At 46.9% G+C, this 70,902-nt stretch overlaps 2 protein-coding genes across 5 annotated transcripts; one reads left to right on the top strand and one right to left on the bottom strand.

Moving 5' to 3' along the window:
• Positions 1–423: 423 nt before the first annotated feature.
• ANGEL2 (angel homolog 2) lies at positions 424–19,136 on the top strand. Of its 3 annotated transcripts, none has more exons than XM_068986032.1 (9): positions 484–542; positions 2,698–3,023; positions 8,323–8,579; positions 9,453–9,522; positions 11,018–11,439; positions 12,337–12,463; positions 12,848–12,905; positions 14,816–14,979; positions 16,824–19,136. In XM_068986032.1, exons 1-9 carry the CDS (start codon positions 484–486, stop codon positions 16,973–16,975), a joined length of 1,635 nt encoding a protein of 544 aa, XP_068842133.1. In that variant the 3' UTR covers positions 16,976–19,136. The 3 variants fall into 3 exon arrangements, with proteins under 3 accessions (XP_068842135.1, XP_068842133.1, XP_068842134.1); XM_068986033.1 differs by lacking the exon at positions 484–542 and adding an exon at positions 666–714; XM_068986034.1 differs by lacking the exon at positions 2,698–3,023 and having other exon boundaries at positions 424–542.
• A 3,298-nt stretch (positions 19,137–22,434) lies between these two features.
• VASH2 (vasohibin 2) lies at positions 22,435–59,831 on the bottom strand. Of its 2 annotated transcripts, XM_068986425.1 has the most exons (7): positions 59,556–59,831; positions 51,146–51,234; positions 46,725–46,781; positions 45,889–45,963; positions 38,180–38,561; positions 35,451–35,566; positions 22,435–22,544 (listed from the first exon to the last, which is right to left on the bottom strand). In XM_068986425.1, exons 1-7 carry the CDS (start codon positions 59,829–59,831, stop codon positions 22,472–22,474), a joined length of 1,068 nt encoding a protein of 355 aa, XP_068842526.1. In that variant the 3' UTR covers positions 22,435–22,471. The 2 variants fall into 2 exon arrangements, with proteins under 2 accessions (XP_068842526.1, XP_068842527.1); XM_068986426.1 differs by lacking the exons at positions 45,889–45,963; positions 46,725–46,781.
• Positions 59,832–70,902: the final 11,071 nt, after the last annotated feature.

Raw genomic sequence — 70,902 nt, forward strand, 5'->3', positions numbered from 1 at the left:
CAAGAATACTGGAGTGGGTTGCCATGCCCTCCTCCAGGGGATCTTCCCCACCCAGGGATCTAACCGACGTCTCTTCAGTCTCCGGCATTGGCAGGGGTGGGGTGTGTTTCTTTACTATTAGCGCCACCTGGGAAACCCAACTGCAGTGAACCCTCCCATCATCTTTAATCAAGCTGTTCTCAGCTCTTAGTTAATTTCCCGTCTCTTGAACACCCGAGTCGGCTGTTTCGCCCTATTCAGAAATGGCTGCGCCGGCTTCACAGGCTCTGCGCATGCTTCTTGAACACAATTTGGCGCCGAGACAATTCGGCGACTTTTGCAGCGCAAGATGGGGACTTGGCCGCGGGCAAGATCGAGCTTCCCGGCATGCTTTGCAGTCGGGCCGCGAGGCCCCGCGTCTAGTGATGGGGAGCCCCTGGTGCTTGACGCCGCCAAATCGGCCGTAGAGGTGGACGTCGTGACCGGGAGCCGCGGAGTGGAAAGATGGAAGCGTGGCGCTGTGTGAGGAGGGGCTACGGCCGCTGTGTGGTGGGGAGAGGCCGGTCAGTAGGGCTGGGTGGCGGGAGGGAAGAGGGAGGGGCGGGCGGCCCGGGGGCGGGAGCGGGCGGCCCGGGGGAACCGGGGCGGGGCGGGCTGGGGTGTCGGGGTTGGCAGCGGAAGAGGGTCCGGGCCGCGATGCCGCCGGGACAGACCTCTGGAGACCCTGAGGGATAGGTAAACCCGGCGCGCGGCCCGCGCAGCGCGGGCCCGAAGCGCCGAACGCGTCGGCCGAGGGCCGGGCTCGTGCTTCCCCGGGCCGGGCTGGCCTCGGAGCCCCGGCCCACTTCCCGTAACCCAGCCCGAGCCTCCGGGTGCCCGGCCTCCTCCCCCAGCCCCGCGGAGCCCCGGGCGGGGAGCTGCGGGTCAGCTAGCGAGGCCGCCGTTCGCCGCGGGTTCGGGGCGGCCTGACCCCCGGGAGGCGCGCGCCTGCTGCACACGCCCAGGGGCTGCTCTGTTGGTGTGTGGATGCCTCGCAAACTTTTCCCTTCCCCTCCCCTGGGATCCCAACCTTTTACCATGATTACCAAATTCTCGTTCCACATCGATACTACCGGATAATTTACTTGTGAAATTGACTTATCTTTGAATAAAAAGCACTTCAAGAGGTGCTGCCCACATTAGCGCCTTTCTAAGTAGTATCCATGAGTTGCTGGCTTTGATACACTGATTTTTTTTTCTAATACACTTTAAAATAAATGCTTAGGTATTATTTAATTGTGTATCATATGAAACTGACTGGTGTATTATCACACGTGGGAAATACAGCACCGTCTCAGTTTTTACATCAGTTACGGGGATCAGGTTTTGACTCCTGTAGTTTGGGGACTTTACTGTTCGTAGGCAGCGTTTCCTGAGTACCAGCTGTGTGCCACGCACTGTGCTAGGCACTTGGGAAGAGACCCAGATTAAAAGGAATTAGGGTGCTCTGGCCCCAAAGGAGCCCATCAATTTAAGAGAAAATAAAAAGTCTGTATAAGTAACTACAAATACAGCGAATAAGTTTTGTAGTACAAATATTATATTAGAATACGGTAGCTTATTGGGATGGAAAGTGTATGGCTTTTCTCCAAATCTCAATGGCTTTCAGACTTGTCACAAAACAGGATAGACTTACCCATGTCATGCCTTTAAAAGTTTACAATTATGTTGAGTTTAGAGAGCAATTTGAGAAAGGGTAAACTGCTCAATAAATTTATATAAAAATGTAAATGCTGGTGAAACAAATATAAAAAGTCAAGTAACAGTAAATACAATTTAAACAAAATTCCCTTGGTGATGAAAGTGGACATTATTGACACTGACTTGGAAATATAGCTTTAATGAATTCTGGAGGACAGGAGGAGTCTTTCTCAGGATTGTAGCTATTTGCCAGAATAGTGTTTTAGTGCTTGAGTTGCATTGTTTTATAAGAGAGCCTGAGAGCAATATATCTATTCAAAATAATGATAACACTATTTCAGAGACATTTTTCATGATAGAGCCTATCATATAATTGGTATCAGATAATTGGTGCTATTGGGTTTGGAGTGTTGGTGAATTTATAGTAAGTAATTCTTTTTCATTTCCCTCAAGGAGGAGCGAGCTTAAAAGAGAAAAAAGTAGCATGGAAAAATAAATTGTGTACTGATTAGCAGGAGAGGTAGGTAGTTTCGTGAAGTAGTGATAGGCTTTTGTTTTCTTAGCTATAAAGATGTTTGGAAAATAAAACCTTGGTATAAAAAAGTTGTTCAGAAACATATTTTTACTCCAAACCCAGGTTAGAGAGATTCACTTTTATTATAGTCAGCTTCTGTGTTCTGTATTTAAGTATTATGAGTGCTGTGGGTTTTATTTGTCCATTAGGTTTTATTAGATGCTAGAAAGCTACTCAATACAGTTTGGTGATTGGTTTATCTCTTAGTTGAATTGTGTGGACTTTTAGAAGTTTATCTGGTACTTGGGGAGGCTGGTGGATTCTCTGTTAAGTGTTTAGAATACCATTCATAGTTGTTTAGGGAGCATTTTGAGGTATTGCCACAAGCAGTGAAATCCTTCAGACTGAGAAGTCAGATTTTAAATATTAGACATTACCTTCCCTTGAGGAAACAGATTTAGATTCTGTGTGCTATATAGCTGAACAAAAAGTGGTGCCTCAAGGAGTGTATTTATTTCTTTTAGATACCCCATGTTACCCCACCACCAGAAGAGTCTGGGCAGAGACTGGACTACACCGTGGGAGAATCTGCAAAAGTGTTGCTGGAACAGACATATTTCTAGTTGTATGAGGTGGCCTGGACATTATTCTCGCGCTCCTTACCCATACTTCAGTAGTAGGCATTTCTCACTAAATTGGAGACCACCTTGTTTGTTTGAGTCTAGAGCTCCGTTTCAGTACTGGAACTGGAGGCCTGACAGCCTGAGCCAGACTTCTTTGATTCATCTCTCTAGTTACATCATGAACTCTGAGGGAGATGAGCCTTCATCAAAACGAAGAAAACACCAAGGTAAAGGTGACATTTATCTTGGTGGAGAAATAGACATAAGCCATAGCATAATTGAAATTTTTCATATTTAATCTTTAAGAAAACCTCCTGCAGGTTTTAGAGGTGTTTGTTTTACTTTTAACCAGTACTTTTCTGTTAGGAAAACGGAAATTATTTTTTTAAATTAAGTCTTTTAAAAAAAATCTTCAATTAATTGTGTATTTCTGGCAGTAAAAATAAAAGTCACTCTTCATATAAAGTTGGAAAACAATGGAGAACCAGATGGAAACATTAAGAATAATTTTAAAATTCAGTGTTTTGGAAACAAAGATTCTTAGATTTCTTAGAAATTGATAACATGTATTCTTGAGATTTCACAGATACATTAAAAAAACATTATGTTTTCATTTTTAATGTTAGTGTTGTTATAAGACGAAAGAATTTCCTTAAATAGAAACAATCATAAGTGAAAAATATTTTCTTATGGAATCTGATTTTAGCTTGTTAAATTTATATTTCTCATGATGGGTCTTTAGACATAATCAAAAGTCTTTGGGAAGTTTATCTTTTAACTACATCTTATTCAACTTTAAGACAGTTTTTTCTAGCTATCTTGGTTATTTCTATTTTTCTCCTGTTCTTTTTACTCTCAGCAATTCACCAGACTCTCTGTGCTTCCAGCCCTGCCCTCCTCCGAAAGGATACATGAGTAGTCTAAGTAAATTTGGAATTGTCATTCTTACTGAGCTACAGTTGTCGATGAAGATCATTCCTCTGAAGATACTTAGAAATAGGCTGTGTGGGTGTTAACTGGCAGGGAGCGGACATAAGTTTGTCAAAGAAAGGTGTTCAGAGCGAGTCTCACCTGGGAGTAAGAGCTAGATTAGTTAGAACTCTTCTAAGTAGGACTTCTACTACACATTTAAGTAGAAATTCTAATTACTCAGAAGAAGTGGCAATCTATTTGTATAGCGCTTAACCACCAATGTGTTTGTAAACAAGTATTTGAATGATTGAAAGGTACATTTAGAATCATTAAAATGAGGTTCCTAAGAACAACCCATCATCTGAGGCTGTATGAGGACATGAGATGGCTGCTCATTCATGTATTCATTGTTCATCAGGTTAACACATTCCGCTTCTGTTTAGCCTTTTGTAAATCTGGTGGGCTCTCAGGTGGGGACGTGGTGTAGTGACCCCAGGCATGGGCTTAGGAAACACTCCTGCGCTCATTCTGCTCCACCACTAACTGTGTGAGTTTGGACAGGTTACGAACCTCTCTGCTCCTTGGTTTCCTAGTGTAAAATAATGCCTGCTTTGAAAGCCTGTGGAGGATGAAGTGAGACATATTCAAAGTGCCTAACACATTGCTGGCTTCATAGTAGGTACTCAGAAAATCCTGGTGGTATTGTTTTCCCTTTAATGGATGGGGAATTACATTTACAGACCGATAAACTTTGATTGCAACCTGACTCTCTATATGTCCGTTCTTCCTAGGTTTTGTGAATAAGGAAAATGCTCTTCGTTAAGCCATATTTGTGACTTCTGATATTTCACTAATACTACTTTTCAATCAAGAGAACAGCATTGCTAACTTGCCTGTCACTTTAAAGTGGTGTTTGAAGGATTTGTGTGACCCAATTATGACCTTTTAATTAGGCACCCTAGAAACCCAATCAGGCCTAATTGCTTGCTTTTTTTGACTCATCTGTCTTCTCTGCTGTGACCACCTTGTTCCTCCTGACATGGAAGGTATATAAACTTTTGTAGTGTGCATTTATGTTGTGAAGTCTGTGAAAGCCAAAGACTGTTCACTCTCTCAGTAGTTTTCAAATTGTCTTCCATGGAACCCAAGCATTCGAACAAATTTCTGTATGTTCATTCAAAGCAAATGTGGTCAAATGAAATGTGTTTACCCCGTCATCCCAGCCCCAGTCCCAGCCTATCAGGTGTTGATGGTCAGGACATGAAAAATAATGCCAAAGGGCTATACAGACTGTAGAAGTCTGAAAGCTACTGTATTGATTTGATCATCTTGTGGTCTTGGTTATTTAAAAAAATGGAATTGCCAAGAGAGTTGGTTTGAACTCTTAATGGCCAGGGCTATACAAATCTTATGCTTTTATATGCCATTATATATACATATTTTATAAGAAAGCATGAATGAATTTAATGCAGTGGTGCCACCAGGGTAGTGCTGTAAGTTTGTGATGATAGCTAACATTTTGTTGTATGACTAGAACCCTCTCCATCTCATTTACATAAAAAGATTTAATGATTTGTGGCTAAAACTGTAGACAGTCCCTAATTTATGAGGGAATTATGTTCTCAATAATCTGTTCTTAAGAATCAGTTCTGTTTTCCTCATAGAAACTATGTTATAAATTTCAGAGTAGCTGTGCAGAGTCAGTATCAGTAGCTTTAGTTCTGGCCTTTAGGGGTTCAGTTCATTCGCTCAGTCGTCTCTGACTGTTTGCGACACCATGAACCAGGCCTCCCTGTCCGTCACCAGCTCCCAGAGTTCACCCAAACTCATGTCCATTGAATCAGTGATGCCATCCAGCCATCTCATCCTCTGTCGTCCCCTTCTCCTTCTATACTCAATCTTTCCCAGCATCAGGGTCTTTTCCATTGAGTCAGCTCTTCGCATCAGGAGGCCACAGTGTTGGAGTTTCAGCTTCAACATGAGTCCTTCCAATGAACACCCAGGACTGATCTCCTTTAGAATGGACTGGTTGGATCTCCTTGCAGTCCAAGGGACTCTCAAGAGTCTTCTCCAACACCACAGTTCAAAAGCATCAATTCTTCTGTGCTCAGCTTTCTTCACAGTCCAACTCTCACATCCATACATGACCACTGGAAAAACCAAAGCCTTGACTAGACAGACCTTCGTTGACAAAGTAATGTCTCTGCTTTTTAATATGCTATCTAGGTTGGTCATAACTTTTTTCCAAGGAGTAAGTGTCTTTTAATTTCATGGCTGCAATCACCATCTGCAGTGATTTTGGAGCCCCCCCCAAATAAAGGCATTTAGGAGTAGGATTCTCCATATTCAGTGAAGGATAAGGGATAGTTTCCTTCTCTTTCCTGGGCATAGGATAAGCACTGGGCTAAATTATGTGATAGTTGAATGCTTTTCTTAATTTGGTTTTCTTTCCTTCATCATTTTTACCTTTCTCCTCAGGCTCCTAGGACCACAACTCCCCTGTTCCACTCAGACCTCGCTATTCATAAAAATTACCTTCTTCTGTCCTCTGGTCAGACTTCCTGTTCCTTCAGTGCTGCAGATATCAGTGCAACAGATATCAGCTTTTAGATTAAAGTCACTTAAAATTTTTACTTCATTAACATTTCTAGAGTGTACTGATACTTTTTTTTCTTTCACCTTTTTTGAGCTATAACTGACATTACCAGCAGTCTAAGTTTAAGGTGAACAGCATAATGATTTAGCTTACTACATCATGGAAGGATTACCACAATAAGTTTTGTGAACCTCCATCATCCCAAAGAGACACAAAAGAAAGGGGAAAGAAATATTTTGTATGTAATGTGAGCTTTTAGAATTTAAAACAACCTTCATATAGAACATGCTACAGTGTTAATTAAATTTGCCATGTTGTGCATCACATCCCTATTACTTATTTTTCTTATAACTGAAAGTTTGTACCTTTTGACTGCCTGCAGCTAGTTCCCCCACCCCTCTAGAGTGTGTTGATATTCTGTAAATATATCATAGTTGCAGAAGATTGGGAGAAATCTTTCACAGTCCTTCCTATCAGAGATAATTACTCTTAAAAATAGTGGTATATTTCCTTGTAGTCTTTTCCCCCCATGTTTAGAATACTCTTCCTCAGTTTATTTTTTATTTAATTTTTAATTGGAGAAATTTAGGGATTCCAAGGAGAAGGCAATGGCAACCCACTCCAGTACTCTTGCCTGAAAAATCCCATGGATAGAGGAGCCTGGTAGGCTGAGTCCATGGGGTCGCAAAGAGTCGGACACAGCTGAGCAACTTCACTTTCCCTTTTCACTTTCATGCATTGGAGAAGGAAATGGCAACCCACTCCAGTGTTCTTGCCTGAAGAATCCCAGGGACAGGGAACCTGGTGGGCTGCCGTCTGTGGGGTCGCACAGAGTCGGACATGACTGGAGCAACTTAGCAGCAGCAGCAGCAGCAGGGATTCTAAATCAGTGAAATGAAAGCCTTACAGGAAAAGGGAGATATCTAGGGCTGAGATTTTCTCATATCATCTAATTGTGCTTGAAAGTCCATCTTCAAATCTTTTTGTTTCCCAAGTTCATCCCAATTCTTGTTTTTCCCTTTTAAGCTTATAGATTCTCTAAAAAGTTCCACGTTTGTCTTTATGGCTTTCATGACAGTAAGAGTATCCTCTTTATTGATGGGGAGAGGAAGATCGAAGGAGTATGTGTGTTGCCTATGAGTATTTATACATATATATGGTACTGTGTTTATGTATCTGTAGATACATATATGTATGTGTGTATATATGTATTTTTTTAAGTAACATGTCTAAATCAAAGACTGCTTGTAATTTCAGAATCTCTTGCTGTTTCATCTTGTTCTCGATACTTTTTCAGTGTACGTGGTATTTTTGCGGAATATAAACTGTCACACATTCCTGATTGTTGCATGCTAAGTTTGTCAATCAGGAATTATCATTTACTAGCATTGTATAGCTATGTTACATTTAACTTCTGCTTTAGCGTGCATTAAAAATAGTTCTTTTGTTTATTTCGTTAGCATTCTTCCAGTAAATACTGCTTCCATTTACTGTCATTTTATACCCTTCATTCACGTCTAAACCGGATTTCTCAGATGAATTGTCTCAGGAACATAGTTAAGCATTTGATGATCTTGTTGTACTAGTAGACGAAAAAATGCAGTGTGAAATTATCTTGTTGAAAGACCAGCTGTGCCATACAAGTATATTATCCTGGCTGTGAAGTTGCTGAGCATGTCTGTGGCAAATCCATGTCATAACCATGGGGAAGTGAGAAGCCATGACCCCTGTGTAGTCTTAGCTTTGTTGACACACACTCAGAGCCTCCAGAATGACTTCCTGAACCCTCTTAAACATGTTTGTGCCTCTTGGATCAGGCAGTGTATCATTTCATGGTTTTTGTAAACAATTTGACAACCATTTCTAGTCATGAGGTGCTACAGTATCATTTTCTAAGGGAAAACATTCTGTTCATTGCTTATAAGAATTTTTAAAAGGCAAAAAATACTTAACATGCAGGAAAATATATGATCTGTTTTTTATTAATTCTCTGTATTTTGTCTAATATATTTTAACAGGCACAATACAGCGGCATTGGGAATATATATGTAACCATAATAAAGAAAACACGAAGATCCTAGGAGACGAAAATGTTGATCCCATATGTGAAGACAGTGAGAACAAGTTTGACTTTTCAGTGATGTCCTATAATATACTTTCACAAGATTTACTGGAAGACAATTCACACCTTTATAAACACTGCCGGCGGCCGGTATTACACTGGAGTTTTAGGTTTCCCAATATTCTGAAAGAAATTAAACACTTTGATGCAGATGTAAGTGTAAAATATCATCAGAATTCTTCATATAAGGAAAAGTTGGATTCATTTCTGAACTAAATGGTTTTTTATCCCTTTTGTTTGTGAAGTGAGAAGGGAAGGCCTATATAGTTATAGGTGGATTCCCTAGCAGTCCAGTGGCTAGAACTCTGTGCTTAACACGCCCACGGCTCGAGTTCCATTCCTGGTCGGGGAACTAAGATCCCACAAGCCACAGTGTGGCCCCTGCCCCCAATTTTTTTTAATAGATAAGATGATGAAACAGCTTTGAATAGGGTATTATAACTTTGGAGGCATAACTTGCTAATGGTTGTTGATATAAATGATTATATAACTTTTCAGAAGAGATCCAAAAAGTTTTAAGTATCAATCAGGTTTGAGACAGGGACTGGTACCATATTAAGTATTCAGTAAATACTTCCTTTGATTGAAAATTTTAATAATTCATGCAAAAATTAATTTAGATGATAGCATTCAAAAGACTAGAAGGATTTAGTATGAATGAACTTGTAAATTCAGGAAAAATATTCCAGAATATAAATTATATTAACATTGATTTTAATCATGTGCTCTCAGATAACTTTCTTAAAAATAATAAACTATGTTAACATTGACCAGCATATAAATTATAAATATTTCCTTTGGGGAATACCAGTTTTGGATAATAAGAGGGATTCATGTGAGTAAAGGTCATGGTTTTGGGGACTGATCAAATTTGGAGACGTTAATTTGATAGATTTATACAAGAAAAAATTATTTCAGGTTTCATCAGGTTTTTTAAAATTTTAGAAACCTCATTTTAAAACAAAAGCACCAGAAAATTCATATTTGTATTTTTTTGTGTTAATTCAAGCCATTTTTTCTTCTAAGGTACTTTGTTTGCAAGAAGTTCAAGAAGATCATTATGGAACTGAGATCAGGCCAAGTTTGGAATCATTGGGTACAAATGTAACTTTTATTTTAGCCAGATTTACTTAATGAGTTGTTAAAACATAGCTTGCTAACAAAGGTGTGTGGTATATTTGAACTAAAAATCTTAATTTTGAAAAACAGCTTAATACCCATTTTAAGAGATCAAGAAAAGATTGAAGTATTTCAAATGGGAACTTTTGAGTTGATACATATTTTAATTCAAATGGAAAGGTGTGCAAGAATCTCTTCATAGCTACATTTCTAGTCTTTGCCCATGGCAACCCACTCCAGTGTTCTTGCCTGGAGAATCCCAGGGACGGGGGAGCCTGGTGGGCTGCCGTCTATGGGGTCACACAGAGTCGGACATGACTGAAGCAACTTAGCAGCAGCAGCAGCAGACTCCTAAGATTCTGAGTTCCGTGAGATTAGGGACCATTGTATCTAGTTCGTCATTTTATAACACCTATGTCCGCGGTGCGTAATTGAATGAATACCTTTAGAAACAGGTCATCTCTGAGAAATGCTGCCTGCGTTGCGTTCATTCATTCAGCACGTATGTTTTTGAGTGTCTGCACCGTGCACTATTGAAGGCAGTGGGGACACAGCAGTGAGCAGAACAGATAACAGGTCTCTATCCTTGCGGAGCATATGTGCTGGTGGAGAAAGGCCAAGAATAAATTGAACAAACAAGTAGATAGTACCTCAGGTAATGAGAGTTTTCTGGAGAAAAACATAGGAAGGGGGAAATGGGTCAGTTTTCCGTTTTAAACAAAATGACTAGAGAAAGCAATTTTTGAGTAAAGACCTAAAGGAGGTGAAGGAACAAGTGGTGGCTGGAGCATTCCAGCTGGTGGAGATGGCTAAGAGAAGGTTGGAGTGCCTTGAGGCAAGACAAACTGCTGTGTGTGGAGTGGAACAAGCAGGGAAGAGTTAGAGGCCAAAAGGTAAGAGATCTGGGCTCGGGAGAGAGGGGGCAGATTGCTATAAGGTCGTTGTCTTTGCCTTGACTCTGACTTTTGTTAGGATGGAAATGAGAGTGTGATAACACACACGTATGTAACACTGCAGTCTGCCGGTAAAAAAAAATCTGTTTGACCCAGAAGTAGACTTTTTTGATTCCAACAGTTTTTAACATCCTACCTTACTAATATTTTTAAAAATACACTTTGGTAAACATTGTCCGGGCTTCTGTGGTGCTCAGAGGGCAAAGCGTCTGCCTGCCATGCGGGAGACCCAGGTTTGGTCCATGAGTCGGGAAGATCTGGAGACGGAAATGGCAACCCACTCCAGTATTCTTGCCTGGAAAATCCCACAGACAGAGGAGCCTGGTAGGCTATAGTCCATGGGGTGTCAAAGAGTCGGACACGGCTAAGAGACTTCGCTCGCAAACATTGTCCAAAAATTAGAATTTTGTTTTGCCATATTTATTATTTTTTGCAAGTGTGGCAAAACACAGTTCTGTTACTTTCATATATATATAAAAAAACAGTCATCTTTGTTAAGAATTTTTTTCTTTCTTACAGGTTATCACTGTGAATACAAGATGCGGACAGGAAGGAAACCTGATGGCTGTGCCATTTGCTTCAAACATTCCAAATTTTCACTCTTATCAGTGAACCCAGTGGAATTCTACCGCCGTGATGTTCCTCTATTGGACAGAGACAATGTTGGATTAGTGTTGCTCTTGCAACCCAAGATTCCAAGTGCTGCCTCCCCTGCCATCTGTGTAGCTAACACACATCTGTTGTATAATCCAAGGCGAGGTGACATTAAACTGACCCAATTGGCAATGCTTCTGGCAGAGATTTCCAGTGTTGCCCATCAGAAAGACGGCAGCTTCTGCCCCATTGTTATGTGTGGGGACTTCAATTCTGTTCCTGGTTCTCCACTCTATAGTTTTATTAAGGAAGGAAAATTGAATTATGAAGGACTCGCCATAGGAAAGGTAAGTGCATTCCTTCTTACTAGGAGGTGGGTGTGGGTCTCTGTCTTCATTGTAAAGCGAGGACAGAGCTTTACCTTGTAAACTCATCCCAGAGCCGTTTGAAAACCTCAGATGAACCAGTACCCTCACTTTACCAGGCTGCAGTGATGATCCATAGCTACTCATAAGTAATTATATTCACTGGATTTAATTCACTTTTCCATCTATTTGTGACAACATTCTGCTTGGAGGAAGTAGGAGCCAACAAAAAATTCAGAATGGGGGTGATGAAGGAAAATAAAACCTTTGACAGACATGAGTGCTTCATAAATAAGGAGCTCACAGGTGCAGAATAGCGTTTTGAATGCTGGCTGTGGGCCAAAGAGTTGGAAAAACAGTAATTTAATATTTGCTTATTATATAAATTTTCCTTTACATAAGGATAAATATTTCAGTTCTTTAGCAGAGTATAATTTATCCCATGTTTTTATTTTTATTGTTCTTTTCTTCTGCTTAGTTCAGATCATTTCCTCTTCAGTACATTTAACCAAAATAAGCCCTCACCACTGAGTTTTGGATGATAGTTTAAAATTTTATGAGTTGATCTTTCTTAGTATTTTATATAACAGGAACTATAATGCAGGTAGTAAAAAAAAGGAGGAGCAGTATTAGTCCAAAGCTATAGATCATTTAGATTTCCAAATTTGAGAAAAACATGCATAGGAAAAGATTACCATTTTTATGGAAGTAATAATGTTTTCTGGACTGTATTTGAGCAAAATTTTACAACCATGAATGATATAATGAATAAAGGATAATATTTACCATTCTTGGGTTTCCTTTTATTTTAAGAAATAAACTTTTCAGTACATAATTTAAAATCTATTTACCTAAGATACCTGTTGAAATTTTGTTTAGGTATCTGGCCAGGAACAGTCTTCACGGGGACAAAGAATTTTATCTATTCCAATTTGGCCCCCAAACCTAGGTATCTCACAGAACTGTGTGTATGAGGTACAGCAGGTACCAAAAGTAGAAAAGCCAGGTAAGTGTTTGCAATCCATTTTGGCAGTCTTCTTGATAATAGTGTTCCCTTTGAAGGCATAAAACTAAATTTTTAAAGGGATAACATCTCAGAGATGTATATTCATATATAAAAGCATAGAGTTCACTTTTTTTTTTTTCAAGAACTCTGATTACCTTTTTGAAAATCAACTTCCAAAATTACTTTTGCATGAATTACTTGCATGTTGCTTTGGACATGTTTGTGTTTTATTTTTGCAAATTCTGGAGACCACCATAATACAGATTCTGGGATGAACTATTTAACGAGGCATCTATCTAAACTAGAATGCCTTAAATACTGTTCCGAGAGTGAAAATAGAACAAGACACTGATAGTATTAATAAGCTTCTCTTTGTTCTTACAGATGGTGATCTGACGCAAACAGAGCTGGACAAATCAGAGGTCCTGGAAACAGCTGAAAAGTGAGTTCTGGAAAGCAGCAGTAGACATTTGCTGACTCTAGTTGAGTGAAGAAATCATTCCTCAAAAATCACTTGGTTAAAAAGCTGATGATAATTTGTGCTGGTGAAGAACGCTGGCTCTTAAGTCAAGCAGACTTGAGTTCTTACCCTAACTTTGCTGCTCTTTAGCTGTGTGATTTTAAGCAAGAAATCTAACATTTTTAAAAGGTTCAGTTTCTTTATAATTTGGGTTGTTGTGAGAACTAGATGAGACAAATCATGTAAAACTCAGTGTTTGACATACAGTAAGTGTTTAAGCATTGTTGTTTATAGAAACAATTTGTCCATGGACCTGAACCCACTAACATTTATTGCTATTATGTATTTAAACAAAGATGAAGATCACAGAAAAATATCTTTCAGATTTCAAGAGACTCTTTAGCCTCCTTTAACTGCTTACTGGATCTCAATAATAAATCTATAGGAGAATTGATCCAAAAAAAGAATATGGCTGTAGAAAAGATAATTACCTAAACTTATCTCTTAAACTACAGGGAAAGGTTGTCATAGGTAGCCAGGTAAAGATGCCTGGATTTCTTTTTATTAAAGAATCATGGATGCTTAGGGCTGTGATTGAAAAACATATATTTAATACAACAGGATGGAGACTTACATTTATGTCTTAGGAGATTCTCAAAATGTCTTGATTATTTCATAGTATGACTCTTCTATAGCTTTGACTTTTGTTTTAACATTTAAATTTCAGAATCACCTCTCATTTTTGTCTGCCTTCTTCTCAGTCTTATTATATTTTGTATCTCTTGTTTTGGGAAAATATATATAAGAACTAGTAAGAAAAGAGCAATTTTAAAAAATTAAAATTTATTTTAAAATTTTAAACCTTTTACAGTAGAAACTTCCCTGAGTGAGATTATTAAAAAGGCTACTCTTATTAGCAAATACTTAGTTTTGAGTAATTCTAAAATCTTTTTATAACAAAATAGCGTATAAGAAAAGCTACTTATATCTTTAAAATAGTGTCTTTATATGCATACTTGTATCTGTAAACTAAAATGTTAGTAGTAAGAACAGTTTGCAGTAGACCTATTTTACATTTGATAATATTGTAAATATAAGTCCTCAGACATAAAAAGTTTCTAAAACTTGGCAGTAGAGCGATTTGAAGCAATTACCTGTACTTATTGACCTATGAGCTCTTTAAAATCAGGGCAAAATCTTTATCAGTGTATCCTTAGCACTTAAGAAGAGATAGTGCCTGGGACTTAGGAGATGTTTGATAAATGTGTGTTGGATGAACAAAAAATTTCTTTTAAATTTTGTTTTGTTTTGTGACTTAAAATATCCTTAAAATTCATGATGTGTTAATGGGGATGATTATTAAATCTTTTGCCTGTGACATCATGTGTATTTGAAGAATGGGGTAAATGTAAGCCATTATATAGAAGCTGTTTTAAGATGCAGTACAAAATTATCTCACATACCATAGCAAGGATAACCATGGAAAAATATGGCCCCTGTGACATCAAAAGTCTGTCAGTTCTAAATAGTATTCCTAAAGGCCACTTTAATTTTCTTTCTTAGGAGCAGCAAAAAACTTACAAATTGTTTTAGAATATGTGTTCATTAGTAAGTGGAGGCTCTCAAATGTGTTATAATTAATTTTAAAAATCACATTAGTATGTTAATTATTGAGCTCCCTCACCCCACCCCACATATTATACCCCTGTTAATGGATTTTGGATATCATTGCATGAGTAAAGAAATGTGAGATTGTGATATGGTCTAATTAAATAAACATTGTCCTAATGTCTGATTTTGCCTGGAAATTTGAAAAAGTGCTTTAAGTAGGAGGAATTATACAAATCATTAAAAGCTTGATGGATGCTACTCTTTTTTTCCCTTCAATTTAGGTTATCTTCAAATTTACAGCACCATTTCAGCTTGTCATCTGTTTATTCACATTATTTTCCTGACACTGGAATCCCAGAAGTGACCACCTGTCATTCCCGAAGTGCCATAACTGTGGATTATATTTTCTATTCTGCTGAAAAGGAAGGTGTTGCTGAGCAGCCAGGTAAAGAATACGTGTCATCTTAAACTTCTGCTTGAGAACACAGTAACTAAAAACTTCAGGGCTGAAGCTGAGAAAGCCAAACATCTGTATGAAGTTCTCAATTTAGAAATTAAAAATATTTTAAAACTGGTAATATATTTGGCAGATTGGTAATATATCTGAGTAAATTAGTGTATCACTTGCAAAAGATGGAGGCCGTGAAATACGTCAGAGCAGATTCCTGGTGAATTACGTCCTCAGCTGCAGCCTCCAATCCCAGCCAGCTTTTGAGTTACTTTAGAGATCTTTGATATTGCCTTTCGCCTTTATTCACCACAGGTTTGTTGTTTTTCTTGCGACAGCAGCATCATGCAGTTTTGCACTTAAACTTTACTAAGGTCTGCCGCCTTCACTGTAGGGCCTTGCCTGACTGCCAACAGCTGACAGTTTGTCATGTTGACCCTGGAATATTGGTTCTTTCTGGAAAGAGAAGTCTGAAAAGTGTGTTTTCAAAAAGCAAAGGTGATAAAACACTTTGCCTTGTATGATTCATTGAAAACAAGGTATTAAATATTGGTCAAAGGATTTAACGTGGAGAAGAAAGTGAGGTTTAAAGTAGTGAAAGTGGAGTTGCTCAGTCGTCTCTGACTCTTTAACAACCCCATGGACTAGTCCATCAGGCTCTTCTGTCCATGGGATTCTCCAGGCAACAATACTGGAGTGGGTTGTTGTTCCCTTTTCCAGGGGATCTTGGAAAAGACCCAGGGATTGAACCTGGGTCTCCTGCATTGCAGGCAGATTCTTTACACCAGGGAACCAGGAGTCAAAAAAGTATTCAGAAAACTGAAAATCCTAAATGTGGGCAGCTAGTTTGTTTTCTGATTTTCCTCTTTTTTCTCTTCCTTTTTATTTTTTTCAATGCTACTTTTCTTTCCCAGTTTTCCCTTCTGTTTTTTTCTTTCTCTCCAAAAATAACCTTACTAGTAACACTCAGGAGATGGCCAACTCCTCTCCATTAGATCAACTCTACAAAATAACCTTGCTGCTTTGAATTTGTAATTTAGTTCTGGTAGTTGTCATACTGTATATATCCACTAGATGGCAGGAGTGTGCCATGAACCAGCATCTCCAATGTTAACATGAAGAGCCTGTCTTTTATTCCGCTTCTGTGGGTACTGACTCTCTGGGACCAAAGTATACTAATTTATTCTGCAGTCACTTCATAAATGTCCTACTTAGATGTGGCTTACTCTTTCAGTTTTATACAATTACAGAAAAGTTGATGGGGGAATTTCTTAGGTAGTTGGCAATCTCAAATTACTGTTAACATTCTTACGTGTTACATTGATATTTTCTTCTAAAGATTATTTGTAGAACTTGAAATTTTAAAAATCTGAAATAGGAAAACAAACATCTGAGACTGCTGTTTGTTTAAGAGTTATAATTAGGTTGCTGCTGCTGCTCGTGTCCGACTGTGCGACCCCATAGATGGCCTCCTACCAGGCTCCTCTGTCCCTGGGATTCTCCAGGCAAGAACACTGGAGTGGGTTGCCATGTCCTTCTCCAATGCATGAAAGTGAAGTCGATCAGTCGTGTCTGATTCTTAGTGACCCCATGAAACTGCAGCCTACCAGGCTCCCCCGTCCATGGGATTTTCCAGGCAAGAGTACTAGAGTGGGGTGCCATTGCCTTCTCTCCATAATTAGGTTATAACTCAATAAAAAACTAACCATATTTTAAACTGTTTCATATTAGATTTCCAGGGCAGTGTCAAATTACATATCATTTTTTCTTGTTTTAAAGACTTCTGTGGTCAATTCACAACCTGTTGTTTCTCTAAATATGTATGTGCTTTTTTAATGTAGGAGCTGAAGTTGCTTTGGTTGGTGGCTTGAAACTTCTAGCCAGACTGTCACTTCTTACAGAACAAGACTTATGGACTGTTAATGGACTTCCAAATGAAAATAACTCTTCAGATCATTTGCCTTTATTGGCTAAATTCAGACTTGAACTCTGACTCTTGATTACATATATACTTTGCTTTCCTGTTTCCCCCCCCCCCCAAGAATGTAAAGTTGTTCTTAAGAGTTTGCATGTTTATTTATTTTTACGCTATGAAATTTCTGAAGAGGTTTATGTTTAATGTTTGAAACAGGTAACAGAAGAAACAAGTTTACACTTTTCTTTTTTAATAATGAAAAAATATTTTCCTGACAAGTGAGATCTAAATGCTGTTCATTGCAAAAAAAGCTGTAAATATCTATTCTAAATCCTAGTAAAATTGACAGTGATTTTTAAATACGGCGCAACTTCTTTAGTTCTCTTAGGAAAAAAATTTTGTGTTTTTAGCAAGCTTTACAGTGGATCCAAAATATCTTTTGAGTTCTTGCAAACCACAATTCATTCCCTTCTAGAAGGCCTGATTTCATCACAAGGATCATGTCTGTTGAGTCTTAACTCATTCATCTCAGAAATCATTGGGTTGTTCACAATATCTAACTGTTTTAGTTTGTCTTTGATGGGGCTTGACAGTGCTTTTTAGAACTGTACAAGTTGCTTAATCCCTTTTATTACCATCCTGAGCCATGCAATGTGCCTGCATTTTATGGGGAAAATGTAGGTCACCATAACTAGTAGGCTGAGGTGTTTTGGACAAGCCCACTCTCAATCCTGTAGTGGACTGTACAGGGTGCCTGAGAGAGCAGGGACTGGGGTCATGCCTTGGGTTTCCCTAGTAATTTTTTTTTTTTTTTTAGTTTGAAGAAAAGATTCTGGATTGAAGGAAAGATTTTACTTTACTTAACCAATCCTGTAGAAATTTACTTTATTAGGAAACTTGTATTTGGAACAAAGTGGCAGCTATAAGATTCTTTTTATTTGCCTCAGAAATAAGAGGAAGCCAGCAGAACTCTAGAGGGGAGATAGCAACTTGGAGACCTAAGACTCTCTAATAGTTGATGTTAACTGTTTGGTGTAACTGTTGTCGTTTCTATAATGTTTGGGTTTTTGTCTTTTTTTTTTTAAATCATGATTCAGTAGTGTGAGATGGTGCTGGTCTTTTTTATAAAGCGGTTAAGAGTGGGTCTGAAAAATCCTGCAGTTGGCTGTTAGTGAGTGTTTGAATCAAACATTTTAAAACCTAAGGGAAAATTTACTCTTTTCTAGAATTGGGATCAAAGAACTATGTCCATTTTTACTAAGTAATTTTATATTGAATTATGCTGAATTATAAAAGTTTTTTATAGTGGGTTTTCTGAATAGAATGCTTCATTTTAAATTAGCAGCAGTAGTTACTTTATAAGCTCGGACTTTTTCTACTGAAGTATATTTACTAGTTATTAAAAAATAAACCAGATAAATACCCCCCAAAAGCATGTGGGTTATAAGGATTTCCCTAGTAAAAGTTAATAGTGTTATAGAAATACTTCTGTTTATTGTGTCACTTTTTTTAACTTAACCAGTATTAACCATATAGTTCTAGGATTTTCCACATTTTGTAGTAACAGTTTTCAAAGTATTACATGTTCTGATAAGCAGATATTGTCATCAGCAAATGATAACAGCAGATAGTATATTTATCCTTTTTAGTATTAGGGAAAGAAAAATGAAGATTAATGGATAACTATGTTGTGTTGTATGAATTTGTAAACAACTAACTTTATATATAGGTATTCTTGATAAACGAACATCCCTGAAAACCTCTGAAAACTTAATTTTTTGTATCCTGATTAATATATTGTGATTTTAGGCCCTTTTCATGTGTGTCACTTTGAATTAATCCCATAAAATTGCTTTCTGCTTTACCTTATAGAATGAAGTATTATTATGTGTGCTGGAGGCCAGGGAGTCCTTTGTAACTTTCTCACAGGCTTTTAAAGCTCCACTAAAATTAACTGTCCACTTGTCTTTACTTTGTTTGATCAGAAGAGTTAGTAACTGTTGGAGCCTTGTATTTACCTGCCAAAAGCAATTAAATTTGGTTAACTGCCGAAACCAAATCTCCCTGTCTCACCTGCTGTGCTATCCAGGTTTTAAATGGAAAGGGATACATTGCAGAATTGCAGTAATGAAATTTTGATTTTACTCTAGCTTTTGATATCAGTAGGTGTGTTTAAAATTGTCTTTAAGTTAGAGATCCAGAGTTCAAAAGGTTGGAAAAACATTCACTTTGTCAAGTCATTTGCACTTCGTCCATGTAAGTTACCTAATAAATTATTGTACTAGTACATTTGTGCCTGAAGGTTTTGTGGTAGATGAAGTAAGCTGTGTAACTCACTTGTTGCCTTGGGTGATGCCAAAATAGAAGGAAGCCAATAAGTGAATTAAGATACACCAAAATATTCATGTTTGGGAACACATGTAAGAATTAAAGATTTTAAAATTTATAAAAAAAAAAAAGATACACCAAAATAGAGATAAATTTAATACAGAATCTGAAAATTGTGGAAGAAGACAAGGGTGAGAGTGAAATTAGTTTACTAGAACAAGTATATAATAAGAATAAGGAAAAAAATCACACCATTTATATTTTCAGAAGGAAAACAATCCTTGAGTTTCCAGGATGATTTTATTCAAAGTCCCATGCTGTGTATAAACATACAAGTGATGAGAAAAACATTAAATTGAAACATGCACTTATCTGGCATTCTCTAAAATACCATTATACAAGTTTTCATTTACTTAGAAAAATACCCACTAAAACAGTCACAGTTTTTCTTAAGAGATCTAAAAAAAAATGTATTGGCCAGAACAAAGTCCAAGAGAATAAACAAGATTCTGAATTGTATGTCAAAAAAACTGTACAAGGTTGTACATAAAACTAGAGCTTACAAAAGCCTCGGGTATAGTAAGAATACGGAATTAAGATCTCCAAAGTTCTATTTACCAATATCTATTAATAAAATCCTTATGAAATAACTGACTTAGAAAAAGTGAAATGCTCATGATTTCAGAGTGTATAGAAAATACTAAATATCACTTTCTGAAATAAAAGTGTACTCAAAACAGCACAACATGTAGTCTAGAATCAAGATTTCTGTCATTCATTTAAACTTTGCATGTATTATCACAATGGCTTAAGCATAAAATTTCTTTTGCATTAACTTTTTTTAAAAACTAGATTTCAAATCATTTCATGGTTTTTATCTTTTGAATTATAACCAGATTTAAAATCAATTCTGTGGGGTAAATTATGTCATTTTTTTTTTCTTACCTTATTATCAGTTCACTAGAATATAGGAGTTTGGTACTTTTCTTGTGTCTTTTAGAAATTAACATACTCTATAGGCAATAAAAATAAGAGTAACAACTAAGAACATTTTGACTTATTTTCATGTTTCTGTTGACTAACTCTTGCTTTGGGGAAATGAATCTTAAAATCAAGAAGTGAGTGTGGAAGAAATCAGGTTACTAATTGAATCTTCAAGCCAGTTGGCAGTTTTAAGGCTTAGACATCAGCATATTAGAAACATATTGTCTCCCCATTCTGTGGGAGACAAGGATATGCAAATATTGACACTCCATATTTTAGACTGGACAGTACTTAATACTTGGAAAATCCTATTCCAAGCCCTTAGAATGACTGCAGTATTATATCAATACTATAAGTAGTCTACTTATTGGATATAATAAACTTTCAGATTGATAAACATGATTATATTTCATCTAGAGAGCTAAGTCCGTATTTTAGAATGAAAATGAAATGATTCTCGGACTACTCCAAACATCTAAATACATGTGGCCAGGAGGCTGTAAATGGGTTTGTCTTGAGAAGGTTAAAATAACTCATTTCCAATTCTACTGATAGTACTATTCTTAAAAGTGGTTAAGTCCTGAATGTGTTTAACTGTTTTAATCTAATCTGAGACGTAGATTGGACTGACTTGGTCCTTTTTCATGTAAAGGACATTCGACTTCTTTTTTCAAGGAAAGTACTTTCCATTAATAACACCGATAGTGAGCTCAGCTGCACATGGCTGAAGGATAGAGTCTTTTTCCTTCCCATGTCGCCCTCAGAGGTAAAGAATCTGAATGAGCAGATTCTTATTTTTTTACTCCCTTCCCAAAATCACCTTCAGGTAAAGAAAGCCAGAGAGGGAGGCCCCAAGACTGAAATAACACTTTTGTTGACTAACAGACTTCTACTTAAAATACGCTGTTTGGTCTCATGAGTTGGCATGGTTGCTAAGATCAAACAAGTGAAGTCGAAGCTGTACTCTTGATAACACACGGACTTGGTATGCCAGTTATTCTGTGTGGTCTGCAGCAGAAGTTCACTGTAACTGCCATATGCAGGCCAGATACTCATACCCTGCCCCATGGAGAGCATCACACTTTAAGGTGTAACACCATACCCGAAGGCTTTTCCGTTTAAAAAACAGGTTCTGCTTCTCCAATTCACTGCATTTCCCAATACCAGTTCCTAAACGTTATGAAGTGGTACCTAAAAACGGTACTGGCAAAGAATCACATCATGCCATGTTTGGTCTTAATATAAGACGTCAGAACACCTACCTACCAACAGTGAGTCCTTCAGAACCAAGGCCTGACTCAGAGTTTAAAACTCAGGTGAAATGTGAACAGAAAGGTTATCTAGTTCTCAAAACCTACTGATTCTCTCTCGGCCTGTGTCTGAGGGTGTTATTGTCAGAGGTAATTGCAATACTGCTGAATTTGGGTAACAGTACATGACCTCATGTGCTTTTCACTGGAGTCTGCAAAGTTTAAATGTTAGTGACAGAACACAGACTGGCTTCTGAGCGTGCTTTTTTGTTTTGTTTTGAAAGAACAAAAGCTGCTGTCAGTGAATGCTGTAAGAAAGATTAAGAAAGTAGTAACTCCAAGATCCTGAAAATGATTTCCCGTATTGCCAGAAGAATTTCAGTGCTCTTTAAGTAAAACACTTGCATATAATACCTAAAATCTCATCACATGTGCACCAGGAAAAAAATTCCAGACCTTGTGGAGATCCCCATGGGAAATACTGGGGAAACAATACAAATAGAATTAAAAAAACAACCCACCATTACGCTTGCATATCTGATGTCAAGATGCTGAGGTAATATTGACTGCTTAAAAAAAAAACCCACCAATCTTTGCCTCTGTTATTGCTGAAAAAGACATTAATACTGATTGAGTTACCTTACTGTATCAAAAGTGGGAGGGGGGAGGGCTTCATGAACACGGACTACTAGTGAGGCATAATGTTCAAAGCAAGTAAAAGAAAGTAGGTAAATGGGAAAATATAAAAAACTACAGTTATGGTCTTAGCCTTTCTATCTGGAGTGAGGGGGACAGTCCAACCCCAGTGGGGTCTATCACAGCCTTTTCATGGTTGTCCCTTCATGAATTTTTTTTTTTTTTTTGTTACCAGCCACTCAGAGTCTACTTCCAAGTGAATCCTTAAAAATAAAATTCCCCAGTTCTCAATAAATAGTTGCAGTTCCTCCTGAAGATGCTGGGTAAAGTGCAGAGAGAAGCACCATAGAAGCCCTGTGGCTGCGGTACGGCCAGCCTAAATCCTGATCTGATAGCCCACTTCGTTCAGAGTGCTGACGTCAGCCACCTTCTTTTCAGGCAGTGCAGGCCTACGGGTAAAAGAAAGATAGTTGGGGAGAGGGGAGGGGGTACAGAAAGATCATTTAGCCTTGTTGTCAGGGCCCTCTACCCTTTCGGTATTTCCACACACACAGCACACCCCACCCCACCCCCCACCACATGCCAGGCCTAGCTCCCAACTCTGCTTCTTGTTCTGAAGTCCGCCTTTATAGGTTTTAAGGAGCCTTTTAACAGGTTTTCAAGGTAGAGTTCAAAACAAAATACATAGGTTGCTGAATGAGTTGGTTTAATTTAACTTCAAGCCTGAATTTGGTCACACTGTAACTTCTGACACGTATCTATAACCCTTGCAAGAATCTGAAGTTAGACTATAACAGAACCAAGCACCTGAACCAAATTCTAGAAACCTTGGCTTCCTCAGTGCCCTGGGGAAGCCCAGCACCTCCAAGATGTCTGGGGTGACTCAGGTTCTCATAGACATTCTCCATCTCTATTCCAGGCTTGAGGGTATAAATTTAGGATGAATCTTTCAGAATTCATCTGAAAAAGCATGTCCATGTGGAAAATCATTCCAAGGCAAATCGCCTCTCTTCCCTAAATGTAATATGTTTTCTCATGTACTTTGCAGTATGACACTGCACTCAAGCATTTACGGGAGACATACGAGAAAGTACTTCAAGCTGGGCAAAGAAGTCCTTCAGAAGCGCATCGTCTGTCTACATTAAAGCTACTTCGTGGGAGACTTCCCGACATAAGATCATGCCTAAGCATTCTCAGGATTTATCTCACAATGTTTTTCTCCATTTTAAAAACGAGCGGGTAGCCATTCCCTCCTCCAGGGGATCTTCCCAACTCAGGGATCGAACATGGGTCTCCTGCATTGAAGGCAGATTCTTTACCATCTGAGTCATCGGGAAGCCATTAACTCACTAGTTAGCAGCTGATTCAGACACGATGCTAGTAATGGTGTTGCGTTATTAGCATGCGGAATAAGAACAAGTTCAAGCAAGTGCTCCAGAATCCTTTCAGAGAAGCAGCCACACCCAAAATGAAGTCCAGAAACCCATCTCTAAGAGTCTGTCTTCTCCCCTGGGACCTCGCTCACTACTTGGGCCCTGAGCCGCGGCGGCTCTGAGATCTCCCGCTGCCTCCCAAGGTTAAGCAGTTCCTCGTGCTTTAACGAGAGAACCCCTTGCTCCATGGTCCTCGCAGCACTTACCAATCAACTCGCCCCACTTTTCCGAGCCTTTCCTGCACAAGCTTCCTCCCTGTCCTGGCATATTCCTCAACACCAAGTCACACCTCTCTTCCTGAAACTCTAAAGGTGCTGCCTGCCCTTCATATGTGAGATGGAAGCTAGTAAGACCCTAGCTTCCTAATGTTTCTCAGGGGCTCGGATAAACCCACACTCGCCTATTTTCTTTTCCTCATTTCTGCGACCAATAGCACCTGCTGCAAAGTCCGCGGCAGGACAGGCAACAGGGAAGGTCAAGAAATGAACAAACCCCACCCACTGACCCCGAAACGAGGTCTTCCCTGGGGTCACGGCAGCAACGGGCCACAAGCATGGGCCACTCGGACGCCACCTGCTCTGAAGCCACTTCTTGGCCACTCTCCTGGCTTCCTCTTGAATCTTGAAGCCTCTCAGCCGCAAGGAAGAGAATTTTCACCTTTTTTTCAAGTTTCTATGTTCTGGAAACTTCTCCCTTTATCTTTCCCACTTTCTGCTCTCAGCATCCTTAAAAACAGATGCACTTTGCCTTGGGGTCCTTTGGCCTCCTTTTTCTAAACCTTTCCTTAGCACTTCCGCCAGTTCCCCACGCCCCCAGGTGCTGAGGAACCACCACTATAAATAGCTTTATTTATTAGGCATTTACTGTGTACCAAGCATTGTTCTAAGGGGTTTACACGGGTGAATTCATTCCCACCACGGCCTTACGGGGCTGATACTGTTACCATCCATCTGACAGGAAGAAAGAGAGGCCATGAAAGTCAGGAAATGTGCTCAAAGTCACGTGGTTAGCAAGAGGTAGAAACCAGAACTCTCCTCCAGAATCAAAAGCAGATGACCTTAACCAAGATGTGATGACCTTGACCCTCGGTCTCCTGCCCCCCCACACAGAGCATCCTCCCAAGCATCTGAGGAAGACGTCAGGCCACTCCTGTCTCTGCATCCTGGCTCCTGGAATGCCTCCCCCATGTCTCTGCTCATCCCTTCAAGGACCAACCCAGATGCCACCTCCCCTGTGAAGTATTTTCTGACTAGATCGCCCCACAACGCACCGCCCCTTGCTCCGCATGCTCTGTCATTTCCTTCTGCACATCGCTGGAGCAGGTCCCCAACTCCTGTTAGGAACCAGGCCACACAGCAGGGAGCCACCCGCTGCTCCCCACCACTCACATTACTGCCTGAACCAGCCCCACCTCACCCCGCTCCACGGAAAAACTGTCTTCCATGAAACTTCCCTGGTGCCAAAAAGGTTGGGGTCCACTAGGTTAAAGAACCCCAAAGGTTCATAATTCTTGAGTCTGCCTCACAGTCTGCAAACAACTGTAGAGAAGGGATCAAGTAACTCCACCTGCGAATCCGCACTGCTGAATATCCTGTACCTCTCAATAAACTCCGGTCTAATTCCTTTGCTGGTTTTAATCTAAGTTGGGTCCTACTCTTTACGATCCCATGGGCTATAGCCTGCCAGGCTCCTCTGTCCCAGGGATTTCCCAGGCAAGAACGCTGGAGTGGATTGCCATTTCCGTCTCCAGGGGATCTTCCTGACCCAGGGATCAAACTCTCATCTCCTACATTGCATTTCATTATGGTACGTTTGTGATGGAATATTTTTATTTTAACAAAGTCCTAAGCCAGAATTCAAGCTACCATGCACAAACATTTTAAGAATTGACTGGAAGATTTTTTTTTTGTCTTCTGTATATAGGAGAGGCTTCACCTTATCTTCGAAGGTCACTTGGGGAAACTGCCTACCTGTACAGCTGAATTTGGTTCTGCAACAACAGACAGCGTGGGGCCTTCCAAAGGAAAGGGACTAAGTTGTCTCCTTCCTCTGTATCCCCACCCTCATGCCTCCCACAACAGCCCAGAACACAGGGGCGAAGGAAAAAAGGCTAACACTGGCAGAACTGTGGTGCTGGAGAAGACTCTGGAGAGTCCCTTGGATTCCAAGAAGATCAAACCAGTCAATCCTAAACAAAATCAACCCTGAATATTCATTGGAAGGATGGATGCTGAAGCTGAAGCTCCAATACTTTGGTCACCTGACGCGAAGAACTGACTCATTGGAAAAGACCCAGATGCTGGGAAAGATTGAAGGCGGGACAAAGGGACAACAGAGGATGAGATGGTTGGATGGCATCACCAACTCAATGGACATGAGTTTGAGTAAACTCTGGGGGTTGGTGAAGGACAGGGAGGCCTGGCGTGCTACAGTCCATGGGGTCGCAAAGAGTCAGACACGACTGAGCGGCTGAACAACACTGGCAGAAACTGAGATTCCTGGCCAACCGTCTGCAAGGCGAACCCCTTTTCTTTCATGGCAACACTGGCTGAATTTCCTGGCCTGGCGAAGGGCACAAGTGGGTTATCGCAGCCTGCCACCTGCCTGGGAGCCCAGCCAGAAATAACGGCTCAGTCCTCGCCAGCTCGTCTCAGGGCCAAAGCTGGGGGAGCTATTGTGGAGAGGCCCTTCCAAGTGCTCCCCCGGCTATAATTAGAATATAGCAAGGGGGTTTATTTTTAAGAAACACGAGCCCCAGGACGATGATTCAGCTGGGTCTGCACTTGCCCAGAACCTTGCACATCCGATCCAGGGTTATTATTTTAGAACAATGTATTTCTCCAAATCCTTCCCTAGCCCAAACAAGGAAGCCTTTCCCTCTGAAAGGTTCTCGTGCGCCTTCTATTTTAGGGGACGTGGGGTAGGGACTTCAGGTTTCCTTTGATGCACTTTGTGGAGGGAAGGAGGGAGCACTTCTCTCCGCACAAAAATGGACTATCCCAGCCTCACTGCTATCATGTCAATGTATCCAAGCGTGAACCAGGCTAACTGCCAGATGGCCTGGTCCCGGGTCCACCCTCAGGCCTGTATCCCGGAGCCAGCGCAGCAGAGCTCTGCAGAGTGGGAGAGGGCCTGGCGAGGACAGGGTGACCACAGAGAAAGTGTTTTGTGGGACGTGCCACTGGGGTTCACCACATACCCTAGTACGGGCTAACTGCATCTAGACAGTGAACCATCTCCGACGTGCGCCACCTGGGGCAGCCTCAGGGCCAAGGAAGAGCTCGGCTAGACTGGACGTTGGCATCACGGAAGCCACAAGAAGCCTTGGAATCAGAAAGTGATGGAGCATGTCGGGGATGCAAGCAGGGCGACAGCCCAGCCTGGGGCTGAACAAGTTGGTGTGTCTGTGTGAGACTGGGCTTCAGGAAAGACGCAGTAAGTGGAGAAAAAGCCTAGAGGGTTCCCCCTAAACCACCCAGGTCCCTCCCTGTCCCTGGGACAAGGGCTGTATCTGGGGCATCTCCTCTCCTCGCAGCCCCAGCCCCCAAGCTGTCACTGGGCAGGATGGGTCAGACGGCCAGCAGGTCTCCTGAAACTTGGGCACCACTCACTCATTCACAAGGATTTACTAAGCGGCACTTGGGCTTCCCTAGTGGTTCAAATGGTTAAGAATCTGCCTGCAAAGCAGAAGACCCAGGTTCAATCCCTGGCTTGGGAAGATCTCTGGAGAAGGGAATGGCAACCCACTCCGTATTCTTGCCTGGAGAATCCCATGGACAGAGGAGCCTGGCGGGCCACAGTCCATGGGGTGGCAGAGTCGGACACAACTGAGAAACCAACACACTTAGACTTTGTGCCATGCGCCTTGCAGGTCTTGGGGTTACCAAAACAAATGGCCGGTCAGTGGAGCCAAAATCCATTCCCCCTCTTCTAATGGAAATGTACCCCTTCCTTCTCCCCTGCAGGGGTGAGATACCTCAGGGACGCGGCCCAGCTAGGCCCAGTTCCGGGCTGCCTGATGGGGACACACAGGCCACCAGTCAGGCTGCTCAGGCTTCTCGATCCTGCCTCCCTTGAGGTCACAACCCCTCACACGCGTGCACACGCCCGTGTTCACAGGTGACACTCTCACACACTGCACACTCACAAGGACCAATTTAGCTGTACTCTCCACAGTCTCTGGATTCTACAAACAGATGTATCGCAACAGTGCAATGTTAAATCTTTCAGTCCTTAGTGTTAAGGGTGTGTGTGTGTGTGTGCGGGTGTGCGCGAGCGCCCTCAGTCGTGTCCAGCTCTTCTGTGACCCCGGGGACTACCGCCTGCCAGCTTTCTCTGTTCATGTGATTTTCCAGGCACGAGGACTGGAGTGGGTTGCTGTTTTCTCCTCCATGTTAAGGGGGTGGAACAGATTAAATCAGGGGTGGCATCAGCCCAGCATTCACAAGTTCAGGGAGACCCAAGGCCCTCTGCTCCCATCTAGCTGGGCAGGAGTCAGGCCAGGCCAGACTCGATCAAGGACTCACGGCCTGTACGCCTCGGGGAGGAACACTGAGGGGGGCTCCCTCCCACCTGTCACCTTCATTCAAAGCCCACCCTGCTTCTGACATTCCTCACTTCCCAGGACCACAGGCACCACTGCTGGCAGCTGACAGGGAAGACAGCTGAGGCTGCTTGTGATCAGACAGGCCTGAGCCAAGAGGGATGCGGCTCTGGAGAGAGCTCCAGCCCCCTGTCCTTTCTTTCAAGCCCTGCCCAGGCAGGAGGCTCTGGCTGGAGACCAGGAGCCAAGGCCGCTGACAGTCCCAGGCACCGCTTCCCGGCTCTGACCTCACCTCTCCTTTCTGCGGCAGAAAGCCCCCGAGGAACCCCAGCCCTGCGTAACTATCTTCAATTGTCAGCTCTGGAGGCTCCTGGCTCACTCTGCCAGAGGTGGTCCTTCTTGATAAGGCCCATCACTTCATTTTGGTTTGTTCAAGCATCTCTGGGCACCCTGGACCACCATGAAATCCCCCGAGGGATGAAGCAGGGCGGGCCTCTGAGTTGGAAACTTCCTTCTCTGGGCGCCTGGGAAGAAACCCCTCCTCATCCGGGAGGTTTGACTTCTCCCTTCATATCCTTCCGAGTTCTCGCTCCCTCTCTGCACCTCCTCTACGTTCCGTGTGAAGGACATTCTCCCCTTTCCAACCACCCCCCACCCCTGCCCGGGGAGATTTCCTCACTTGGGATCTAAAGAGAATGACTTCTTGGGGCCCATTCAAAATAGCTTCCATGTGGTTAGACCAGGGACCTGAACCGCTGCTCTCTTCATTATGACATCACTTAGAAATGACTTAGGGCTCTGGAGGCACCTTCATCAGCCTGGCGACAGAATGGGGCAGGAGTTCCCTCGTCTGACTGTGGCCCAGCAGTGGAAGGAGACCTCACTGGGCTGAGGAACCTCTGTGACCCTGAGGGTCTCCACGGGGCGAGCAGAGCCCGGCGGAGCCACGGATCGCCCTCGAGATGGATGACAAAGAAGGGAAACCAAAAAGGAAGACAAAGGGAAGAAAAAGTCATGAGCAGCAAAGAAGAGAGGGGAAGAGACCGAGGGAGCAACGAAGCCAGATGGGGGAGAGGTGTTCCCATGGACCCTGAGGGACTCTTGCCCCAGTTCAGAAGCATGTTCTCGGGGTCACTCGAATTGGCAGGAGCTGCCTTCATGGGAACACACACAGCCCAGCCAGAAAACCACTGTCCACTCACCACCACTCTCTCAAGTTCAGGCCATGGATCAGGAAGCTGAGACCTGGGGACTGTCAGAGATGGCAAGGACTCCAGGGAGCATTCGGGGTTCTCAGTGGGGGCATTTTAGGTGGACTGGTTCTTTACTGGGGGGCGGGAATGGTCCTGAGCTTTGCAGGACATTCACCCTCTGGGCCCCCAGGCACTCATGGGCAGCAGCATCATTATAAACCCTCCCGTTCTGCTGCACTTCTAACCCGTCTCCCCCAGGGGGGGCCCTGGCCCCTGTTGAGAATCTCAGTGAGCCTGAGGCCCACTGTCCTGAAGGAGCTGGTTTTAAGTTCACCGGAGGCCTTTCCCACCTACATAGCAAGCTCTGTTTACGAACCACAGGAAACAACCTGACTGTTCAGTGGAAGGTTCTTTAAACACTCCCAGAGGAGCAGAGAGGAGGCGGAAGGACTGTTGGGCGGAGGGAAGGGGGTGGGAGTCCGTTTCTCTCTAGAAGGAACTCTGTCTCACCTGACACCAATGGAGTCACTGCCGTCTGCCCTCCCACTCAGCTGACTGTCTTGTCAACCCAGTGACACTGATGCTCCTTTCGAGAAGGATTATTCAGACAAGTGCAAAAATGGCGAGGAATGCAGGGCTGGAAGGAGCCCCAGATGCAAGAGGGGGGTGGGCGGGGGACACAAAACCACTAAAATTATCCACACGCACAGACGGGCTGGGATCCCACAGCTGAGGAGCCTCCTGGCTGTTATGGTAACTCTTCCCTTTTGGGGCCACTCCCCAGCTTCACAGCGGCACCCGCCACATTTAGAAATGACTTGGCGGCCTTAAGTAACGCTGAAATAACAACATAATAAGAGTCACCAGCTGAGACATTACTTTGCCAACCAAGGTGTATCTACCAAGGCTATGGTTTTTCCAGTGGTCACGTATGGATGTGAGAGTTGGACTGTGAAGAAAGCTGAGCACAGAAGAATTGATGCTTTTGAACTGTGGTGTTGGAGGGGACTCTTGAGAGTCCCTTGGACTGCAAGGAGGTCCAACCAGTCCATCCTAAAGGAGCTCAGTCCTGGGTGTTCTTTGGAAGGACTGATGCTAAAGCTGAAACTCCAGTACTTTGGCCACCTCATGCGAAGAGTTGACTCACTGGAAAAGACCCTGATGCTGGGAGGGATTAGGGGCAGGAGGAGAAGGGGACGACAGAGGATGAGATGGCTGGATGGCATCACTGACTCGATGGACGTGAGTTTGAGTGAACTCCGGGAGTTGGTGATGGACAGGGAGGCCTGGCGTTTTGTGATTCATGGGGTCGCAAGGAGTCGGACACGACTGAGTGACTGAACTGAACTGAACTGAACTGACTGAACCGTCACCAAACCCTTCCTGGTCCCAGTCATGCTACGCACTAAGAGGTCTGGAGTTTGTTACTGGATCATAACCACAGTTGTCACTTTCTCGTTTCCTCGCCCAAAAGCCAGATTACCTGGAGAAAAGCCTGCTTGGGGAAGGCCATGGGTAGAGGCTGGGAAGCTGCTTTTCTCCAGACACACCTCTAGGAACCAGGCTGTCCTGGGTCCCAGTCTGTTGCACTGGCGGAAGCTGGGATCTGGAGAGGGAGGGAGGAGCTTGGTGCTCGGTGCATCTCGTGGTCCCCAGCAACCACAGCCTTCATGTTACTCTCATCTCCTGCATCTCTCTTCCCTCTCTTCTTGCATGGGGGCCCCGTCATCCCTCATCCCACCCTGCAATCCGGAAGTCAGGGTTAAGGAGGAACCCTGGAAGAGACGCTGCCATCCTTGTAACGTCTCCATGTGTGCGTGCTAAGTTGTGTCCGACTCTTTGAGACTCCATGGATGGTAGCCCGCCAGGTTCCTCTGTCCATAGGATTCTCCTGGCAAGAATACTGGAGTGGGTTGCTGTGCCCTCCTCCAGGAGATCTTCCCGACCTAAGGATCGAACCTGTGTCTCTCTCTTGCATTGGCGGGCAGGTTCTTTACCACTAGCGCTACCTGGGAAGCCCTTGTGATGCCTCCATCCACTGTGAAACTCGAGCCAAGACGCTTGCCCCACAGATTCCTCTCCTGGCCTCCAATCGCCGGGAGCAGAGAAAAGGATCTGCGGGAGCTTCCACCACCAAGAATCACCATGGTCTTCCTGGACTTGCTCACGTCAGAGTGTCCACAGGAACCCACAGGCCGCCTGGGCTCCCTGGCTGGTCAAGCAACCAAGGCCACCTGATCCTGGGTGTGGGCCAGAACCACCGCCCCCAAAATTCTGGCCCTAGGGAAGAGTTTATGAAGACCCCTGGGAGTCAGGGCTCGGCCCAGGAAAAGGGGCTCCCAGGAGGGTTCATGAGTCTCAGGGGATTTGAGGCTGGTTGCAGCCCCTCTTCATCATTTTGGAAACGTCTACATTTCCACTGAACCAAGAGCCATCACCTCTGTGCTCCTGGGGCCTGCCTGGCTGGAGCTGGAACCAGTTCAGGGAATGAAGAGGGGTGATGGACTTGAACCGCACTTCCCCACAGGTCTTCCTTCCTGACCTCTCGATGACTACTGCCCTCTACCCAGTCTTCCTCCCCATTCCCAGGCCCACTCCCAGGCCTCGGGAGGGCAGGCGGGGGAGGGCAGGGGGCCCTGACACTCGAGGGTGGCTCTGTACTCGCATCCGTGGCAATCTAACAGCTGTCCGCTGCAGGCGCCGGCATGCTCGCTTGCCTTGGCTGCGTGACAGAGTAGCCGGAGACGAGGGCAGGGGCATGGCCTGGGCAATGACTGAGGTCGGGACTTCTCTCTCTGGCCCCCAGGAGAAGGATCCATCGGGTTCCTCCCAGGGTGACTTCAGTGGGGCCCAACCACAGGGCCATGCCAGGGCCACACCCTCTGACTTCACAACAGCAACCTCATTACCCAGGGGCCCAGGCAGGACTAGGCGGGGCTGAGTCCCTGATCCACGCTCGATGGCCTCACCTGCCCCTCGCAGCAGACCCAGGACCTTTGAGACTTGACGTTCTGTTATATTTTGAAGGTCAAGCCCCAAATCGGTTCTCCCACAATGACTGACCAGACGCTGGCTCTCCAGGTGGCATCCCTAGACCAGCAGCACCAGGGTCACCGGGGACTCGTTAGAAGGGCACCTTCTCAGGCCCCGGCCCAGATCTGCAGCATCAGAACCGCTGGGGTTGGGGCCGGGCAATCTGTGTTAACAAACCCTCCTCCTAGTGCTCAAGCATTAAAGTGAAAGTCGCTCACTCATGTCCGAGTCTTTGTGACCCTATGGACAGAGGAGCCTGTCCATGGAATTCTCCAGGAAAGGATACTGGGAGTGAGGTAGCCATTCCCTTCTCCAGGGGATCTTCCCGACCCAAGGATAGAACCCAGGTCTCCTGCATTGCAAGCAGATTCTTTACCGTCTGAGCCGCAGGGAGGCCCCGTGAACAAGGTTATACGATGCTTCCATCTCTCCTCAGCTGGGCCCCATGTGCCCATTTTCCACTCTGTACTGATAAGCCTCTTCCCCACTCGCACCAGATAACTCGGGCTCCCTCACAGCAGCATCAGAGCCACGTGATATATGGTATCACCTTCTGCCGCCTCAGCGCCCCTAAGCCCTTCCGCGCTGTCCTTGGTGCGCACAGGCAGATGCCTTCAGGCCGGCCCTTTCTCCCACTGTCTATTTCTTCCCCATCTCCTATGCTGGGTTGTCTTCTCGCACACTCAGGACCCTGACATGACTTCTTCTTTTCCACTCTCTTTCTGCTTTCTTTCCTGGCAAACTGATCCAGCTGTTGTTTCAACTGTCCCTTCTAAGTAGACAGCTCTAAAAGCAGGATCTCTATTCCCCAACACCCTTGAACTCGATATCTGCATTTTCAGCAGCTTCTTTGACGTTCCACTTAACCCCCACCTCTGATGCCTAAGAAGCACCTCAAAGCCTATGGTCCAAATTCAAACTCCCTTCTTCTTCCACTCAAACTAGCACCAACACCACGACCATCACCAGCCGCTTGTCTTCCCAACTTCTGTCTCTACAACCAGCTTCTAAGATTGTATGGGCTTTACCATCCCTGGGCAATCACAGTAAATTTTTGCAGTTAAAAATGTAATCTGCCTTGGACTGCAAAGCTCCTGTGGATCCAAGTAAAATGATCCCAACAGGAATTGCCTTAAAAACCAACAACGGCCATCCTGTGCAAAAATCCAAGCAGATAGAACACCTAGGGTTTCCTGGGCCCTGGATGCCAGAGTCTCAAGGGTAGAGCAAGACTTTATGGACCGTGCAACGTTTGCTGAAGAGTTGAGAGCTCCTCAGGAGAGGACTCAGGCCTCCACGGGCAGTCAGGATAACCAAGCAGATTAAAGGCTACCCTCCCTCAGTCCAGGGGTCACCAGATAGATTTCCGTTTTGGGTGGGGCCCCTTACACTCTGCCCAGTGACCCTCTGGGAAGGGCTTCCAGGTCCCTAGTCCTCTGAGAGCACAGCTGCTTTGTTCAGTGACAGTAATGAATGGCTGCTTGAATCGGAGAGGACAGACAGGGCGAGCATCAGGATCAAGGGTGCTGCCCAGCATCAGGGGCAGGAATAGGGTCAGAGGCCATGTATGATAGGTCTAAAGCCACCCTGCTCCCTAAAAGGACAAACCTACATTGAAACCACCGGGAGTTACTGTATAACACAGGGAATTCAACATGTCCCACTCTGTGACAACCCAGAGGGGTGGGATGGGGTGAGAGGGGGGTGAGGGGGAAGGTTCAAGAAGAAGGGGACACATATCCTTATGGCTGATTCACGTTGTTGCATGGCAGTAGCCAACACAATATTGTAAAGCAATTATCCTCCAATTAAAACTTTTTAGAAAAAGAAACCACTCTGACCTTCAGTGATAGGAGCACCCACCCCTCCCAGTTGGTCATTCCTCCCCTTTGAAACCCTGGGCTCCGGTCCCAAGACCTTCCCGGCTGCTGGTGCAGAAGCCTGGGACTGGCAGTGGGAGGCGGAACAGAGATGAACAGGAAAACTTCCCTGGAAATGACAGTACTTCATCCTGTCCTCTTCTTCCCCAAACCGCAGCAACGCTCTCCTCCCCAACCACCTTCCCAGAGTCAAGAGGCCGGGTTCCAGCCCCAGTTCTGTCGCTGGCCAGTTACACGACACAGCACAGAATCTTTTGTGCCCTGGTTCCTTCCTCTGAAAAGCAAACTGTGAAACTCTCTCCTCGCACTACAGGAATGCTGTGACAACAACAACCTACTGTGTAACACAGTTCAGCATCCACAAATCGCTCTTAGCACATCTTCTAACCTGAGCTTACAGCACCTTGTGAGATAGGCAAGAAAAGCATTCTGATCCTCTTTGATGCACAAGGAAACTAAGACGCCCCCAAGCATTTGCCCAGGCTGCAAGGTGAATGGGCGCGCGTGCTGGGGCCCCTGTGCCCCGGACCCCCGGGTCCCCGCATGGGGAGAACCCGTGTGACAGACACAGCAGGCCACTGGTATTCATCAAGGCAGTATTTTTTTTTCCCAGAGTACTTATGGCCCACGTATTTGCCGGGGGATTATCACTGGCTACTTTGGGCAGCCTCAGCATCTCCAACTGTCATTTCTTAAGTGGATCACTTTGATCTAAGAAGGAAGCGAGGAGTCACCAGCTTCGAGGCTAAAACAGAGGAGGATACAGCCAGCCAAGGAGAGAGGAGAGGCCAAGCGTTGTTTCTGATGCCATCCACAGAGGGCAATTGCACTTTCTACTGGGCACAGAGGGCTAAGGTTCTATTAACAGGCAAGTTCATCCCTTCTAACGGTCTCAATTTTGGGGTGAGAGAACGTGAGCCCAGAAAGGTTGCATGACACGTTTAAGGCCCCACAGCTCCCTAAGCAGCTGAGCTGGCTCCAGACCCAGGCTTCCTAACTCTAAGCCCAGGGCTCCTTCCAGGCTCTTCTCCATCTCACACCATCTGGGGCTTATCCCTCCAGCTGTCTCTACATCTGACCGTCAGGAAGGTGAGAGCACTGGGGGGGTGACGTGCATGGGGGACCTTTGCTGTCAGAGATGTCCCCCATGCAAGAGGCCCATCTCTTGGAAATCACCATTTGGTTCGAATGCCAAGCCCAGGACAACCCCACGAGTATATGTGCTGGGCTTTGAGGTGGGGAGTGGCGGTGGGGAGGGGAGGGTACTACTCACGACTTGTCTCGCCTGCCGAGGCGTCTCGGGGGGCTTGCCTGCCTCCTGCGGGGGGACAAGGATTTCCCTCGGCTTCTCACTTGGGTTGGAGAGCGGGCACTTGCAGGTTTCAGGATCTGGAGGAGATAGGAGGAGTCACCGCGCTGGCTCCCCAGGGACCCTCCCCGTGCCTTCCTAAAGCCCAGCATCCCAGCCCTGCCCACTCGTCATCCCATGCTGCCCAAGGCCCTGGGCTGGAAGACTTCTGAGAGGAGGTCTGAGCCACCCAGGTGCCTCTCTCATGAGGCACCTTGCTGCAACTAGAGAAAGCTGGAGTGAAGCAACAAAGACCCAGCACAACCAAAAATAAAGAAATAAATAATGAAATTATTTAAAAAGTCAGAAAAAGAAAAGCCAAGAAAGTCTTGGGCAAACCAGGATGAGTGGGTCACCCTGCTGTATAATTTATCAGATTACACGGAGTCACGTTTTATCCCGGGTTTGCTTTGTGAGTTGCAAAGCCCTGGGGCATAAAATTCTGACCTGGTGTCACGAAGTCACCACAAGAAGCAGAGGGGCCACTGCTCGGAGGATGACAGGATGACCCTGTGCCCCTTCCCCCGTATCAGACAGCCCAGTGCCTCAGCCTCCTGGGGCTGTTTGGTTGCTCAGTAAATTTCCCTCTTGTGAAGACAAAGTCCCATCCATGTTGCCCCAGAAGCCAGTTTGTTCTTCCCTGGATCCTTCCACCCCACACACATGTGCATGCGTGCTAAGTCGCTTCAGTCGTGTCCGATTCTTTGCGACCCTATGGACGGTAGGCCACCAGGCTCCTCTGTCCATGAGATTCTCCAGGCAAGAATACTGCAGTGGGTTGCCGTGCCCTCCTCCAGGGATCGAACCCTCTTCTCTTGCATCTGACATCTCCTGCATTGGCAGGCAGGTTCTTAGTTGCTAGTACCACCCAGGAAGCCCATATGCTTGCACAGAGTGGGTTCAAAGGATCAAGAATCTCCATTCCAGGGAATTCCCGGGTGGTCCAGTGGTCAGAACCCCACACGTTCACTGCAGTGGGCCCAGGTTCGATCCCTGGTCAGGGAGCTAAGATCCCACATGCTCATGGTGTGGCTAGGAAAAAAAAAAAATCTCCATTCTTGCAAGTGCTACCAAGAGAAGATGATGAGTCCTCAGGTGCTAACCACAACCAAGCCTAAATTTGGCATCATCACTTTCTCCTGTGGGCCTCGGTGTAGACACAGCCCTCAGTGACTCCACAAGGCCCGGAGGGGCAAGGACAAGCAGGCGTCCTATCCCCTTGGCAGTGACGTGGGCGCTTATGAAACTACGGCAGGACGTCTGCTCCTTTGTTTGCTATTGTGACACCAGGTCAGAATTTTATGCCAAGGGCTTTGCAACTCACAAAGCAAACCCGAGATAAAACATGACTCGGTATAATCTGGTAAATTATGCAGCAGGGTGACCCACTCATCCTGGTTTGCCTGCGACTTCCTTGGCTTTTCTAACTTTTTTAAAATCATTTCATTATTTATCCATTTATTTGTGCTGCGTGCTGGCTTTCTCTAGCTGGAGCAAGCAGGGAAGTTGCCACCTTCCAGTCGCAGTGTGTGGGCTTCTCCGTGCAGGGGCTTCTCGTGCTGCAGAGCTCCGGCTCTAGGGCGCCCGGGTCTCGGCAGTGGAGGCTCCCGGGCTCTAGAGCTGAGGCTCAGTAGCTGTGGGGCACAGACTTGGAATCTTCCCAGACCAGGAATTGAACCCATGTTTCCTGCACTGGCAGGCAGATTCTTAGCCCCTGAACCACCAGGGAAGTTCCTTTCTTGGCTTTAAATGCTCCAAATTTCATGTCCTTGAAAAGCCCTCAGTCTCAGGGAAACTGAGATGATTGCCCGCTCTTATTACTAGGACAAAACAGAACAAAACTGGAGCCTTAGTATACAGTGATGAACAGTTTCGATGAACTCACAGAAGGAACTACAGGCCAAGACTTTGCTTCAGCTGCAACACTCACATGGACTTTAGCTCTGGTTTTTAAAGTAGTAACTGCAAAGAAACTTAAATTGTCCATATCAAAAATCAAATCTGATAAGGCCCACATGGGGTCTCATTGATAAGATGGCTCGTTATGTCGACCTGGCAAACAAATAATAAATCACAGTGATCTGTGAGACGAAATTGCCCAAATGGCATCCTGTTATCTCACGGGCGCCTATCTTCTCAAAGCTGCGAGACCACCAGATTCCAGACCTCTGGCTATGCGACCACCCCTTCAGAGAATTTTTCAGTGGTGGGATATAAGAAGGACTCCATCAGAAAGGGAGAACGCTGGTTCTCCTTAAGAGCCAGTCACCCTCTCTGTTCCCTCTAATAAATTTCCTTTTTTTTGCCTAACTGCTGGGCTCGCTCTCTTTCTCTGCAACTGCCTTACAAAATCCTTTACAAATTTATTATTATTATATTTTTTTGGCCACACCACGTGGCATGTGGAATTTTAGTTCCCTGACCAGGAATTGAACTTGTGCTCTCTGCAGTGGAAGCTTGAAGTCTTAACCACTGGACTGTCATGGAAGTCCCCAAAATTATTTAAAAGGGAGGCTAATAAGCAAGATAACTGCGAGAAACTGTTGGCCATCTCAGAAACACAGGGCACGTGGCAAGAGAGAGAGACAGAGAGAAAGAGAGAGGGAAAATGAAAGAAGGGTCTTGCATCCCTTATCTGCCTCCCCTGCACTCACCTTCATCCTCATGTCCCTGGCGTATTTCTCCAGCTCCTTCCTTATGTCAGCCCTCAACATTTTTGAGACATTGAGGACCAGCTGCTTCCACTCGATGGGCTGGAAGCTATGAGGCTCGTGGGGGACATACAGTCCGATCTTGACCTTCTTGACTGTGTGAAGATACTTCTTGTAGGAGTCTTCAAAGTCAAAGATGAGGTCACTCAGAGTCCGAAAGGTCAATGGCTTGTCCATCAGCTCAGCCCTTCGGCTCATGCCCAGCGAGCCATAGCGGCCGTTGCAATAAATCCCCAGCACAACGTGGTGAAAGTAGTTTCCTGAGAAGTAGGTTTTAAAGCTGATGGGGAATCGCTCGATGGAAGGCTGTCCGTTCGTTAAGTATCTTAAGACAATCTGAGTCAAGGAAGAGAAAAGAGGCCTTGAAGATACCAGAACTTGCACTCCCACATGGCCAGGGGATCCACTCCTCTGCCTCTGAGCAGACCCAGACCTCATCTTTCCAGATCAATCCTCTTATAAAGGATTTACTCACTATCTTTGAGATACCTGCTATCTGCTGCACACCAAACCAAATTTTATGGGACAAAGAGTGAAGAGTTCTTTTCTTCCTTAGTAATTAAATAAATACAGGCACAACCACCACAAGGTACTTTTTCTTTACTTGGTGCTCTACAGGTGATGACGAGCTATTAAAAGTCGGTTTATGCCACTGGAATGATGTCTCAGTTATTAATTCTGACTCGGGTATGTGGGGCAGACCAGGAATCAAAGGCCTCCGATACGGTGCGGGGAGAAATGATGACCAGAATCAAGGCAAGGCAGTGGAGACGGAAAAGACCCAGAGCAACTGATGGAAAGGGAAGGGACAGGATGGTGTTGGGACGCGTCACACCTGCACCTCGCCTGCTCCTCTCACTGGCCCTGGCACACCCATGCCAGCAGCCGTGGGTACCACCGGAGAGCTGCCTGCAACACCCGACCCCCGGGCTCCCCTCAGTCCCCAGACCACCTGGGACAGAGCTCAGCCCTCTCTACGGACTGGCTCACTGGGATCGAGCCATCCAGTCTCTATTAACTCAGTTTGGGCTCAGCAACTCCACAGCGCACAGCTTCAAGTAACTGCCCCACAGACTCCAAATGCTGCAACACTGGACAAGAGGCACCACATCCTCAGGTCTATATCCAAGTCTCTGGACAGTCCTGGTGTGGCTATGGTGCCTCACAGATCCAGCTCTTCTGAAGAGAGACACTAAAAATCCAGATACTCTCTGCTGAAAACTGCTGGTGTCACCAGGCCTTTGCTAAAGTAAGTAACAAGCCAGGCTCTTAACATGGTGCATGCATGCACGCTAAGTCGCTTCAGTCGTGTCCGACTCTTTGCCACCCACCCCATGGACCGTAGCCTGCCTGGCTCCTCTGTCCATGGGATTCTCCAGGCAAGAATACTGGAGTGGGTTGCCATGCCCTCCTCCAGGGGATCTTCCTGACCCAGGGATCAAACCCATGTCTGTTACAGCTACCTGCACTGGCAGGCGGGTTCTTTACCAGTGGTGCCACCTAGGAAGCTGGCTTGTGCATGCTAAGTGTTAATACTTGGTTAGTGGGTACAGTTCTCTACTCTCTGGGAACTTGTCTTCACTGTTTCTTATCTCTGCTCCAATTCACTTTCTACACGGTGGCCAGAATGACCTATTGAAGCCAAAATGAAGCACATGTCCTTCTTTTACTGAAGTTTTCAGTGTCTCTCACCTTCTCCAGGACTTAGTCCAAATCCCTCCACAAAGTCTGCCATGATTCAACCCCTGCTCACCATCCTCTGTACCGTCTCATCTCTCCCACACACTGACCTACAGCTGATCTGATCTGTAAAAACTTTTTTTTTTTTTGTGGCTGCACAGCTTGCAGGATCTTAGTTCCCCAACCAGGAATTGAACCAGCACCCTTGGCAGCGAAAGCGCAGAATCGTAACCCCTGGACCGCCGGGGAATTCCCGACCCATGACATTTTTGCAGAATACACCCCAAGACCATAAAGAGTCCACAGATCTATGCCCACTGCCCTCAGCACATGTGTTCCCCCAGAATATGAAGTCAAATATAACTGAAAATCTTAAATGACCTTTAGATTACATCTGACTCATTGGAAAAGACTCTGATGCTGGGAAAGATTAAATGCAAAAGGAGAAGGGGGGAGCAGAGGATGAGATGATTATAGTATCACCAACTCAACGAACATGAATTTGAGCAAACTCTGGGAGACAGTGGAGGACAGAGGAGCCTGGTGGGCTACAGTCCATGGCATCGCAGAGTCAGACATGACTTAGTGACTGAACAACACACACACACATTACAAAGCTATGAGACCAAAGCGACCTATGAAACGTGCAAAAATAAACCACTATACCCACTGTACACGACCTCAGGTCCCTATTTTAGTATAACTTCTTTTTTTGGCTTCTTGCAGGCCAGGGATTTAAACCTGGCAGAGATCTTTGGGGTCTCCCAAGAATCATGAGTGGTAAGGATGCTACGGACTTTCTCGCTTTTACACAGGCCACACCCTGACTGGAAGAGCCTCACTTCCTGGTTGTGATACCTTCCCTGACCTTCCTGGGTGTGGATGAAATCCCCTGCATCCCCTGCAAGAGCCCCCAGAGCCCCTGGCGCTTATTCGCCCAGCACTGTGTGTAAGTGTTCGTATCTTACAAGGGCAGGAGTTGCACTTTGCATCCTGGGCCTCCCACAGGCCGAGCACACAGAAATGTCTGGTTAATGCCTGCTGAAAGGATGAACCTTACGTTGTGAGGATACATCTCCTTAAGCTTCGAGGGAATGCACTCGACAGAGAAAGACAAACACTGGATATCACCTACATGTGGAATCCAAAAACCACAACATACCAGTAAACATAACAAAAAAGAAGCAAGACTCACAGGTACAGAAAAGAAACTAGTAGGTACCAGCCGGGGGAAGGGGCAACACGGGGATGGGAAGTGGGGAGGAACAAGCTGCTGGGTGTAAGACCGGCTCAAGAGTGTACTATACGGCACTGGGAAGGGAGACAATATTTTGTAGTGACTGTAAATGGAAAGTAGCCTTTAAAATTATATTAAAAAATTTCAAATTAAAGTAATTTTAGAAAAAAAAGGACAGCACAGGGGTTAGAGCTAATCCAGGTACCCTTAGAAGGAAGAAGTCATCTGACCTCAATTGAATCACAGATGGCTCCTCTCTATAAAAATGGTTACCTGCTTTCTCTTCACTTTATCACGTGAGGTTAACTGGCAGTAAGGGAGTGAAATCACATCCTTCTGGGTCCTCTTACATAAATGCTTCCCTGCTTTCTGGGGTGAGTTCTCTGGGGCTGGAACAAGGGCACTCCTCAGTTAAGTCAGTGTAACAAACGCTACTTCCTATGCCAGACAGACTGCTAGGTAGGGCTGTGGAGTCAAAGATGAAGTACACAGCTCTTCCCTGAAAGTCTGACAGAGAGACAGACTCAACATGATGGACGCAACACTGCGGCTTCCCTGGTGGTGCAGGGGCTAAGACTCCATGCTTCTCCTTCCAGGGGCAAGGGTTTGATCCCCAGCTGGGGAAAATCCCCATGCTACATGATGTGGCTGGGAGAAAAAAAAAGGACACAATACCATCAGCATGGCAGTTCTTCAAGCAAATTAAACACAGAATTACCATATGACCCCGCAACCGTACTTCAGGTACACACCCAAGAGAAGCAAAAGCGAGGACTCCAACAGATACTTGCATACCAAAGTCACAGCAGCATTCTTCACAAGAGCCAAAAAGTGGAAATAACCAAAGGGTCTATTCAAGCGGTGAATGGATAAACAATGTGCGGTACATACATACAATGGAATAGTTCAGCCTTAAAAAGGAAGGAAATTCTAGCATATGCTACAACAGGAAAAGAAACTTGAGGAAATTAATGTATGTGAAATAAACCAGTCAGAAAAGGACAAATACTGTATGATTCAACTTTATGAGGTATCGGGAGGAGTCGAACTCGTAATAGAGACGTAAAGTAGGATGGTGGTTGTTAGGGGCTGGGGACCCTGCTTAATGGTCTTAGCATTTCAGTTGCAAAGAGGAGGTGGTGGAGATGGACAGTGGTGATGGCCGTATAACAGCGTGAATGTCCTCCATGCTACTGAACTGTATAGTTAAAAATGGTAAATGTAAACCAGTCCATCCTAAAGGAAATCAGTCCTGAATATTCACTGGAAGGACTGATGCTGAAGCTGAAGCTCCAATACTTTGGCCACCTGATGGGAAGAGCTGACACATTAGAAAAGACCCTGATGCTGGGAAAGACTGAGCTCAGGAGGAGAAGGGGACAACAGAGGATGAGGTGGCTGGATGGCATCACCGACTCGATGAACATGAGCTTGAGCAAGCTCCGGGAGTTGGTGATGGACAGGGAAGCCTGGCCTGCTGCAGTCTATGAGGTCGCAAAGAGTCGGACACGACTGAGCGACTGAACTGAAGTTGCGAATATGTCACTACAATTCTTAGAAACCCTGTGTTTGCAATATATATGTCAAGTCATTACAGTGTACATTTTAAACTTACACAGTGCTCTAAGTCAATGTTATCTCAGTAAAACTGAAAAAACCCACCCCAGTGCAATCCGTGCTAAGAGAGAGGAATCCCAGCCACCTCAGGGAAAGCAGAGAAGAGGCCTCGGTGTGACCACACCAGGATTCCTATGGGACAAGCAGTCAGTCAAGGGGAGAAGAGAGAGTGGGGAGTGACTGGAGGGACCACTAGCCAGCCCATCCTGTGACGAGTCATCACTCATTCAGAACTGCTCCATCACTCCAGCAATCAATGGGACCTGGAGTCTCTGTGAACCGAGAGGGAGGGGACTAGAAGGTCTGGATGAGGACTGGGAAGTAGCCTGAGCTTTTCTTGGGAAAAGAGCAGCAGTGCCCCCAGCCTAGGGAGGTTCGGCCCAGCACCCAGCCTGCTGGGGCGATTCCCCCTCTGCCTCTGATAATACAGCTGTTACTGGAGAAACCCTACACTTGAGCCCCAGGATTAAGCCCCAGCAGAGCCAATGGGCCCCCCCCGAAAGAAGTGCCATGACCCCCCAAGGCTTGCTCTCTCCAGCACGATCACAAAACCAAGATCAAAAGAAGTGGCCCATCACGAATGAATCCTGAACTCCACGCTCACGTCAAACAGGAGGAAAATAAGGACAAGCTGACGGACACAGAGTTCCAAGAAGCAGCCGAGTCGACCTATTTCAGAGTCATCAACGCATCCCTCATCCCCCAGGACCTGCGAAGGACCCGTGGGAGGCAGACGGACGACCCGAGTTGGCCCTTGGCTGTGCCCGGGAGGAAAGCAGGCCACAGGGATGCTGACGGAGCAAAGACAAAGAGGCCGTCGCTTTTAGAATCCAGCTCTGTGTCTCTTGTCTATGCGGGAGTCAAATTTCCCTGAGTTTGGCAGTATTTCTCCACCCTCCCTCCACTTCTCCAAAATGACACATCGGTAAGAACAAAAGAGAGCCAGAGCAGGCTGCCTCTGATCCGGACAGGCCCAGGGGCTGGCCACAGGTACAGCCCCCCAGCCCCGAGGGTTTTAAGCAACTCCAGGAACCTAAGCTAATTTCCACTTGGACTGATGCAATTTCACGGCGACAAACCTACCGCGTACAGGACTGCGGTGTGACGCCAGATGACCTCCGTCCATGGGCCCTGCGACCCCCACCAGCACAGGGTCTGGAGGCAGCTGGCGCCCACAGCGAGGGGCTCCTTCACCCACCACCAGCAACTCCCCGACAACTGTTTGCCCATTAAACTTACAGGAGGCTCTGCCCAACAGCTGTGTGGACTCCTGCCTCCAAAGGGTGGGGCCTGGAGCCATCTGCTGTTCCCCACCTCCCACCCCTGCCTTCCTGCTGGGCTCCCAGACGTGTCCATCTCCCTAGTGGGGAGCAGCGGGGAGGTATGACTTGGAGGGGTGGGCAAGGGCCTCCACGAGACCCAAGTTCCCATTCTTCAGGGGCGAGCCTGGGCACCTGTGGACAGTCGAGTTTCAGATCCGGCCAGACAGCGGTCTGCAGACGAGAGGGGCAAAGTTCCCTTCCCCATGAAGATGTTCGGGGGCCCGTAAAACGGACCAGACCCAGCCTACCGTCCCCAGTCTGAAGCCTCCTGTGACTTCCGAGTCTCCTCTCTCTCCTGGTTTCCTTTGCACTTCTCTTAACCGCCCTCCTCAGGCTCTGTCACGGGCTCCTTGTGTCCAACTAGAGCAGAAAACCCTGGGTGTCATCCCTGAAACCACGGCCACCCCGAACGCCCACCTGCAAGTTTCTGTTTCCAGCGAGGACCCTCCTCCTGAGCGCCACAGTCTAATACACGACCCGACACCCCATAGGCACCTCAAATTCAACATGACCAGATCGGAACTCACCTCCCCGTAACTCTGACCCTCCTGTCAGTCCTCCCTGTGGACAGGGCATTACTATCTGATCACTCAATTTGCCAAACCAGAAATGCAGAGTCATAGCCTCTCTCTAGCTCTGCACATATGAGTCCCCGCATGGGGCTGAAGACACGTCCAACTCCCCTCCTCGACCTTCATGGCTACGTCTGAATTCAGGTCTGCGCTCGAGTCTCTCATCTTCCTCTCACCCACCTTCCACAGATGGTCAACTGATCCAGAAATCTGTACTCATGGACTTCCTTCTGCATCAACACCAGCTAATTCTCGGTCCCTGAGAGCTTCTGAAACTGTCCCCTCAAAGCCATCCCCATGGCCAAGGCCATGGCTCAAGCACCACCATCCCCCTCAGGGAACGGCTCCTCACTGGCTTCGCAGATGCAGTCTCACCTTCCCCACCTGCCCTTCCGTCCACCCCAAGAACTGTCTCTCCAGTGTGCACGCTCATCATGTCCTGTCTCAACTCCAGAGATTTCGGCGGGGCTGCTCACTCTCTTTGGAAAAAGTCACCCTTCTCAGCACGGCACTCAAGGACCTACTGTCCTGACCTGGGGCCACCTCTCGAGCTCACGCCTGGCTGCATTCCCTTGGTTGGTTCACCCAAGCCGTCCGTCCCAGGATGGGGACTTTCTCTGCTTTTCTACCAGATCAGGTTCTTCTGCCGCCACCACTAAGAAGTCAAGGGTCATCACGATTATTCTGGACTGTATTTCCCCTCAGGCTGAGGAGCCAGGCGCCTAGTGGAAAATGGAATGGGAAGTGTGAAGAGTCCAGACCCTGGTTTCAGCCTTATGTCCTGTAGGGTCAGGACACTACACTGCATGGACTGCCCCTCCACAGTCCACTAATTCTTCCTGCAGGTGGGTCTGAGTAATCCCATGGGCGTGTCCTTCCTGTTGCAATGCCAGGTAAATGCAAAAAAAATAATGACACACACGCTCTCGGTAGTCCCCCCGAAGCTAGACTTCTCCTCGTGATGAATGTGGTCTGGCTTGGGAGCCGGCCTCGAAGCAGGCTTCAGCTCACAGGTTACACTGAAGATGGCCGAGCAGCCAAGCTCTGATTTGGTTCAAGTCCAGATGGTGAAAGTTCATGAGAAGCACCAGCGGAACTTGACAATTTCCTCCACGCAGATGACCAGCATCATCTCTGAGGACCTAGGATGCGAAAGGCACAACCAGCCCAGAGTGATGCTACCATCTACAGAGCACATTTAAACTCACATTCCTTAAAGGATACATGCCCAGGATGACAGCTTCAAGGCATTTGATAGGCAGGGACTCCCGAGTCATTTCTTTAGCTGTTTCCATTAACCTGTAGGGTAGAGCACAAGGAAGGATCTCAGGTTCCTTTAATTATGCAGTTGGTCTGTGTGTCAACCCACAGGTCTCCACGCTAGGCCCAGCATGCAGGAATACGGAGGAAAAGGGGAGAACTGGCCTTGCAGGAGGCTGGCAAAGTACTTGGCAGAACCAAAATTCCGAAATTCTCCACTCCCCTCTCCAAGAGGTAGTTTTGGGAGGTTGCATGCATGCATGCTAAGTCACTTCAGTCATGTTCGACTCTTTGCGATCCCATGGACTGTAACCCACCCGGCTCCTCTCTCTGTCCATGGGGATTCTCCAGGCAAGAATACTGGAGTGGGTTGCCATGCCCTCTTTCAGGGGATCTTCCCAAACCAGGGATCGAACCCAGGTCTCCTGCATTGGTAGGCGGGGTTCTTTACCACCAGCGCCACCTGGGAAACCCTTTGTGAGGTTAGTGCCCCTTATCCACAGTACCCTCCTACTAACCCAGGACAAGGGATGTTACAAGGGAGCAAGTGAAAAAGGCCACAGAAAACAAATTTCAAACGCCTCCCCCATCCCTGGGTTAGTCTCCACCACTGAGCTTGGCTGTCCAGAGTGGCTCAGAACTCAGTCTCACCTCCACCCTGGTCCTGGGGCAGCCCCACCCTCACCCCTTACGGACCAGAATGTTTGAGCACTGGGATAAAGGACCAAGAGTAGGAGAGAAAGATGACAGCTCTTAGACAGAAGCACAGTCTCCTGGTCCATAGACCATGCACCACTTACCCACTCAGCGGTCTCATCTTCCTAATTTCAAAGAACTGGGTCCCTGTATGATTGTATCTGTGTGAAGCATGTAAAGGGAAAGTGACAGAAAACTCCAAAGGCCCCAGTAATCCAACAGAGGAAACTAAGCTTGATTTCTCGAAGGGATGAGGGAGTCAGGGCTTTCCAGGTGTCCAGTAGCCAGAATATCACCAACAGCGTCTTCCTCCTCACTGACCTGCCCTGGAGGCCCCAAAGCACCCTGGAACTTCAGACTAGCTCTTTTCAATATGCTCTGTATTTTGTTTTGTTGACTACATGTCTTCATTCACCTACTAAACTACAATCTCTTTGAGCGCTGGGACTGTTTCTCTGCCATCTTTGTATCACCCTGAAGCATGGCACAAGTCCAACATATTCCAGTTAGCAAAAATTATTAAATATGAGGGATAAGTGAATAGCTGGGTGGACGGATGGATGGATAAGTGGGTGGATGCAAGGAAGGAAAGAAGAATGGGGTTGACAGAAGAGTGGTTAGATGGGACTTTCCTGGATATTCTTAGATCCAACATGCCACAGCCAAAGATCCTGTGGCCAAAACTAAGACCAGACACAGCCAAAAAAATCATAAAATAAATACTAAAAACCAGAAGACAGGATAGGTGGATGGATGAATGAATGGTTGGCTGGCTGGCTGCAGACAGAAGGGTAGGTTGATGGCTGGCTGGATGGACGGAAGGACGGAAGGGTGATACATGGGAGGCAGCAGTTTCTCAAGAGCATACTGACTGCAGCAGCGTTTACTGCGGAGACATCTCTTCCATGTCCCGTCTGACTGACACTTGGCATGGATTATTAAATCTGAGGAGACTGACACCACTACCCGACAGGGGTTTAGCTGGTTGCCCACAAGGTTTCAGAGACCTGGAAGCCCACATCAGCTCATTCTGAAGGGGACGGAAGATTCTCTGATAGCAGGCTTTCTTGACACTGGATCTTGATTTTTTCTGAACCTAAAGAAAAGTTACTTTCTGTTTCTTTTTTTTGCCTCCAACAAAATCCTACAGAAAAAGTGCATATTGGGAAAGTGCCAGTGAAGCCTGAACCTGTAGCCCAGGAGTGGAGTATGAGGTTAGATGCATGCCCCTACAATGGTACAGGCAGCTGCAGAGGGAGGCAATGATCACCTCAAGGCATTGCACACCCTCCCAAGAAGGGCTGGGATTCCTGTCTTGACAAAGACGCACTTGGCCCCCTAGGACACGAGCGTGTTTAACAACCTCCGAGAGAGTCTGTGATAAGGAGGTTCTGGGCTCCACCTCTGGCGATTCGGATTTCAGGCCCTGGATGTTATTCAGTCACCCCATCTGGGACTGATGGCTTGGAGGTTTGGGGGGTGCCAGGGGATGATTTTAAGAGACTCAGCTGTTGGGAAATCACCAGCATGAGCCATAAGAATAATCCGTAACAATAAAGGCCCGCTCAGCTTTTAAAAATACAATATACAAAACCCTGGAGGTAATAGGAAGATAAAGGGCTCCGCAGTCTCATTGTGAAATAGTTTTTCACTTTACCAAAGATTTCATTCAAACAGTGAGATTCCTGTTATATTTAAAGTGTTAGTCGCTTAGCTGTGTCCAACTCTTTGCGACCCCATGGACTGTAACCTGCCAGACTCCTCTGTTCATGGAATTCTCCAGGCCAGAATACTGGAGCGGTTTGCTGTTCCCTTCTCCAGGGGATCTTCCTGACCCAAGGATCAACCCAGGTCTCCTGCATTGCGGGCAGATTCTTTACCTTCTGGGCTTCCCTGGTGGTTCAGGCGGTGGTTCATTCTCCTGCATGAGACCCGGGAGGAGACCCAGGTTCGATCCCTGGGTTGGGAAGATCCCCTGGAGAAGGGAACAGCAACCCACTCCAGCATTCTGGCCTGGAGAATCCTATGGACTATAAAGTTCATGGGGTCGCAAAGAGCTGGACATGACTGAGCGACTTTCACTTTTTCACTTTCTTTACCTTTCTTTAGCCACCAGGGAAGAATGTAAAAGTAGAATGCAATTGGCAAAAGTTCTATTTATATGCCCAGATTTCCCCCCGAGTTTATAGCTAGTTTATACATCTAGTGCATAGAGTGAGACAAACCTATAATAAAATAATAATTAAGAAAAAATTACCTGACCATCCTTTCTTAGTCCCTTACAGTTATCAGCCCTGAAAGTGGGCTGGGGAGGAGAACTTCCAGTAAACAGCTGACTTCAGAGAGAGAGAGAGACCTCACCCTCACCCACAGAAGGCTGCACCCCACACAACAGAGCTCAGGACTGGAAACTTCACTTCCCAGAATCCTGTGCGAGGCCAGCACTCCTGTTGGCCAAGGCTGTGAGGCTGACAGAAGGGAAGGCAGGATTCACCCTTTTGCATCCCCAGCTGAGAACCTGCACAGTCAGGGCTGGCCCCAAGCGGTCCCCTTACCCTAGCACCAGTCCTTGCCTCCAGGACAAAGCACTAGGAAGGCCCGTGGAACTGCAAAATAAAAGGCTGGTCAGAGGGTAGAACCGAGAAGACGCTCCAACGGTCAGGTGACTCGGAACCTGGTCCTGGCAGCGTGGGGCGTGTCTTCGCTTCTCTGGCCCTCTCTGCAGTCACTGATCCAGGTCAGTGACCATCACAACGGGTCAGCGAAGAGAAAAATGACAAAGCAAATCCTTCAGGACTGAGAGTGTGCTGCAGGGTTTATGGGAGAAAGAGCAGTTATATGTAAAGCACATGCAAACGTGCCCCCAGAATGCATTTCTCCCCAGGCTTATCCTCTTTAATCTCCAGCCAGACGATCCTTGTGAAGACCCTGTCCTAAGTAGAAGGGACCTGCTTAGCGGCTCAGTTGTGTCCGACTCTTTGTGACCCTAAGGACTGTGGCCCACCAGGCTCCTCTGTCCATGGGATTTCCCAGGCAAGAATACTGGAGTGGGTTGCCATTTCCTCCTCCGGGGGACCTTCCCGACTCAGGGATCAAATCCAAGCGTCCTGTGTCTCCTGCATCGCAGGCAGCTTCTTTACCTGTCAGGGAAGCCCCAAGTAGAAGTGGGGTGGGCAATTCTAAGTTCTAATTTCCATCACCTTCTGGAATGGTCTGTGAGGAGTCAGTCACATCCAGGAAGGCTCAGCTCTTGGGGTTCCAGGTTGACTCTGGCAAGAGCTTATGCTTCTGGGTCACAGGGAGCTCCCCACGCGAGTTCCCAGTTCGGTGATCAGCACTGAATCAGACAGCCTTCCCTGGGCTGTCAGCCTGAGCCTTGGAGGCTGGTGCTATCTTCTATCCCTAATATTACTTTAGGATTCTACTGGGAAAATACCACGCAAGGAGTTCACAGTCTGTGAGGGGACTGAGAGGGGTCACCCAAACAAGGGGCCATTCTCATCTGCTAGCACCCTTCCCTTCAGGGCAAACACACAAGTCCACAGGAAAGCTTCTTGCCCGTAGCAGGGAGGGGAGGCCTCTTCCGGGGCAGGTGGGACATGTGTGCAGGGCCCCATGAAATCCTCTCTGCTAAGCTCTCTGTCTCTAGGGAGGAAGGACAGAGGTGAGCAGAGGACTGACCTCATGGACCATGTGCTGGGGGCCAGGATGGCAGCAGGGAGCCCGATGCTGGCTGAGCCAAGATGCTCCCTGACTCACTCGGGCAGACAGCCCCTCCCGCTCACTGACATCGCTCTCAGCCCGGCTCCCGTCTGACCCCTATCCTGGATAAAGCACCAGCCACGGCAAGGGGACCATCTCACCCTGCCCCCTTGGTTCTTACACCGTAGCTCACGCAGGTGCTCAGAACTGATCTAATCCTGACTGCAGACACTCCTTAGGTCAGAGAAGAAAAGAGAGCCACGGCTGCCTGGTCTGCACCCAGCCGGGAACCACAAGGCTCCTTGGCTCTTCTTCAAACTCCCACAAAGTGGAGGGGACCCCAGCCTAGAGCCTCACTTACTCGTGCAAAGCAGAGCAAGAGCACCAGGCATGAAAGGCAGCACCGGATGGGCTTCTTGCTGATGACGCGTGGTCAGGATCAGGCCGAAAAGAGAGAGGAAAGAAAAGGAAGCAGAAGACTAGAGGGAAGAGAGAAAAGGAAGCTGGCACAGGAGGAGAGATGGAAGGAGCCAAGGATGACTGAGAGGGAGGGGGGAGAGAGAAAGAGGAGCAGGGGCGGGCACTGCCCGCCACTGCCTGGCCACCCCTTGCCGGCTGGCCCACACCCTGCTTAAAGGGAGAGGGTCTGAGCATCACAGTGTCACTCCTAGACTCTCACATCACGGCGTCCCTCCATCCGCGGCCTCATCAACCTCACACCGCATTTGCTGACCATCTGCAAACAGACAGGCCATCAGACTTGCGATCACCATGCCCAGCCCCTTGGCTGGGTCTTCTCCTCTGACCCCGGTTGGAAGGATACTGTAGTGTCTTCATGTAGTTCTGGATCGCCTGGAGCCAGTCTGGGATCGTCATTGACAGCCTGTAGTTTGGAACCTGGGGTACTGAAGGCTGCAGAGAAGTAGAGAGAGATGGTCGTATCAAGGAGATGCCGTGGGGCCCAGTGCCTCACGGTGGACCAAGGGTCAGGACCACCACAGAGCTGCTCCCAAGCTCAGCTGGCCACTCTGCCCCGGGCACCCATTCAGCTGGTGCCTCCAGGATAAGGTCTCCCCAGACCAGTCAGTCCCCTGCCGACGTCCTCTGTGTCCCCTTGGCACACAGCCTGCCCTGGGTCATCGCAAGGGCTCCCTATGGCTCTCTGTGTGTTGCGTGAACACGGCCTGTCTACCCACAGGAGCCTCCGCTCTTCTTGAGGCCAAGGACCATGCCCTGTAGTGTCCTGCCCTCCCCTCCCAGGCTGGGACGTTTCAAGGCGCTCCATTAATCCTCACACTTCGATTGCACAATGACACTTTTCTGCGTGGCTGGGGTAACCTGCATTCTTCTCCAGGGCACCTCTGAGTACAAGATGATGGTGCCCTGAAGGGAGGCAACATGGCGCTGCAGCTAGCGTTTCTCCTCCGCACCAGCCCCTGCACTGCCCGTGGTGCCCCTTCCCTGGGTCCAGCCCCGAGCAGACTCGTAAAGATGCCCCTCTTGTCTCAGCTCTTCCCAGGGAAGGGCACCCCTTCCAACTCAGGAGCCACCTTACCGTTTGACCCCTCCTGGCGGCCAGTCTCCCCTGCACTTCCTAATCTGCCTCTAGGTCAACACTGAGTGTCTGAAGGTCTTACCCTCCGCCAGGAAGAGAAGGGAGCAAAAGCGCCCAGGACAGGGAAGTGGGAGCTAAGTGCCTCTTCTTAGGAGCTTAGAGCTGAGACGGCACTCAGCTCTGAGCCACCCCGCCGACCAGGCCAAGAGCGAAAATAAGCAAGTGTTTCTAATCCAGTCATTCCTGGGAAGAAAGGGGGCCGTTTCTCCTTTACTTTCCTCCTAACCTTGGCCTCTCTGGTGGGGAGATGCTGGGATAGGGCCCCCCAGCCCATGTGGGCTGGCAGCTCCAGCAGGAGAGGAGGCCTGGGTCGCTTAGGGAGGAGCAGAAGGGGCCGCAGGTCAGATTAGTTCCACTCTCGAAGAAAACAGGGAAAGGGACACCCTGGGGACTTAGCTGAGAGAGGGGAAGCCACTGGTGAAGAGACCTGGGGGCAGAGCTGGACAGCCTGTGGACACCAAAGCCAGACTTGACCCACGAAGGTCCCCGGTTCTGCCCCCAGCTCTGCAGGCTCAGGCCCTACATCCAAGCTGGAGGGCGCAGGGCCTCTGGGCCTGAAGCTGGAGGTTCTTCGAACTTCTACACCTTCCATTGCTTTTATTTAAAAAAGAACTAGCCACACATCCTATTCACAGCCAAGGTGCAATGTGTGTGTGTGTGTGTGTGTATGTGTGTGTTTCAGAGAAAAAGAAAATGTGAGACTGGGAGTGCACACGCTCACACAGCTGTGCTGCAAACATTTTGCTTACGACACATCAACTCTAATCACATTCCTGCCATGGAGAGTCATTTTTGGGAGCAAAATGTTCCCATCTGAACATCTGTTTACATGGCCCTCCCCACAACCCCCCAGGGGGTCAAAATACGAAGCGTGTCCTTGTGTTTCTGCCCTAGCAAACACGGGGAAGCTTGTCCCTGTTTTTTTTTTTTTTTTTTTTGCAGTAACATCCACGGATCTACCCACACCCAGAATTCTGTTTAAGAAAGTGCCAGAGCTTTCATACAGAAGTGAGGAAGCAGGGGAGACGTGGACAACTGTTTCTTTTGCACCTCCCGTGTTCCGAGCTCTGGGCCAGGTACAAAGCGGGAGGTGGGACACGCACCAAAAAGGGCAATGGCACAGTTCACGAAGCCACGGGCACCCATCGACACAGAAGAGCGGGGTTGGTACCTAGTTAGTAGAAAAGCTGGCCGCAAAACGCCCCACAGAGTCACCGGCCACCTGAGGGATCCCCAGAGGGACATCCCTTGGCCAAAGCCCTGAGGAACCCAGAGCCACTTGGTTCTGAGTCAGCTTTCGGGGCCGACCACCAAGTGATTTCAATTCCCCCAAGCCCAACGGAGCCCGCAAGAGCCGGATGCCGGGGGTGGGAGTCAGGGGGCAGCTGGTCCTCAGAATAGCAAGCCCAGTGGCGCCCAAAGGCTTTTCAAAACAGCTGCCCGCTTACCTCAGCCCCGCTGAGATGGAGTGCAGGAGCCGCGGCCACATTCCCCAAACCCCAGCTGGGGACGGCCGAGAGGATGAGGTCATCTGGCTGCAGCCCACCCTGCCGTCTGGGACAGCTGGCGGGGGGCTCAGGCTGGGTCAGCCTCCGGCCGCCCACGCCCCCAACAGGCCAACGGACCGCAAACCAGGCAGGCTCCTTGCGGGGTAATTACGAGTCCCTGCTTTCTCACCTAACTGCTGGGGACCCTGGGCAAGCTGCCCCCACCTCTCTAAGCCTCCAGGTCCTTCTTGATAAAATAAGAAAGAATATCATTTACTTCAGACCTTCCAGGCTGGCGGTGAGGATTATATGACCTAATGTAAAAAGCAGGCAACTTGAGGCTCAGCGCACAGGGCTCTTCAAGTGTTAGCTGTGCTATCTTTATTCATCAACTGTGTGTTTTCAGGGGTCTAGATGGGGGGTGAGGAGTCTGAATGGTGTCCACTTTTCAGGAACCGGAAAACAGAATCAGCAGAGTTTGAGCCCCTGGAGGCTCAACTCAGGAGCATCACAGAGACGCCTTCTCAGCCTGAAGGAAGAGAATGAAAACGTCCACGTGGCCCTGTGGATAGTGGGAGCCATGTGTTAATGTCCTTAATTCATGAAGAGTTCACACTTTGAAGAGGTTAATAAAACTCTCTGGGCTTTCCTGAAAAGAAAACGGCCCCAGGGACTTCCCTGGGGGTCCAGTGGCTAAAACTCTGTGCTCCCAAGGCAGGGGGCCCGGGTTCCATCCCTGGTCAGGGAATTAGATATCACATGCCAGAACTAAAGAGCCAGCACGCCCCAACAAAAGACTGAAGATCCCACATGCCACAGTTAAGACCTGGTGCAGCCGAAATAAATAAGTGAATATTTTTAAAAAGAAAGAGATTCTGTAAAACAACTATCCTTCAATAAAAAAATAAATTAAAAAAACACAGTTTCCTTAAAGTATATGGTCAGGAAGGTAATATAGGTAAGCTTACAATAAAAACAGGCACATTTATATTTTCAAAAAAAGAAAATGGCCCAGATGGAGTGTCCATCAACAGATAATGGGTAAACTCAATGTAGTATACAGGTCACACATTACTATGCAGCCTTAAAAGGAAGGGACATTCTGACACTTGCTATATAAGCCAGAACTTCAAAGACATGATGCTAAGTGAAATAATCCAGTCACCAAAGGACAAATACTGAATGATCTCTCTTACATGAGGTTACTATAGCTGTCAAACTCATAGAGACAAGTAGTAATAGAAGTGTGGTTGCCAGGGGCTGAGGGAGGGAAAAATAAGAACTCAGTGTTTAATGGGTACAAAGTTTTAGTCGAGGAAGAAAAATGTCTGTAGACGGAAGGTGGTAACGGTGGTACAACAATGTGAATTACATGAGTTAAAATCCTTCATTCATGAAGTTAATTGTAAGTACATGTGAACTTACATGTAAGTAATGTAAGTAATTCATGTACTTAATTGTAAGTATAACATGAACTGTACACTTAAAATGGCAAATTATATGTTCCCACAATTTTTAAAATGACCATGAAAAGACAGTTCACAAAAAAAGAAATGCAAATAGTGAATAAACATTTTTTCAAATGTGCCAGTGCACAATTTAAGAATGGAAAATTAAAGCCACTGCAGAATATCATTTTTTGCCTCTCCAATAAAGAGAGATATCCTGAAGTGTGGATACCCAGTCCTGGTAGGATGCTCTCCTGCGGCACGATGGGAAAATTAACTGGTACAGCCTTTTCATGAAAAGCCCAGGGAACACTTCTTTTTCTCCTCCTCCTTGACTGGGGTCCTGAGAGTCTCTCCTGTTATTTTCCTGCCCCGATTCACCCGAGACTTCAACCTAGATTTCTCCTGTCCCTGTCAAGTCCCTCCTGCCAACTGCATCCAACTTTCTCAAGCCACATCCCAACTGAAGAAGGCTGAATCTAGAGGGCACAAATCTAAGCCACCCCCTCTAAGAGCTCCTACCACCGTAGGCACTGTGCCTATGGTTGGGGTCGGGGAAGGGGAGTGGACAGGAAGACGGTTGTTCAAGAAGCAGCAGGAAACAGACCACAGGCCAGCTTTTGCGGACAGGCTCTTTCACTCCATCCTTGCCAAACACAATGACCTGTCAGAAGCATGCAAGGAGCAAGGATGTGGACAGACACCAATGTGTGTCATCCCCATACATCACCATGTGGCAAGAAGCGGGAGCCAGGAAAGGAGCCAGGAGGCAGCGAGAGCCCCGGGCACCAGGAGTCTTTGACAAGAAAGTACAGAGAGAAAGCACAGCCTTTTGCCATCCCTGCCCTGGCAATGTACCATACACTGTGCAGGTTCCAGGCAGAAGAATCTTCTCTGGCAAGCTGGAGGGGAGCACGGAACATCACTCTTGAGCCCAGGCTGGGCCCCAGAAATCTGCTGATGGTGACTGGGTGAAGGTCAGGGGTCACATCCTCAGGCTGAGCAGGAAGGGAGGACTGATGGTTTGGAACGCAGGACGGGGAAAAAGTGAGCTGCCCGTGTGTGCCAGCAGGCAGCAGGAGAGGAGCCCTGACTGCAGCAAAGCCTGGCTCCACAGCCCTCACATTTCTTCACGCAGGCCAAGCACAGTCCACTAAACGTGAATTATGTCCCAATTTGGGATCAACGTGAAGATGAGTTACAAATATGTGGCGTCTGCAAGAAACGGCTTGATGTTTCCCGCTGAATCCATCTGCTTGTCTGCCCCAGGAGGGTCGGGCTCCAGGCAGTCAAGACGCAGGAGGCGCTGACTCCTAGTTGGCTCAGCTGATTTTTTCTGAGCCAGCCATCTTCTCTGCCTCTCCTTCCCAACCTTGATTATCAGCCAACTAACTCATGCTGCTTTCTTGCACTATCCCTAAAAAACCCTGGCTTTCACCTAGTCAGCTGGAACTTCAGAGCCAGTAACCAGTAGGGCAGAGACCTGCGGTCACACATTTAGGAGGAGGATCGCAGAGCAGGTGACACCTGTCCCCCCTTCCCCAGTGGGGGCACCTGGATCTCTGGACGGAACTTACTAACAGGATGCCTGTGGTCAAAGAAGTGTCGTTCAGTCCTCCTTTTAGGTCTTTGACACTTTACCCTCCTCACTTCTTTTCTCAATCCATATTCAATTGTCAAAAAAACAAAAAATGTTTGTTGTTGTTTAGTCACTAAGTCGTGTCTGACTCTCTTGCAACCCCGTGGACTGCAGCCTGCCAGGCTCCTCTGTCAAGGGATTTCCCAGGCAAGAATACTGGAGAATGTTACCATTTCCTTCCCCGGGGGATCTTCCCAACTCAGGGATCGAACCCACAGCTCCTCCATTGACAGGCGGGTTATTTACTGCTGAGCCAACTGGGAAGCCCACCAAAAGGTTAATCTCCCTGAAACTCCCCAACTTTTCTACCACCACTCCGCCTACCCCCGCTTCTGTACAAATTCCTCAGCAAGACACTGATTTGATTAAAAGAGAAAAGGACTTGGCCCCAGAGGAAAAACTCTGCTGAGCTGAGTGCAGGTATAGCCTTGGAATCAGAGGTTCCTGGAAGTGGGAGTTTTCGAAGCTATTCCCTCAGCTCAGTGCTCTGTGGTGACCTAAATGGGAAGGAAATCTGAAAAGGGGATATATGTATACATGTAGCTGATTTACAACACAACACTGTCAAGCAACTATATGCCAATACAAATTTTTAAAAAAGAAAAGAGCTGGTCCCATCCCAGGGCCTGTGCAGGGTCAGAGTTTGGGGGATGTCAGAACAGGAGAGAGCAGATGCTACAATGGGGCTGAGGATGGAGAAGCAAGCATCAGGATACAACATAGGAGAGAAAAGTGAAATTCTTTATTTAGGTTCAAAAAGCCGATGCCCACGTTCAGGGTGGGGTTGTCCTGGCTTGGCAGAAACTCTCATATGACCTTAGTGTTACTGTGAAAGTATAATATGATACGGCTGGCCACTATATTAAAAAAAAAAGAAAAGAAAAGAAAAGAAAGAACACTCTTTGTTAAGAACCAGAATTCAGCCACAATAATGGAAGTATCAAAGTACAGGTCTCCGGAAGTAGTGGTGTATGTTCTGAGCTGCTCAGACAACATTCAGAATATTGTGTTTCATACTGTGCTTGCTTTCCGGGACTGACCGATGACAAGGTAGCAATTGTCCTAGAAAGAGGACAAGGAAAGTGAGTTGATCTGGGAACTACGATGCATAAAAAAAGAAGAGATGAAAGGAACTACCTGTGGACAAAGATGATTAAAGGAAGATGCAGAATACTCCAGTGCCCCTCTGGTATCACACAGATCACCGGAAACCTGAAGATTAAGGGGTCATAACCCCACAGGATTCGAGACTTGGAAAGAACTTTACATCCTACCTGATCTACTCCCATTTTATAGATGAGAAAACGAAGGCGGGAGATTTTTAAATCAGTGAACTAGGTCACAAAGCTAGAGGTAGCACAACCAGGATTAGGATTCGGTAGCTTGATTTTTTACTCCAAGTCCTTCCCTCACTCCAAGAGAACCATCTCATAACATTCAAGGGAGCTGTGAGTAGCACAGGAAGTGCACGGGTGCTGCCCTTTGCTTCTTGACCAGAAGAACTGTTGATGACACGTAACTGGGGGTGAGGGGGTGGGGACGGACTTCTGTTCAGTTTAAGAGTTCCCCAGTAAGCAAAATCTGGCCAAGCCTGGAGGCTGCCCTGTGAGGTAGCGAGCCCTCCATTCCCAAGAGGTCTTCAGAAAAAAGAAGGGTTTTTGCTGAGAGACAGGGACTAATCTCTACCAATGCTGACATTCTCTGATTCCTATAGAGAAAAGGGGGTCACCACCCACAATGTCAGGAGAAGGATGAAGTCACAGTTAGAAGCAGGGTGGGTGCTGAGGGTGCTAAATGAGAAAGCCTCACTTAAATAAGGACTAACTCTGAAGTCAGAACTGTACATCGGTACCAGAGTTGTTTCCAGGTTCTGAGTCCTCCAGGAGGACTCTGCAAGGGTAATTACAGCTGACAGGAAAGCAGGCAAGATTCTCTTTGGGCAAAATGAAAGATCTCCTTGACCAGCAGGATAATAAAACACTGTAACCAACTGCCACAGGAAGCTGACAGGCTCTGCCACTTTCCCCAAGGGCACACACAGCTTTCTGGCCTGCAGGCTCAGAGGCTCAAGTAACCAGATGCTCCAGGTTGGGGACTCGACCAGATGGCTTTCCAGGTCTCGGGGCTGGCATTCCTAGACCTGCCCAGGAATCTTCTCAGCCATACCAGAGTCCCCAGGGTGCTCGGGAAACCATCTGCCATGCTACAGCCCCCAGGCTCTGCGTCATTCCTCCTCGAGTTTGCATTCTGATGTTTCACATAGAGACCCCTGCCCATGTCCCTCCATTTTATTAACATTATCCTTGGCCACCAAATTCATCTGGCGCACTGGCTTCTCTCCAAGGTAGAAAGAGTTTCATTCCTGAGTCTCTTTCTTTATCCTGTGAGATTCATTCATCACGTGTACTGGAAAGTCCCTCTTAAGTCATGGTTAAAACTCTTTTTTCTTTCTTCTCAGAGCCCAGATAAGCTGAGAAAAGAGAGGGTTGACTCTTTTGCAAGTTTCAGAGGTGAGAGTCACTGTCATTTAAAAAAAAATTTGGCAGAAAGTCTAGGAATGATTCACGATGAGAAGTCGGACTGGTTGGCTGTAAATTCATTCACAGTCTAATACATCATTTTCGAGGGGAACACAGAGGAGGACCAAGAGACTCCAAAGAGGGTGAGAGGGGCGCCATGCCTAGGGAGTCTATGCATTCTTGGCATCACTGGTGCTACCTGGTGGCTTCAGTTTTCGCAGAAGGAGGATGTACACAGGGTAAGTAAATAAGAGAATTTGGCTCCAGATTCAAAGAAACCTTGGCACAAGTCGACCACACAGTCCCAGGACAGTAAGCCTTCTTCCTTTTCTCTCCCATTGCTAAGACATCCAAGACAAACATCTCCATTAAGCAAAGGGGGTGGGAGCTGGCGGGAAGAATTAGGCCGGGAAGGGAGTTTGCAGCAGGACCAGGAAAATGGAAATTGCCTCTATTTGCTACGCTACGTACAGGTAAAATGATCCCATCCCTGTCCAGCCCACCCCCTCCTTTGGAGCTACTAACCTTTGCCAAGAAGGTGGCGTTCCTGATGGCGCCCACCATCTCTCCCCCCTTGGGGTGCACTTTGGCCACGTGCAGCCACATGCGCTCCCAGGTGTGGCTGTCGATGGGGAAGCCGCTCTTGTTAACGTGAAACAGCACCCCGCCGTCTTTGTCCTCCTCCTCCGAGCCCCCGCTGGTAGCGAGGCTCACGGGCCGCGCGTGGCTGCTCCGGGACCGGGTGCCTTTGGCGCCTTTGGGGTGGGGGCGGCGGTGAGTGTCGGCCGCGGAGCCGGTCATGGTGGGGCCGGGGCGGGGGACGCGGAGGGCTGCGCAGGGGGCGTGTGCTCGCGGGCGCAGCGCGGGGATCAGCGCCCGGCGGGGGCGGCCTTCTCCATGCCTCTCGCTGCGGCAGGACGCACCAAGTGGGAGCGGCGGCCGGAGCTCTGCTTACGGGCCGTGCCTGAAATCAGTGAGACACAGCACACACCACGGGTAAGTGGACACCCAGAGGGAGCCCCGAGGGGGCCGTGGCCAAGGCAGTGGGGCTTTGCTGGATCCCCACTTCACTGTCCGCTCGGCACTGCGCGCGGACAGAGCCCACCCCCAACCAGGGAATTGCACACCAGCGTACAGCCCTGCAATTACCTAGCAAGGCGACTTGGATATTGCCACAAAGCTTCACACCCACCTAAACCACGGGAGGGAAATACAAGGAGCGTGGAGGCTGCGGAGTGGACGGGGAAGGGAGAAGAAAGACACGCCGCAGGAAGGAACCGGAGGTCCTCGCAAGGCTCCGCACGGTCCTGGGTCGCCAGATGTGGCCGAGAGCTGAGCCAGAACGTGCCGGCACGTGAGCGACCGGGGCAGCCGCGAGGGCGCAAGCGGTAGCCTCGGCTTGGAAAGACCGCCGCGTTTCTTCCAGGAAGCCCTCTGGAAGTCGGGCGCGCGAGGGGCGGCCCCCGGCCCCCGGCTGCAGGGGCAGTGGCTCCACCCGCCTCCTTCTCCGAGTTCCAGCGCCGGGCACCCCGGGCGGGGCGGGGGACTGGCTGCAGGCGGGGCGCGGGAAAGGGCGCACAGCAGCTCCGGAACCTTACCTCCGGACAGTCGGCCTCATGGCTGCGGAGCCTCTCCGGGCGGCGGGGAAGGCGGGAGCTGCTTCTGGGCCTGGGCCTGGGCTTGGGGGTGCTGCGGCCGTCGTCTCATTCCATGTCCCATTCTCGAATGTTATTCTGTGACAGATAACCGAGTCACCCGGGCAGCCGCCGATATTCTGACTGCGTCCATTGGCCGCCGCAACAAAGAGGGGCGGGGCCTGAGCGCGGGACTCTCACAACCCGGGGATCCGCCGCGCTCTGATTGGCTCCGGAGGCTCCTGGGCGGGAGCGAAGAGGAGGAGGGGGCTGGCAGCCGCGCGAAATGCGATCGCTGTCGTGTCCTGGGACCCCCGCGGCGGCAGGGGCGTGGGTCCCTGGGACTTAGGACCGAGTTTCCCCCAGGGTCGTGGTACTGCGGGGGTTGCAACTGTGGGAAGCAGAGGAGAGGTAAAGCCACCCAAGAAGTGACCCCCAGGTAGACGAGGGCTAGTGGTAAGACACATTCCCTGAGGAACCCTGGACACACTCACCTGCCGCTCCCAGGCGGTGATGGGTGGTTCAGGCAGGGCTGTTCACATGATGGAACAATGCTTATATATATATACTTTTTTTTTTAACCCCACATTACAAATTACCCAAAACTCACTAGGTGACAGAGCCATAGACCCTCTGATATTATTGTTGTTCAATCGCTCTGTCGTGTCCTACTCTTTGTGACCCCGTGGACTGCAGCACACCAGGCTTCCCTGTCCATCACCAACTCCAGGAGTTTGCTCAAACGCATGTCCATCGAGTCGGTGATGCCATCCAACTACCTCATCCTCTGTCGTCCCTTCAGTCTTTCCCAGGATCAGGGTCTTTTCCAACCAGTCGGCTTTTCACATCAGGTGATCGAAGTATTGGAGCTTCAGCTTCAGCATCTTTCCTTGTGAGACATTAGTCCAGAGAGACTAATAAAGTCCCTTTACACCCAAGTTGATATGCGAGGGAGAGGTCATCGAGGTTCGCACTGTTGTCACAGCTACTGATTCAGGAGAGGAGGGAGAGATGCTTCAGAGCCAGGGTGAAGTGGAGGCCCTCCCACACTCTCCAGGGAAAGACCTTTGTCTTAAAGACATCTTCTTTTTAAAGAGAAGAGCAAGGTGAGAGGGGAAGAGCACCAGAGTCCTCACCTGAGGGCTAGCCCTAAGGCCAGGTTTATCACTTGGCTAAGCTGTGTGACCCAGGACAAGCCATTTGCCTGTTTTGTGCCTTGGCCTCTATCTGAGAAGAGAAGAGCAAGATCGCTCAATCTCCAAGGTCTGTTCTGGCTCTAAGATTCTGTGATCCTCTGACTTCCTCTCTTATGGAGACTTCAGAACCTGGCTATAAAGCCTTTCTCTTTAAACTCCAGGCCAGCCTGCCAGCTTTGAGGGGTTGAAGCAGCTGTGACGGCAATGCTAGGTTAACCTCAAATTAAAAATGCAGTCATCTGCAGACTTAGAGAATAGACTTATGGGGGGAGGGGGAGGGAATGGAGAGAGTGGCATGGAAACATATACACTGCTGTATGTAAAATAGACAGGCAGTGGGAATTTATGACTCGGGGAACTCAAACCTGGGGTCTGTGACAACCTAGAGGGGTGGGATGGGGTGGGAGGTGGGAAGGAGATTCAAGAGAGAGGGGACATGTATACTTATGGCTGATTCATGTTGACATAAGGCAGAATCCAACACAACACTGTAAAGCAATTATCCTTCAATTAAAATAGATAATTTTTTTTTTAATGAAGAGGAAAAAGATGCAATCATCAAAAACCACTGATGACAGATCTGTTTCTGGATGCTACGGGTTAGTTGCTCCTGTGGAACTGGAACTTCGCTTTCAGAGGAGGGTGTGGTGAGGGGTAGGTGCTGGAGTGTAGCTCCTGGCTCAGAAGAAAGCTGAAGTAGAGACCTGGATTCCTGACCAGTCCTGCAGCATCACCGACAGAGCCCAGGCCCAGGACTTTATAGATTCCACAGTGAGAATAACTCAGGTCCAGAAAGACAGAGAAAATGGACCTAATAATAACATTCAGGAAATTATCTGAGTAATTCAAGTACAAGCACACCTGGAAAAAATAGGGAATGGAAAGAGAGTTATCTTCTCAATACATAATTGCCTCGGTTTTCATTTCCTGATTAGGAGAAAACATGCCTCAGAGGAATGAGCTGTATTCTCACCTCAAACAGCCTTCCTCCCTTTGCTCACTCGTCTTTCATATCCGTCTGTTTCTCCTCGCTTCCCCCGGGGTTTCAAGTCCAGGAGACTAGGGTTTCAGGATGCACATCTGTATGCAGAGTTGAGAATACGGCCTCACAAGCCCTCAGGAGAAAAGGGAGCTCCCTAAGCTCAGGTGATCAGACCCGTTAGAGAACATCGCAGAGTGTCTGGCAAGTGTCAGTGTCCTTGGCATCAATTTCCAGTGTCCCCACTCAGGCCAAATCCAAACAACTACAAGGTCCCTGTCAACCCAGGGCCTGGATCCTGCTTCACCCGGATCAAGATCCTAGGGACCAGAGAGGGTCATCGATCATCTTCCTGGCCTAGGCACCTCGGGACTCCCTCACAGTTAAAGGAAACGCTTTTGGTTTTCATCTCCAGTATTCCAACTATCCATCCTCCATCCCAGGGGATGGGATGTAGTGGGGAGTCAAGTGAAACGGTCTAAGAAGACAGCTATGAGATTTGGTTAGTTTTCCAAAGAGGGGGTTAAGACAGCTCCTGATGTGAGCTGCGCTGTCCCACTGAAAGGGCTGGAAGTCAGAAGGGCCCTTTTGTTCAGAATCCTTTTGCCTCTGAGAATTGTACTCATTGTGTGGACCAGCCAACTCTGTTCTCCATTTCTTTGTGTATTTTGTGTTATATAACACTCAAGTGAACCCAGGCCAGACAGATTATGGGTTTTAGGGTTTTTTTGTTTGTTTGTTTTTAATTTTTTAATTGAAGTATAGTTGATTTACAATGTTGTATTAGTTTCAGGTGTACAGAAAAGTATTAAGGTATCTATATATATTCTTTAGTATATAATATATATACTTTTATTTATAATATATGTATTCTTTTTCAGATTCTTTTGCCTTATAGGTTGTTAAAAAATATTGAGTATAGTTCCCTATGCTCTACAGTAGGTCCTTGCTGGATACCTTTTCTATATATGGTACTGTGCTATGTTTAGTCACTCAGTCGTGTCTGACTCTTTGCAACACTGTGAACTGTAGCCCACCAGCCTCCTCTGTCCATGGAATTTTACAGGTAAGAATATTGGAGTGGGTTGCCATGCCCTCCTCCAGGGGATCTTCCCAACCTGGGGATCGAACCCAGATCTCCTGCATTGCAGGAGGATTATTTACTGTCTGAACCATCAAGGAAACCTAAGAATACTGGAGTGGGTAGCCTATCCTTGCTCCAGGGGATCTTCCTGACCCTGGAATCAAACCAAGGTCTCCTGCATTGCAGGCAGATTCTTTACTAGCTGAGCTACCAGGGAAGCCCATATATAGTACTGTATATATGTTAATCCCAAGCGCCTAATTTATTGCCTCCTTTTCCCCTTTGGCAGCCAGGGCTCAGGTGGTTAGTAAGAGTGACATAGCCACATATGCACACAGTAGGGCAAGGCCAACTTGCAACTTGAACAGGGACATGTGATGACCAGCTGCTCAACGTCTGAGAGCATAATCCTATTTGTTCACCAGCGTAACAACTGGCATAGCAGAAACATGTAGTAGGAAGGTTTGGAACCATAATAACTGAGTTCAAATGGTGTCTTCAAGTGCCAGTTGCTAGGGTCTCAAAGATACATAAGACAAAATCCTAACTTGATGATACGTCTAGCTCCACCACCTGTTGATATTAATAGCCTCTTGATGGATGTATGAGATACATCTTATGAGCCTAATCACACCGGCTAGATGTTGCCTTTTTTCCTGCCTCCACAGCTCCCTTCACAGCCAACCAAATATGTGCAGTTCAGCCATCTGGGACAGACAGTCGCTTGCCCATCAGGTCCCTCTTGGTTGCTGCTGTACAGCCAGCTGGCTGACTGCGTGTCTGGAGTCTCTAACCCTTCTACTACTTCTGCATCAGATGAAATGTCACACTGAAGGATGTGGCTTTTAAGCAGCCCTCAATGGGGAATCTAAGGGAATTAATTCCCTCTGGGGAACATTGTGGGGCTTCCCAGATGGTGCTAGTGGTAAAGAACCTGCCTGCCAATGCAGGAGACATAAGAGACACGGTTTGATCCCTTGGTTGGGAAGATTCCCCTGGAGAAGGAAATTGCAACCCACTCCAGTGTGTTTACCTAGAGGATCCCCGTGGACAGAGTAGCCTGGCGGGCTGCAGTCCATGGAGTCGCAAAGAGTCGGACACGACTGAAGCGACAGCCTGCGGCCCCCACGAGGGACATTTGAATGATAGAAAGAGGAAATGAGAGGGAGCTGGGCAAATAAATTATCTTTCCTTCCTGCCTCCTATGGACTGTTCTGAGTCGTGATTTTCTAACACTGTCTGAAGACATCCCACATGGCTGAGCAGACATACTTCCTGAAGCACCTGCCAGGGCTCTTTGCAGAGGATGAAGCAGTTACCCACAAGAGAACATACCGTCCTGCACTCCTTCTCTTCCCAGCCCACCTCATTTCCCTTTTCACTCACTCTTGCTGCCTTCTCAGTCAGATTTCATCTCTGCCTTCAGATCCTGTTTTCTAGAGAAACAGAGCTAAGACAACTGGTTTTACAAGTGGTTCTAGAAAGCAAGTCCTCAGGATGGATTTTGGAGTTGTGTCTCCTAGCTGTATGAAATCAATAGAGTCCTTTGCTGGTGACAAGAGAGATGGCAGTAGCTTTGATATGCAATAGCATCACAGCTTTCACGTATTTAATTGGGGTGTATTGGATGGAGAGGGAAACATTGGGAAGACAAGTGGCTGTGGCTGTTCAGTCGCTGAGTCATGTCCACCTCTTTGCAGCCCCATGGACTGCAGCACACCAGGCCCTTCTGTCCTTCACCGTCTCCCGGAGATTGCTCAAATGCATGCCCATTGAGTCAGTAATGCTCTCTAACCATCTCATCCTCTGTCACCCTCTTCTCCTATTGCCTTCAATCTTTCCCAGCATCAGGGTCTTTTCCAATGAGTCAGCTCTTGACATCAGGTGGCCAAAGTATTGGAGCTTCAGCTTCAGCATGAGCCCTTCCAATGAATATTCAGGGTAGATTTCCTTTAGGATGGACCGGTTTGATCACAAAGGTAGCAGAACTGCAAAAAAAAGACTAAATGCATGGCCTTAATAGGCATCCACGTCAAAGCAGAACCCTGATAGGGAAAGACTGGGACCCTGAGACCCGGGATAGGGGTGGATGACTTTCTTGACCCTTCAGATCTCCTGAACGTTCTTGCCCAAAGAAGGTCCCTTTCTTCATGGCTTCTTCTCAAGACCTGGCCCTGCCACCTACTGCCTCTGCCAAAACCCAGAGTCAGGCTGTCGCACAGCCCACACTTGGAAGAAGTCCTGCTCCAGGGAGAAAGAGCATGCTTGCCACAGATCTTGTGGGACTTGGCTGGCATGCACTGGCAGGAACTGTAGAAGCATGTGGGAGTGGGTCTGGAAGATGTTCTACTGGGGGGTGGGGGTGAAGCAGGAAGCTCAATTGGGAGAATTCACTAATTTGGGGATATTCACATAGAACTCGAGATTTAATATTTTAGTAAAGATGCTTGGAGCTTGCCCGGAGAGTTTCCTGGGGTGGCTCTTTGAAGCCTGGTCTCAAAAATGGTCTACAGTAAGTAAAGTGGAGAAGCCAGATTTCCATGTGCAGTGTTGAGGAAGGGGTCAGAAGATTCAGGAAGGAGGGACTATTAGAAGTGTTTATTATATACGGCTCAAGAATCCACCACCTGACTAGTTCCCTGGGCCGGCCCAGAGGACATACTCTTCACTAAAGCAATAAAGAGTGTGCTAGTAAGGAAGATTTTTTTTGTGAGCATGACACGACTGACCTTGTAGTTCAAGGTTGATGGTACAGGGGAAGCTGCTGTGGGACTGAACTCCATGATTTTAGTGGAGATGATAAAAATCTCAGAACTGCAAAGCGCTGGTGGGAGCACGTGATCATAAAGGACGAGGTGGAATACTTACCACAATGGACAGCAAGGAGGCAGGAAGACCGGGGTGACTTTATCTGCAAGAATCCCTGGTGTTTGGATAATAAATCATGGTGTTCCTAAGGGGAGGGTATTCATGGGATTTGTTGCCTAAATTGGGCTTCCCAGATGGCACTAGTGGTAAAGAACCCACCTGCCAACGCAGGAGACATGAGACATGAGACACAGTTCCCCTGGGTAGGGCAGATCCCTGGAGGAAGGCGTGGCAACCCACTCTAGTATTCTTGCCTGGAGGATCCCATGGACAGAGGAGCCTGGTGGGCTACAGTCCATGGGGTCGCAAAGAGTTGGACGCGACTGAAGTGACTTAGCATGCACACACACACATATTGTCTAAACTGAGCCACTTTCAAGAGTGAAAAGGGTGCTAGTAATGATTACATGGGGGAAATAAGTGTACACTAGAACCATCCCAGTCAAACTGATACCCATGGTCACCTTACCAGGGGTGATGGGTGAGCAGCAATAAAGTATTACTTGATTTGTATAATTAGAAAGAACAGAGAGCTATGAGCCAAAGGCCAGCTTCAGTCACCATAGGGAAAAACCATACACCCTTACCTCATTTCTAAATTGAAACCAGATCTGGTCCACAGCTATTGCCACTGTTGAGGGAGCTCAGCTGGCCGACAGCGAAGACTGATACTGAGCCTTGAATACAGCAGCCCTCCCCAGGGTAACCAGACAGACAGCTGGCGGAAAAATAGAAATCCACAAGTCCATATTGATTATAAACAGATACATAAATAAGTGGTGTAGAAGGGAAGAGCCTTGTTTACAGTAGGATGTAAATGTGAACGGAATACCAGAGTTAGAAAATCATCACTTTGCAATCCTCATAGACTTTTTCCAGGCAAGAGTCATACATGCATGCTAGGGGACATTTCAGTGAGAAGCAGGATATCTGCATGATCTTAAGTGTCTTACTTCAAATTGCTTGTAAGTTTCAAGGAGAAGAATGGTAACTATTCAATGGAGTAACACAGTACCTTGAACAGGTGATCAAAATTATTATCACCAATTATGGGCTGATGAACATCACGTGTCTCTAAATGTGATATCCAGAGAACACAACATCCCCTATACAACAGTCTGACGAGTGTCCTTAACATAAATCTAATTATGAAGAAACATCATACCAATCCCAAATAAGGAAACTTTCATTCAAAAAACTATATTTTTAGAACTGTCAATGTAATAAAAGACAAAGAAAATCTGTGAACATGTTCCAGATTAAGGAAAGACTAGGAACTTCTCTGGTGGTCATCCCACAGGCCGCATGGCAAGGCCAAAAAAAAAAAAGAAAAAAACAGTTAAACTAAAAAAACATGATGGCTAAATGTGATATCTGATCATAAACTAGATCCTGACCCAAGAGGGGAAAAATGGTGTAAATGACATTAGCGGTTCGATTGACAAAGCTGGAATCTAGATGTTCAATTAGATAAAAGCAGTGTGTCTTTGTCAGCTTTATGGAAGTTAGTAATTGTACTATAGTGATGTGAGAGAATATCCTGATTCCTCTTAGAAAATGTACCTTAGGGGACGTCCCTGGTGGTACAGTGAATAAAAATCCCCTGCCAATGCAGGGGACGTGGGTTCGATCCCTGGACCAGGAAGATTCCACATGCCACAGGGCAACCAACCCAGAGAGGTGAAACGACGGAAGCCGGTGTGCCTACAGCCTGTGCTCCGCAAGGAGAGAAGCCTCCACAAGGAGAAGCCCGGGCACTGTGACAAAGAGCAGAGCCCACTCACGGCAACTGGAGAAAGCCCGAGAGCAGCAGCAAGGACCGAGTGGGAGCAAAAAAATTTTAAATAAAAAGAAATAAGTAACAAAATAAATAATTTATTTTAAAAAGAAAATATACCTTGAGGTATACAGGGGAAAGGGCTATTCAATGTGTAACTTGAAGTGGTTCAGAAAAAAACCTCACTCTGTGTGCGTGTGTAGAAGAAAATAATAAAAGATTTAAAGTGAAATGTTAATGGTAAAGAGTATGCAGACAGTGTTTGCACTATTCTTATTCCTGCCGCTTTTCTGTGAGTTTGAAATTATTTCCAAGTGAAAAGTTTTTAAAAGGTGAGGTTGCGGGGGGGGGGGGGGGGGCACTGACTAACTCCTGAAAACATAACAACCTTCTATTATACTAAGCCTGTAAGGCAGGTATTATTATTCCCATTTTACAAAGGAAGTAACTGGGGTTTAGAAGGTTAGGTAACTTGTGTAAGATGATACAATTAATAAGTGTCAGAACTAGAAATTATACCTAGATTCTCTTAACCCAACTCTTTTCTACTCTTTTTTTTTTAATAGCAAGAAGAACGTGGATTTAAATGGTCATCACAGTCAAGACCCAGATGTCCTTATCATCAAAAAGTTTTACCGTCCAGATGTTTCAAACTTCTGCCTCCTAGAGAAGTCCCTTGGATTTCAAGTTCCTTCGTTTTCCTAACCCTAACCCTGAAGAGGGACCCACCAGAGGAAGAGGAGCAGGGTGACTCAGCCAGGGAGGCACCAGGGAGAGGACCACGCTGGGGCCTGAATGGCCCACTGGCAGCAGTGGGCTCTGGACAGTGGTTCTTCCTGCCAGGTTTAGGGTGCCGAGGTGCTCTGAGGACATTTGGCTAGAGGGAGCAGAAATTTAAAACTTTCTTGGATTTCAGCTACTTTTCTTCCCGAAGAGGAAGAGGATCGTCTCCTCTGAAATAACAATGGCAGCCTTCAGAGAAGAAACCTCTTGTCACTCCTGACAGTGCAGTCAGAGGCCCTAGACCCGCCCCTTCACAAAAAGACCACAGACTGCATGACTTATAAACAACAAACATCGATTTCTCTCCGTTCCAGAGGCTGGGAAGTCCACGGTCACGGCGCTGGCAGAGTCCAGACACTGGCGAGGACCCACTTCCTGGTTCCTGCACAGCCAGGTTCTCAGTGTGCCCTCGCCTGGTGGAGGGGACATGGGAGCTCTGCAGGGCCTCTTTTACAAGGAGACTAATCCCATTCATGAGGGCTCCACCCTTATGACCTAATCACTGCCCAATCTCCTAATACCACTGCACTGGGATTTGACATACGAATTTTGGGCGGATACAAAAATCGAGTCTCTCGGGACTTCCTTGTTGGTCCAGTGGTGAGGAATCCACTCGCCAGTGAAGCCGACATGGGCTCGATCCCTAGTCCGGGAAGATACCACATGCCACGACGCAGCACTAAGCCTGCATGCCGCAACTACTAAGCTCGTGTTCTAGAACTCACGAGCTACAAGAAGAAGCCACCGCACTGAGAAGCCCGTGTACCACCATGAGGACCCAGTGCAGCCGTAAGTAAGTAAATAAATAGGTAAATAGAATGCAGTCTTTAGCGGCAGCCATCTTGCAAATACTTGAATTTGGCTTCTGTGGGTTTCCTGAGATTCATGCAGAGAGGAACCATTGCTCAGATGCCTTGGGACACTGGGGTTATGTGAGGAAGCTCCTCTTTTGGCTCTTGGGCACTATAGGAAGACAAAAAGAAGCAGTTTAATAAGACAGCATCTGTTTCCCAAATGAATAGGGAAGCCCGGTGACCCAGGCCTGCCCCAGCCGATGAATGAGACCTAAGGCAGTTGCTATGGAGACACATGATCAGGGTGTACAGGACCTACCCTGGTGAGTTTCTGAAGGTCCAGGAACCCAAGTGATACAAAGAGCACTCCATCTGCCAATCTTAGCTGCCCGCAGCATCCCATCTGAGGCAGGTAGCCACCGCTAGGTGTTTGGTGAATGCCACAGGGTGTGTATGTGGAATAATCATGGAAATTGGAGCAGGAAAATCATCCTTGAGCAGAATGAGTGCCTGACTCACCACCCTGCCACTGAGCAGCTTTCTGGGTTCAGACCTCTCTACTATGCCCTGAAAATCTTTGTACAGATTGTTGGGACCTGACCTGAGCCATGACAGGCTCGACGGGCCACACTAGGCCTAAGCCTCAGGTTCTTGTAAGCATGAGTCATAATTCTGGAAAGCCCCACCAAGGTCCCTGATGACACCAAGGTCCCTGATAACACCAAGGTCCCCGATGACACCAAGGTCTTCCCTGATG

The sequence above is a fragment of the Capricornis sumatraensis genome, chromosome 14 (assembly GCF_032405125.1).
Source record: "Capricornis sumatraensis isolate serow.1 chromosome 14, serow.2, whole genome shotgun sequence".
Taxonomy (NCBI): Eukaryota; Metazoa; Chordata; class Mammalia; order Artiodactyla; family Bovidae; genus Capricornis; species Capricornis sumatraensis.

Bases quoted from the DNA above. Each gene is read 5' to 3' on its own strand.
- VASH2 (XM_068986425.1), bottom strand. From the start codon at position 59,831: ATGACCGGCTCCGCGGCCGACACTCACCGCCGCCCCCACCCCAAAGGC. The intron at 51,235-59,555 runs GTTAGTAGCTCC...ACTTCTCTGCAG, and splicing joins ACGCCACCTTCTTGGCAAAG to CCTTCAGTACCCCAGGTTCC. The intron at 35,567-38,179 runs GTGAGTGCAGGG...TATCTCCTCCAG, and splicing joins CCAGGGACATGAGGATGAAG to ATCCTGAAACCTGCAAGTGC.
- ANGEL2 (XM_068986032.1), top strand. From the start codon at position 484: ATGGAAGCGTGGCGCTGTGTGAGGAGGGGCTACGGCCGCTGTGTGGTG. The intron at 12,464-12,847 runs GTAAGTGTTTGC...TTGTTCTTACAG, and splicing joins ACCAAAAGTAGAAAAGCCAG to ATGGTGATCTGACGCAAACA. The intron at 12,906-14,815 runs GTGAGTTCTGGA...CCTTCAATTTAG, and splicing joins GTCCTGGAAACAGCTGAAAA to GTTATCTTCAAATTTACAGC.